Here is a 72,089-nt window from a genome sequence, read left to right on the forward strand (position 1 = left end):
TGCATTTCTGAAAAAGAGGTGGAATCTGCACATAGTAATAAATGATCATGAAGGAGTGTGGATGCCACCACATGCATGTGCGCAACACATGCATGGAATAATCAGTGCTCAAAAGTACCTACCTAGCTTTAGTTTAATCCTACCTACAAATAACTCTAAATTTTGTTTTATCAGGTAGGAAAACCAACACAATTTGGAAGCATTTAGTGTAAAATCCTTAAATATATTCAAATTACCTCTAAACTTATCATTATGTAGGTTGTCCCAGTTATTTGAAAAAAAATCTGTTTTTTTAAGCACTGGCATTTTCGCATGCGTCATGCGTGACCCCAGTGTGCTATGAAGCATTACAATGGAACAAGAATTGACATGCTTTGAGAGAGAGAGAGAGAGAGAGAGAGAGAGAGAGAGAGAGAAGCAAACCAGAAGTCTTCTAAATGCACACTGAATTCGAATTGCAGCCCACTGTGCTTTCAAGCTCTCAAGATGTTGACGAGACTGGTCAAAATCCTCAGCATGAAGATATCTAGTTGACTCACATCCTAAGCTCTTATTCTTATCCTGCAGCTCCCTCTTTGCTTTGCTTGATCCCGTTTTCCATCCAAGCCATCTTTTGGACTTGCTAGAAATTGAGCTCCTCTACATACATTTGCACACAAAAACAATCAGCAAAAAAAGAATAATTTTCCAGTAGAGTGCATGCACCCACACACCCACATGTACATATTGCATATGCGTGCACGGGTGCATATAAATCTGATAAATATATGTTTTTTCACACAAATAGCATGCTCATGTGCAAACACACACATGCTGAAAACATCTGCCAAAAAGAGAAAGGCCATTGAACTAACAAGAGTTTCCTGTTCTCCATGACTGTTTCTACTCTTCTTTATCCCAATCAATCCTTTCAACCACCTTGCAGTGGCACCCATAAGAGGTTATGACTGATTATCTGCTTGAAGCCAGAGAACATCAAAACCAGCGTGAGAGAGGGGATAGAAATGCTCGGGCTGGAACGAGAAAACATACAATGTCGCAATGCACAAGCATGCATGGACTCTAATACAATCTTAGACCATCCATATAGACCCACAAAATGTATAAAAACCATCCAACCACGTCTAAACAGGGAAGCATCCAGAAGCATTGCCAAACGAATAGATTGCAAGTACCCAAAATGTAGGATTGCGGACACACATGGGCACACATAGCACTAAGGTTGCATGAGCGCAAACTCTCTCTCTCACTCTCTCTCTCAGCTTGTGATCCGCTCAAAACGCCCACCATGCATAAATACTTCCGGGTAGTGCTCACACACGTACAAGCACACAGAAGAGCTACGCAACACACACACACACACACACACACACACACACAGAGGCAAAGATGCAAGAAGTGATCGAGAATGCAGAAAACTTCAGAATTGCGGAGTCGCTTGCCAAGGTGGGAAAAGGCAGACCTGGTGCCAAGCTCAAGAATGGCAAAGAGGAGGTGAAGTTGCAGAAGGATGCGCGACTTGGGCGAGACTGGTCTCTTCTGCTGCATGCGTGAGTGAGTGAAGTAAACCGATTTGAAGTGCGGTAGTGGGGGACGCGCCATGGGAAGTCTGCTTTTCACACTTGGGCACCCACCATGCCTATCTTACACGCTTCAATACAACACACAACCCTTTAAAAACTTTCAAATTCTTGTCTTCTTCTCTTTGTTCCAAGCTCCACCCAAACCTCCAAGCTTCCAGCTTTTGAAATTTTGAACCTTGATTGCTATTGGGAATTGAGCCTAGGCCTTTGGGCACCAATATAAGAAATTTCCAACCTTCCTCAAGATAGAGTCCACCATCCATGAACAAGGGGTCAAGCCTCAAGGGGAGTTGGCCTAGCGGTAAAGGCAAGGGGCTTGTAGCATGTCCGCTATGGTTCAACCCCCACGACATGCGAGTATAGGCGTGTGGACGCAATCCCATTAAACTAGCTGATTTTAAGCATCGGATTGCCAAAAAAAGATAAGAGTCCACCATACATGAATAGTGGTCAAATGCGATCCAACTTGTCGTAGAAGCTTATATATTGTTGGGTTCAAATGTCAGTAGAGGACCTTTTGTGTATGTTTAGCTAGTGCAACAAGCAACACCAAAGATGACCAACATCATTATCACGTCCATGGAGATGTGTGTTGCATGACAAACAACTACCCATATTCTGGTTGGCACTATTCGATCAATACAACGTTGATGGCCCTATACCACTCGTGCGAGTCCTTCCTTTTACCAATAGAAACAATCAATTCCTTGCTTTCTTGAACAATCTCCATGAAGCCAGCTGTTGATAGAACATTCTCAAACACTCGAAGGTTCTTGGCTTTCCGGATTTCCTTAAAGTAAAAGAATCTAACAATTTGGGTGCAGATAAGCCATACTTGGCTTTTCATCATCATCCCTCCAAGAACATGTCGTTCTTGATGAACCTTATTTTCTAGGTCTTTTGTACCCATTTGCAAATCTTCCCTGGCAAGCTACTAACAGTCGGTGGGCACTCCTTGAACAAGTTAGGGAGGTCCTCACAAGCCATTTTGTATCCTGAACATCTAGCAAAGACAATATCTCTGGCTATAACTTTTACTCCTGTCGACAAATCCCCCCATAAGATCTTCCACAGAAAGATCTTCATCACCAAATGTTATTTGCTATCACCACCTACCTTGCCTCTGGCCATTGTTTTCCCCGTTGCTTGTTAAGGGAGAAAAACTAGTTAATCGAGCTCATTAGAGTGTGGTAGACATCCTTAGTTTTTGGTTTGAAGAAGTGGTTGTCTTGGGCCACTGTCAAGCTTTCCACTAGAACTTGGACTCGCACATAGGCATATAGTAGCTATTAAGCCCTTCAAAGCCTCTATTGAATAACATTCTTTTAGTCCTATTGAGGTGGAGCTGGGTCACCAATTGGTATGGGTAGAAGTTCTATGGAATGATCATCTTGTTCCCTTTTTGGAGGTAGCTCCCTAGGAATGTCATTCGTAAGCACATCTTGAAACTCATTTAGGAAACTAGAGAATTCTAATTCCTCTTTAGTAAAGAGAAATGACTCCATCATTCAAAGCACACAAATTTAATCTTGCATCCTAATAAAACTCTATAGTTCGATACATGTATGGCAAGTGTCGAACAGTACATGCAAAATGCGGCTGCTCCTCTACGTGTGTGTTGCTTGTATGGTTGGCTTCCACCACACAAATGTCAAGACACTGGCAAGGCCGGACTAGACAAGGCAGGGCCGGGCTAGGCGGTGTGGAACGGGGAGTCCAACTAGGGCAAAGGGCCAGGGGCATGCCTATATAAAGGGTGGTTGGGTGGTGGAATCTCAGGCTCTAGTCACCCCTGTCTTACATTGGTATCAGAGCATGGTCTATTTTGGGCAAGAGGGCGTGGAGCCACTGGGAGCTTTTTGCATGTGAAGGGCCGCTGCTAAGGGAGGAGCCGAAAACCCTTGACGCGTGCAGAGCCACTTGTGTCGAGGAGGGAGGAGACCTCGACCTCCGCCATATCTCGCGTGGCTTGGCTTGGCGGATGCGCGCTGCGACGGGGAGCATATCCCGTCACTGTGGCGGCGCCCGCATGAGCATATCTCTCTCTCCCTCGCCCTCGCAGCGCTACAAGTCGCCGTAGTCACTGTGGGCGGCGTTTTTTTTCACACTCAGGGTGTCCTAAGGCCTTTGGCCTTGGGCAATTCCTCAAAATTCTCAAGCTAGGGTGCGTGCCCACCCAGGCACACACCCCATTCACAAGGTTTTCGTCGGTTGTCGGCCGAGATTTGACATAAGAATCGGCAAGGGGCCACGAAATTTTTGGCAAACTGTCAGAATTTCAGAAATTGCAGAACTCGGTAGAAGTTAAATTTCGACGGAGTTGAAGTTTCGAACGAGTATCTATTGCAACTTCTTCCTTTGGGAAGATTCAGTCATCTACGACGTTTCAAAGCGAACAATTACAAGTTTTTGTCGGCATCTTCAAGCCTAATTGATTCAACTATCACGAGCTCGTGAAATTCCATATACAGCGGACTACTCTCGATTTTGACGGAGTTAGCACGACTACTATGCTTTGCGAGTGCTCCCAATATTAGGTATATTTTCTAAGTACTTCTTTCACCGCACTGTGTAACCATGGATTCAGATATCAATATGACATTTGATTTTGAGCAAAGTACTCCTGATCCTACCAATGATGGCCCGCGGCCGGATCCTCTCAAGGAGAGTACCCGCGACGCTATGGCAGGAGAAGATACTTATGAGTTGCTCGATATTCAAGAATTTCGTGCACTACACACGCACGACACGCATGGATGAAAATTTAAAGCTTTAAATGAAAATGTTACTAAACTCTCTACATTAGTAATTCAATTAATGCATCAGCAGTCTAAGAGTCCTGGTGACACTCCACATGCATGAGCACGTTGGCATACAAGGGCAAGGCCCAACTACTGATACGTTGCATACTCTCACTGCCAAAGAGGTGGATGACTTGTTAAAGAACTTTAAACCACCAGTCTTTAAGGGAGAAGACCGAGACCACAATAAGGATGCAGTGAATATCTTTCTCAGCAAGGGGGGTGGAATTCACGCCTTACGGCGTACTCCGGATGCACTCAGAGCTCTACAGACGAGCTTAACTCTAGAAGGCAAGGCCTACAAATGGTGGATGTCTCTCAAGGAGAAGAACATCATACCACAGAGTTGGGCAGCCTTTGAAGCAATGTTTAGCAAGGAATTTTTGCCTACAAATGAGGCCGATCGGAATTGGACAGCTTGGGACACATGTTCCATGCGCCAATACCCATCACTCCTTGAATATATCTCTCACTATCGAGATGTTATCCTCAAGTTGGAAGGCTTGGATACCTTTCAACAAGTACGAGGGTTCATACGAGGTCTGACACCCGAGCTTAAGAAGTATGTCAAGACCCAAGACCCTAAAACACTTGAGGAAGCCATAGTGAAAGCACATATTCATGATGACCCCGATGAGAAGAAAACACATAATAGTAACGTGCCTGCTAGTATACATGGTAATACACGCACTCAGTATGGGCACAATAAAAGAAAATTTCTAGTTGTTAATTCAGATGCATCTAAAAAACCCAAGGGGTCCTCTCTCTCCTGAGGATTTTGATAAAGCCAAGAAAGAGAAGTTATGCTTTCAATGTTTAGGAAGAGGTCATGGCAAAAAGGATTGTCCCAAGGGGAAATATGCTGCTCAGGGGAAGGAGAAAGCAGTGCACACGGTGCAACTACTGCCTCTCGAGTCTTCCTCAAAATTTTCCACAGTGGAAGTAACACACACTGAGGTGGTGCATGAATGCTGTCTCACAGCTTCCATGTGGCAACAAACCTTTGGACCACATAAGTTAGTACGTATGCACGGATATTTACAAGGGCACAAGGTGCGCATCTTGGTAGATGACGGTGCTACTCACAATTTCATCAATTATGGATTGGTGAAAAAGCTCAAACTCCGAGTACCCACCGCTACAAGGTAGCAATGATGAATGGCAATGATACTGAAATATGGGATACTCAATGTCGAGTTGTTCCATTGGAAGTACAAGGGTGCTCTACTTGTTTAGATTTTCAGGTTATGAATATGGAAAGGGCTGATGTGGTTCTTAGTAGGGAGTGGTTGCATAGCCTAGGACCATCACTGAAGCGTAGCTATGAGCACAACAGCTTGATGTTTGAATCCCATGGCGCACGTGTTGTTGTTAGGAGAAAAATATATACCTTCATCACCACTGATTTGTATCACTGAGCTTATGCAGCTCGTTTTTTATAATGAAATAGATCAGGTTTTCTTGTGTTACTCACTGTCTCATTTTCTTTCTAACATTGAGTCTGTTGAACATTCCTCAACGCCGCATGCTTCTCTCTCCTCTATTCAACCAATTGCTAATTCTCAACAAGCAAACATTGCCAGTCAATTACAAAAATTATTGAAGGAATTTCAAGATATATTTCTTAATGATTTACCATTAGGATTACCGCCGACACGATCAGTACAACATAGCATTGACATGGCTGCAGGCTGTAAACTTGTTAGTAAACCACCTTATCGTATGAGTTACTTAGAGGCTGTTGAGGTGGAACGTCAGCTTGCTGACTACCTTAGCAGAGGGTTTATACAACCCAATTCTTCACCATGGGCTTCGCATATCTTTTTAGTGAAGAAAAAGGACGGCAGTATGCGCATGTGTGTAGACTACCGGGGCTTAAATGCGATTACAGTTAAGAACAAATACCCATTGCCAAGAGTAGATGAGTTATTTGATAAGCTAACTCATGCTCGCATTTTTATGAAAATCGACTTGCGGTCAGGATATCACCAAGTCCGTATTCGGCTTGCCGATATACCTAAGACTATATTCTAAACACGGTTTGGACACTACGAGTTTTTGGTGATGCCCTTTGGGTTAACCAATGCGCCCGCAACATTCACGACACTTATGGATAGTGTCTTGAAGCCATATTTGGGAAAATTTGTCATTGTTTTCCTCGATGACATCCTAGTCTATAGTGCTTCTGAAGAAGAACACTTACAACATCTCAGGTAGGTGTTTGAGTTGTTACGTACGAACAAGTTATATGCCAAGGAATCTAAATGTGAATTTCTAAAAGATGAAATTCATTATTTAGGGCATGTTATTTCAGCTCACGGCCTATACATGGATAATCCAAAGTAGATACCATCAGGAAATGGCCTCCTCCTAAAATTTGGAAGAATTACATATATTTTTAGGATTTGCAGGTTTTTACCGAAGGTTCGTTAAAAACTATGCTCAAATTGCTGCTACTATGACCGATCAACTTAAAGGCAAAGGAAAAGCTTTTCAGTGGGGATCCGCTCAACAACACAGTTTCGATACGCTCAAGGATGCATTAGCTACAGCTCCTATACTGGCTATTGTAGATCCATTGAAACCATTCGTTTTGGAAATGGATGCCAGTGATCGTGCTATTGGAGCACTCCTATTACAAGAGGGATGGCCGATTGCATTTGAAAGTAAGAAGCTTGATGCAGCTCAGCAGAACTATTCTGCTTACGAACGCGAACTCTATGCAATAGTGTCTGCCTTAAAAACATGGCGGCATTATTTGTATGGTGCTCAGTTCGAGATTGTGTTTGACCATGAAAGCATCAAATGGTTTACACAAAAAAAAAGATTTAAAGGGTCGAAAAGCTAGGTGGGTCGAGATCCTTCAGGAATATGACGCCAAGCTAAGGTATCGCAAAGGCCGATACAATGTAGTGGCAGACACTCTAAGTACGATGCCAGAGATCAATTCGCTCTTGTTCATGGAACTTCGTAGTGAATTTTTAGATTCTCTCAAGGGCAAATATGAGCATGATGAAACATATTCCAAAGTGTGGAGCCATGTTCAAAAGAGGGATCCTTCTCACTCCAATGATGGTGGTGTACAGTTAACCTCCACACCTAGTTCTCCTTTATCAAGTGATGAACTACAGTGATGGAAGCATTTTACCATCGACAATGGGTACCTACTCCACAAGGGGAGAGTTTGTGTACCGACGGACACGGACATTCGGCACCAAATTCTTTATGAATGTCATGATAGTCCAAGTGCAGGGCACCCATGGATTAAAAAAACTTATGCTCTCGTACGATGACAGTTTTACTGGCCAGGTATACATGGCTTTGTTCAAGCTTATGTTTTGCACTACCAAAAATGTCAAGTTAACAAGGCAGAGCGCCTCAAAGCAAGAGGACTCTTACATCCTTTGGAGATTCCCAATGGAAAATGGGAAAGTATCTCTATGGATTTTATTGTAGGTTTACCAACCACTATACGAGGTCATGACTCAGTATGGGTGGTCGTAGACAGGTTGACTAAACTATGTAAGTTTATTCCGACCAAATCAACTGTTAAGACACTAGAACTAGCCAAGTTATTTGTGGACAATCTATACAAATTGTATGGTTTGCCAAGTAACATTGTTAGTGACCGTGATCCCAAGTTTAATAGCCACTTTTGGAGAGCTGTATTTAAACGATTGGGTACACAACTAAACCTCAGTACAGCTGATCATCCAGAAATGGATGGTCAAACGGAACGGGTTAACCAGGTGCTAGAGGATATGCTAAGAGCATATGTCAACAAAAAATAGTCAGACTGGGAAGAATACTTACCTATTCTTGAGTTTGCCTACAACAGTACTAAGCATGTCACAACAGGTTTTAGTCCTTTCATGCTCATGTACGGGTTTCAACCTAGGTCACCAGTTACGGTGGGATTGGCAACCGAAAAACTCCAATAGGTTAAGGATTTTCTCCAAGACCACATGGATATGCTGAAACTTGCTCGTCAGAATGTCCGGCAAGCACATGATCGGTATAAGAAATACGCTGATGAGAAACGTCGGCAAGTTACCTTTGAAGAAGGGGAGGAAGTATTTTTATGTGTGCGAGAACATTCAAAAAGTCTAAAAACTGGACCGACACCTAAATTATCTCTCCGATATCGTGGGCCTTTCAAAATACTCAAGTGAGTAGGTGATCGTGCCTACGAACTATTACTACCTTCACATTCTCGCATTCATCCGGTATTTCATGTAAGCCATCTACGAAAGCGGTTACATGGGGACGACAATGTCATTGACCAACAGGTTTTGGTTGATTACATTGAACCTCCTACCTTACCGCATGAACCTTAACGTGTTCTTGATTATCATGAGTTGCATACACGTCATCACGTACGACAACAAGCCTTAATCAAGTGGAAAGACCGACCTGAAGAAGGTGCCACTTGGGAAAACATTAGTGTTCTTAAGAAGAAGTTTCCCACTTTTGTTTTTGAAGAAGAAAACTCTCCTTTAAGGGGGGAGTAATGTCAGGACACCGGCAAGGCCGGACTAGACAAGGCAGGGCCGGGCTAGGCGGTGTGGAACGGGGAGTCCAACTAGGGCAAAGGGCCAGGGGCATGCCTATATAAAGGATGGTTGGGTGGTGGACTCTCAGGCTCTAGTCACCCCTGTCTTACAACAAAAGCCTTGCCAAAGTGCTATTGTCGAAAATCCTGCATTGTCTCGCCTAAGACATGCCACAATCGCATGCGGCGCATGCATATAGCTTCTTCAATGTGGAGTTCTCGGCCTCCATCTTCTCCACCAAGATCAATACACCGCTACACTCCAAGTATTAGTAATGTTGTGATACTAGATATGACCCCGTACTCTAATGTTACTATGCTCACCTTTCTAGTTGCCACCCACCAATATACGTGCATTCTCAACCACTGCGATGGCTTCTCTTGAGTCGGAATAGATGCCTCCACCAACAACACATTGCCCTTGGCCAATATATCAAGCAGGCAATATTTTCTGCAATTTATCATTGGACAACATTTTTAAAAATCAAGAAAAACAAATAGTACTTCGAAAGCAAATAGTACTTACTCCGTGGGATTAATGCGTGCCCGTGCAACCTCGGAGACTCTGAAGGGGGTCATTTTTCAACCCTTCTCTCCCCAAACCACAAAAAGAATGCATTTTTGAAAAAAACTTTGCGACATTCTCAGGATTGGCTATGACCGTTATCTCTAATCCCTTACACACAAAAATTCTCGGTCTCTTTTACCGCCAAATCATAGCTTGCCTTGTAATTATCTTCGTGCATGGGGTACTCTCTACTCCCCTTGACTAGCAAATTCTATGTTTTGAGCCGATGCGTTGCGTCAAACTTCCTACAATAAAAATTGCCAAAACAAAGTGATTTTCAAGCAAAACCACATGTACTTACCTAATGCATGTGTATTATAAATTTAGAATTACCTTCCATAGTAGTTGTGCTAGCAAAGATATAGATAGTCTAAGCCATTTTGATCGGTTCATTATCATGCCACTAAGTGCCCTCTCAACTTTTGCCCTATCTTCTTCGTTAAATTTGTCCAATAAGGATTGTGGGTCGGCAAGCGCTAATTTTTGCATCATAAAGATGTTGTGGATAGTGGTGTGAGGCATATGAACTCGTGTAACCCTATTTTTAAATGTAAAATTTTACTAACAATTAATAACTCAAGTGCACCAATAGAATTATGAAGGAACTTACTGGTTTGCTGAGCACTAATAAAAATTTTGCCATCTCCTCTGGGTCAAACTTCACAATCATGCACTCAACCTTCGGTGTAGAGAATTCCCACAATGCCCAATCTTTCCACGCATGGAGTTGATGATTTTCATCCTGTACAATGATCATTTTTTCCTCCATGTGAGAGCGCTCAAGAATGTCTTTAATTTGATTATCAAACATAGCCAACATCACTAACTCTCTCCCATAAGTGCCATGCCGATCAAATGCTATATGATCTTGTCTAGGAAAAGCTTGGGACACGATGAAACGAGCCATCGTGGACTGGTAACCTCTTTCGTCTATAGAGGTCGTGAGTTTTCCACAAAATCATCGTTCGTTCTAATGGTCAGATTGGCCAAAAGACCACAACAACGGATGCATGGCAACAATTGATTGTATGGCACAACATGTATATCAATCCAGCTTGAAGAAAGGTGGCTATCAACCACATATCCAAAGAGATCGGTAAGAGGGTCATTACCCGTGTTTTGTGCTTCTATGGACATTGATGTGACTGCACCCTTGGACGAAGGTACGTGTGTAGCCATCAACATTGACACTCTATGGACATTGATGTGACTGCACCCTTGGACAGAGGTCGTTGCAAGGAATCGCTCTCTTGAGTTGTGTGGAGAGACATTTCTTCTTATCGCACTAATTCCTTGTTAGAATTGACATTTTCTTTATAATAAGGGTGCCAAAAACAAAAGAGCGAGAATTCAATGGGCGAGGGAAAAAAACATAGAAGGAGGAAGCTTATGGCTTTGAGGAGAAAGGTGGAGAGTGAGAGTGATAGTTTAAGAAAAAAGAGAATGGAAAGTTTGAGGGAGGGGGGAGAAGGTTTGAGAGAAAAGAGAGTGAAAATTTGAGAGAAAAGAGAATGGAAAGGAAGAGGAAAGGTTATAACAAAGGGATAAGGAGAGGATAGTGAAATGAGAAAGAGGGGTTTTTTTGGAGTTCACTAACGCTTATCGCAAAAGAAAGGTGGGGAATGAGAGCGAGAAAAAAACTGACAAGGAAAAAACCTTTTATAGGCAAAGGGGAGGAGGGGGGACAATAGGGGCGCTCATGTGGACTACGGGACGCTCGTAGTCCACACAAGTGCCTGGTGTGATCGCTCATGGGACCTCGCGACTGTCGGTGGCCACATGGATCGTGTGGCAGTACACATGGTGTGCCACGTGGACTACGGGTGACCCGCAGTCCACGTGGCAAAATCACATGGCCACCAACAACCGTGGGGTCCTGGGAGAGAGAGAGAGAGAGAGAGAGAGAGGGAGAGAGGGAAGCCGGGGGGAGACGTGGAGAGAGAGAGGGAAGGAGGTGGGTGTTTGGGGGAGGAGTGAAAATGTAATTTTTAAAAAATTAATTTAATATAGATTTCAAAAAATCATTAAATAATACTAATAACTACTAAGATTAATATAAAATACCCTTAACTCTTTAAACACAATCAAACACTCTCACTCTCATTCTTTCAATCTATTGTTTATTTTTTCACCTCTACTATCATGTCGTGCACTATAGTCTTCCCTTCTTTTGAAAGAGTTTTTTCCTTTACCAATGGAAAGATTATTTTTGGGGTTAGATATTTGCAAGAGCATGTTGCGATGTAAACATTCAGTGCTCTACATGCCATTGCCATGGTTGAGAGTGAAGAGTTGATAGTGCCACTAGAGAAAACAAGCAATCACTTAGGAGAGGAGTTTAATGTTGTGGGAAAATCTTTCTCTACAAAGTTTGTGGTGCTAGTCGAAGATGACATAGTCTCAAATCTGAGTGGCATGGCTTCTCCTTTGGTGGATGTTCCCTATATAGACCTTACGAGTCCAAGCAAGGAATGACTCTATGGGGAGCAAGCATTGCAAAACTCTAATGAGGTAAGGAGAACAAATAGTATTTTGTCATTTTTTAATGCAATGACGAAGCCCAACACCTTGACGAAGCTTCTTTCAAAGATGGTGGAAACCAAACAAAGTGTCAAAAATTCCAAAGGTGTATAATGGTAACATGGTGTTTAAATTTCGATCGACCTTAGGAAAGGTTTATCCAATGGATGTTATGGAATATAAGTATGATCCACACCACTGGACCAAACCACAAACCTCGAACATCGCATTTTCTGGAGTGTGTCACAAGAGTCATTGTGTAGGTGTCCTAAAGTGTCTCAATGAAAGTTGTCCCAAATTGATCAATTTTGGGAAGTTAAACACAACGCATTTCAATGGCAGTATGCTAAAATTATCTTGGATGGGTGAGTTTTGTGATGGACTTGGAGGCAAGCTTACTTGCCACTATTATGAACATCCACCCATTTGTTTGCGTACATTTGATTGGTTCGTATATCATATCATGCCAAGGGATGAAAGACTGAGCAGATTACTGGTACATCAAGGAACTCAGCAGCATGACATGAGGGATGGTATGTCCAAAGGACTCACCGATAAAACCAAAGAAATAGTTGCATGAGTTCTCAGTTTAGATAGACATGTAGGTGCACGAAAGGTACACATGTGTGTGGCAAAGGAAATTGTGACAACAACTTTGATGCAAGAGGGGAGCTCTAGCCATGTACTTGGCGAGCAAGAATTTCTAAATGTTGTTGAAGCAATGGCCCCTTAGTGGAGGATAATTACTTCTTTCTCTTGTTTGTGCATATTATTTCAAAGTAGCTTAATTCTATAATACAGGTTTTGTAGGTCCGTGGTAGCAACAAGAAATGGGCCAACAAAGGAGAGCTTTGGTGTGGACTATTTGCTTTGGCTAAAAAGGGATTGCACATATGATTTTTTTCATATAAGCAGGTTTTTCGAGCAAGGAGCAAAAGGGGAGCGGTGCTTTGTGTTCAAGATGTCTATGATTGGCCCTGCATCTGGATTGGATCTGGTTAATTGAATGCGACAAAGTGGACCTGGAGATCTTCGACACGCTTGGGCGCAATTCAATCACACTCACCGAGTGGCGGATTGGGTGACCATGGCATGCCATGTTTACGATCCAAGGCTAGTTATTTTCGGAACATATTTCTAAAGTTTGGCATATCGAAAGAAATGACCAACAACATGTATACTAATATGAGTGTCTTACGTTATAGCATGCAAGATCTCCTCACTATTGCAACTTGTGAGATGAAAGAGGAATACATGGAAGCACAAATTCTAGCATTTCATAAATGAAGTTATGGATGTGAGAGAGCGGATTTCCATGGATTCATGGCCGACGAAGCTCAAGCCAACTGGAATGCAGTTTGTACCGTGTTCAATGGTGGGAAAGGCAATGCTCTACATCATCAAGAGCAATCTTGCCTTTTCATTGGAAGCAAAGCATGGTGGACCACACAACAAGTACATTGTTTCTTCATCTCAAAAAACTCACAAAGATATGTGCAAAAAGTGGCACTTAGAGAGGCAGTTGCAACAGAGTCTCGTCTCCTTCGACAATGGTGGCATAATGGAAATTGCATGGATAGAAACATCCCCACAATGGACTCTTGGTTGAGTTGGTGGGAGGTGCATATTACACATCGGGGGAGCATCATGACAGCAGTAGATAGAAGTACTGATGGGGCAAACACTCCCAACTTGGCTGAGAGTAAGCATGGGAGTTGGCTTGCAGGCGAGGGATCCAAAAAAAAATCTTATTATATGATGCATGTACTTCAGATATGGAGAATGCAATACTACAAAGCACGAAGACAGTTTCTTACTCTCAAGGTAAACATATTGGAAATGGTCTTTCATTAGAGAGACTCTAGGAGAGAGTTTCAAAAAATATTCCCCATATGACCATACACATCTAAATTGATGCACACATTGGTTTGGAATAGATTCATGCACAAAATCCCAATTATGTTGATCCAAAATTGATGCAATATACACTCTATTGGGTCAATTTTTAGATCTATTAGCCCTTATTGCATGTATTGTCCGTTATACACATATAATCACAAATACTTTATATGTCACAAAGGGCTCCACTTAAACAACGAGGTGAAAGGCGCACATTGGTATTTCAAAACAAAATAAAATGAAAAAGAAAGTATAATACGACAATAAAATAAATAGATCCATTGAAAAATCGAAACAAATGAATATTTTAATGCTTTCATAAGAAAAATAGGTTTAATAAGCATAGAAAATAATAAAACAATTGAATGAAATGGACCTTTATGAGGTCTTTAAATGAAAGGACTCTTTCACAACGCATTTGATTAGAAACGATTGTATTCAAACCCCTTGAAAGCTTTTATTAAACAAAGTTAAATAAAAAAAGATTCAATCTTAGACCATTGATTGTCAAAGACAACACGTGCCTACAAGACACAAAACAATCATGGATTGTCCAATTTAATAAGGTACTCTACGAATAAGATTTAACACGTGGATGAGCATGGTGTCTCATTTAAGCAAAAAGTCTTGAGCCAATCAAGTAAATACTAAGAAAAATTCCATTATGTCAATACTTTACATCATGGGATCAAAATCTTATGAATACACTTTTGGTCTAGAGCATTTGAACTAAATCAAACACACCCCAAAAGTGTTGGATTCAATTCGCACGAAACCTTTAGAACGGGTGAGAGTGGTGGCCAATCCACCAAGAAGAACTTAGTAGGTGGAAGGGTAATTTAAGTCGTCAAAGGGACTGCCCTTTCGCCAAACTGCATTTACACTCTTAGAACTCTGAAAACTTACAATGACGATCAAACTTTCCCACGAATGACTAGCTTAACACAGCGTATGAACTGTGATTTGTACTAGCATGGAAGAATTTTAAAAATTACCTGCATAATTCGTATGCCTTCACAGCAACGCGATCGGACGCAGGGAAATCGAAGTCCAGAATTGTTGAGCGATGAGGAGAGCAGGGGATGCGATGGCGTTGATGCTGCGGCAGGCATTGATGACAAGGGAGGAGTACAGGGAGGTGAGAGAGGAGGAGAGAATCTGGAAGCACCTGCAGCGTCCCCTCTCCCTACTGGCCGCTGCTTCCCTCTTCACTTTTGTTGCTGTAGGTGCCTCTGTCGCTCTTCACATCGTCTTTCCCAGCGGGGGTGGCAGCCCCTTCTGCTCCAAGCATCCCATCCCTGCTTCTGGAATCACCGATGATTCCATGCATTCCTACTACTTCACAGAATATGAAGCAACCCAATACTTTTGGCTTGTTGCCTTCATCCCCACCTTCGTCGTCTTCTTCGTTTCTGCTGTTTATCTTTTTGCAGGTAATTCTACATATTCACTCTATTGGATCATGTTGAATACGATTATTCGTTGAGTTACATTTGTAGTGGTTATTTTGCTTGTGCATAGGGATGGCTGTGGCCTACTCAGCTCCAGAGAGACATGGATGTGTTAAAGTGGTGGAAAATAATTGTTGCACTTCAAGGAAAGGTATGTTCTATTACAAGCGGTTTTAAGCTAAATCACCACCAAATAACACAAAAGAATTGTGATAGTAAGAAAAGTTGGCGTGGCCCATGTTTTGTAGTGGTTAAATTTTGGGCGCGTGGCTTGGAGGTTGGAGTAGATGGATTAAGGTCTATAGGATCCTTTCCCCAAGATCTCTCCTCACTTGTTAGTGACCTAATCAAGCCTCATATTTATCAAGCAACATGGACATGAGCAACATTCTAAGTAGTGTTTTTTTTCCTGTTTAATATATGAGATGTCCACTATGTTGTCTCATATCAAGTCTTGTATATTGTTGCAAATGTGTAACTTTTGACTATTGGAGGCTATTCAAATAATTTAAATTTGTCCATATTACACATACTCATCGTGTTAAAGTCTTCCTGATCTTTAGCTCATGCTTGCTTGTGTCTCCGTGACCCTTTTTCCTCCCATCTTGTAGGCTTGTCCATCCTCGATTTCACTTGCAAAATAGGCAAACTTTCAAGGAGATGGCTCACCTCGTCGCAAAAGAGTGGATGTTCCATGCTTCCAAATGCTGTCATATGCATGTTCGTTGCTCCTACCACCTGTCATCTGCACACAAATAACAAGAGCTTCCAAAAACATTACTTTTATACATGTTGAAATTTTCAGCAAAACCCCTAATTTTCTATTGAAAACCCGAATTCTCCAAAATTGTCAGAATCAAAATTTGTTTGCGTCGAGAGCTCGTTGAGAGGATCAACTTTGCCTTGTGTCGGATATCCAAATTCTCAACCATTGAAGAGATCTTTAGAAGTCTCAAGAACATAGAAAAGCGTTTAAAAGCATGTAATTTCTGCTTTTTAGAGCAAAAACGAACTCCTCCTTCTCTTGTCGTTTCTTCTTCATCCCACTCCATAGATTCCATTTGTAGGTTGACATAGAACGGCTTTCTCTCTTGAATTTGTAGAATCTACACGTTCTTTGTCCATGCTGTTAGGATCGTGCTTGTCACAAAGTGATGACGTGGTTGCTCGCTATACACACACACCCTCTGGTGGGAAACCCTAACCCTAATTGGGAAACCCCCGCTGACGCGGTGAGCTTACACGTGGCAGTTGTACGGATCCCCATGTTTTGCGGCGCATATTGCGGAAGGCTGCAGCTGCAGCATTTCTGCTTTTGGGCCAGTTTTTCGGACTTGCTTTAATCTACGCAAGTTGATAAGAGAGAACCCCTTTTGCTTTATTTTAGGCAAGGGTTGAGAGAGAGGGGAAAAAAGCCCTTTTGCTTTATTTTTCAAAGCTTTTAAAATTTAAGCTTTTGAAGCTTTTGTGGGCTTTGCTTTTAGCATTTTTTGTAACCTTTAAATACGCGGGTTGGCCTCTCACAACTCAGAGCATCTGGAAGCAGAGTCTAAGTGTGAGCGCCTGCCCGCACTCTTGTACTTTGAACTCAGATTAATACAAAAAGAAATACCGAAAGGGGCGCCAATGTTTGGGGCCAATATCTCTAGGCACGGAACTCCGCCGGGCCAGTGTCGAATAAATTGTGAACTGTGAATTGTGTGGTTATTTAGTGCTGTCGCGGTAGATTCTTGACTTGGAGTGTCCAAGTCTGTTACAGTGGTATCAGAGCACGGCCGATTTCTCTTCTACGGGAAGTCCGATCCCTAATTTTTTTTTTCTGCGGCACCTATGGCCTCAGGCAAGGATCGATCGACTCCCTCTGCATTCGGAGATGCGGGAAGGGATCACAACGAAGATTCACGCGGGGAGTATGGCCTGCCTCCGCCTACTCAGGCTGAGCGTCAAGAGATGGAGCGCCGACAATTGATTGGCGATGCAACAAAGATGATGCTTAATTTTGCCAAGGACCTAAAAATGGCAAAATATATGAACAAGACCTCTTTGGAGGAGGTGCACATGCAGTGGTAGAAAACCACAACACCACCCCCAAAACCCGCTCTCAAGAAACCTCCTGTTCCCATGTACGTGACACATCCAACCCTATGTGTCCATGGACAAGCTACAGTACGACAAGGGTTTAGTCAGTCCAGTCAGTCTAGATTTAGAAGTGATCTGGCACTTTTGTGAGTCTGTTCGCAGACCGTGTATGCCTAGTCACTTAGTGTAGATGCATATCCTTTGGTTGCACACAACATGATCATAAGCATTCCCATCATAATCCATCAGAATCCTTCAGGGAATTTTCCAGTGCATTTAGCCTATTTTTCCTATTTTTGACATTTTCCACTTATTATTTTTAAGTGACTTTTGTTGGAAAGTAGGTAGGGCAATTTAGGTAAGAAAATATATAAGCAAACCAAAGTTAGCACTAAATGGCAGAAGAGGCAGCAGGAGCTCCACCGCTCAACAAGCAACTTCTCAAGCAAGAACTCTTGGGGGCGATTCCCTCAAGCAAGATCCCCTATTGTTCTAGCGTTTTTCAACAAGGAACATCGCCAGCCATCCTCAGTCACTAGCGCTTGCATTAGCATCGTCTTTCATCGCCGGAAGTCACAGAGAAGCTAGCATTTTTGGAAAGACCAGCATCCCTAGCGTTTTTGGTTTACAGCATCCCTAGTGTTTTTGGTTTACAACAGCCCAGCGTTTTTGGTTTCAGCCTCAACCTTGCAGATCCGGCACATGCAGTGATTTGCAGCCCTAAAAGACCATCAAGATCAGCCCCGAAAGGTAGCAGATTCAGCCCATGAAGAAGTAGCAGATTCAGCCCCAGAAAGACCTCAGTTTTCAGCCTTGAAGATCATCAGTTTTCAGCCCTAAACCTGCAGATTTTCAGCGTCAAAGAACCCCCGAAACCAGCCCCCAAATCAGCGTTTTTGGATTAGTCGCAGATTTCAGCCCATAGCGTTTTTGGACAGTAGTAGAAAGATTGCAGATTTCAGCCATTAGGTCGACTTCGTCATCCCCGTCATCATCATCGACATAGCCTAGACTTGCATCAGTCTCATGCATACCATTTGTACCAGATTGTGCAATCATAAGTAGACCACTCTCACCGACGAGAGTGGGGCCTTCGGAGGAGGGTTTTACATCTCTGGTGTCGTATCTCTCCTCTCTCTATCTCTCAGTCTCATACACTTGCACGCACAGTGTCCAGTCACTTTGTTTGTGATCATAGCATTCTCTCATTAAGAATGGAAGGCTCTCCCTTCCATAAGAACAAAAGGAACCTTGAGCACAGTTCAGAGCACTCATCTTGAGCAAAGCGCAAACATTCATTCCGCTGCACCTAACATTGGTATCAGAGCTTTGGCAGTGTTCTGTATCACTCAAGGAAAGAACCACAATAATTTTTTTTTGCTTGTTAAGGTCGCACGAACCCAAGTTTGCTTGGGCGTGTCGATTCCTAATCGTGTTTTTGAAGAATGACAAGAATCCCAGGAAAGAAGTGCTTGTCCAGCCTTCCCTTGTGTCTCTTTTCACTCATTGAGAGCCCTTGTGTCTCTTTTCACTCATTGAGAGCGGACCGTGCATTTAGTGGCTGGCCAATCGAAGTGAGGTGGGAAAAAGCAACCTTGGTGTGAGCGCAAGGCCGCCAAGGGGTGCGCCTGTGGAAAAGAGAAGAACTCGGGTGAAGAGAAGATCCTTCTCGAACACAGATTGCAAGCAAAAGAAGAACCTCAAGAACCCAAGAACCAAAGACCCCCAAGAACCCAAGTTCCTCGTGAACGTCAGAACCCAAGACCCACAAGAACCCACGACTTCAGAATGGTCATCACTCGAAGCGGAGTGGATACTTCGCTTAGAAGTGACGAGCATGAGAGAGGCGAAGAAGAATTTTCCCCACCAGGAGGTTTTTCCGACCCTCCCCCTTCCCCATCTACGTCAAGGATTGCACTAACTCCTATGGAGGCTTTGGACCAGATGTTTATGGAAAGGAAGTTAGAACGAGAAGCAAGAAATGCAGAAAGAATGGCAGAAATGGAACGCAGACACGCAGAAAGAAGAGCATAAAGAAAAGCAGAAATGGAGCGCAGACACCAAGAAAGAATTGCAGCCGCCGTCAAAGGAAAGAGCGACCAACAAGTGAAAGAGTTCTTGCAACTCGTTTCTCAAGCTCAGGCATAGTTGCAAGAGATTCGGGAAAAGGAGACTGTCTCAGACTCTTCTTCTCCAAAGCATGACACAGAGGATTTGCATGATTGTGAGCAGCATGATGATTTGAATGACAATGATTTGCATGATGATTTGATTGACAATGATAAGCATGATGATTTGGATGTTAACGATGAGCATGATGATTTGCATGATCAAGAGGTGATTTCTCACAAGCATGATGGTTTGCATGATCAAGTTATGATTTCTCACCAACATGATGATTTGCATGAAGATGACGTAATTGTTCCCAAGGATGATGTGTTAGTGGATGCTTTTTTTAGCGAAGTTAACCTCGTTTCAGATTCAATCAATCACGAAGAATCGATCTTGGCTTTCGCGTCGAGGTCCACAGATCCCCCACAAGAAGATGCGATAGATCCCAAAGAAGCGATCTTGGCTCTCGAGCCTAGGTCCAAAGAACCATCACAGGAAGTATTATGTGCTCGCATGATTGATACGCACGCATTGTTTGAGCGTTTCATTCGTGATCGTTTCTTGTATTTTAGTCAGCGTCTTTATGTGATCCCTTTTCCTAGGCATGACATATTGTTTGTTGAGCATGATACACTCATGAATGAGCACGGATGTATGCGGATTTCTCATGAAAAGCTGAAAAGTATGCATTCAAGGAAGTCACATTCCATGTCTCTTCCTTGGCACGACACAGCTTTAGAAAGAGCACATGAAAGTATGAGCACCAAGCATGGGCATTTCGGTTGTGAATTGCCACAGTTGATTTATTTAGATCAGAAAGACAAGATTCGATCTCATTGTTTGAGTGTGTGTGGTGAACGGGTTAGCACTCCGTCTCTTTGTTCATCTACATTGCATGCACAGTCTTTGAGGAAGACAAGATTTTTTCCACTCACTTTACATGGAATGGGTATGTTCATGTTTTTGTGTTGGAAGTGGGTTCGAGAATTTTCAGTCGTGGAGATTCTTGAAGAAGAAAGAAGCATGACTCTCGATAAAGTTGAAGCATTGAAGGAGCCACATAAGACTTTGTGTCGCTTTCGCCGCGGCCCAAAGAAGCAAGCGGTGTAGACCTTTACGAAGTTCAAGTACCGCACGACCCACACATCAGAGTGGGTCGACGAAGAGTCCCTTCCAGGATTCCGGATGCTATTGGCGATCTCCCTCGACGCCATACAGTTCGGTACCAGTACCTCACTTTGAAAAGGAGGGGATGTCACGTGGCACATCCAACCCTATTTGTCCGTGGACAAGCTACAACACGACAAGGGTTCAGTCAGTCCAGTCAGTCTAGATTTAGAAGTGACCTGGCACTTTTGTGAGTCTGTTCGCAGATCGTGCATGCCCAGTCACTTAGTGTAGATGCATATCCTCTGGTTACACACAGCATGATCATAAGCATTCCCATCAGAATCCATCAAAATCCTTCAGGGGAATTTTCCAATGCATTTAGCCTATTTTCCCTATTTTTGACATTTTTCACTTATTATTTTTAAGTAACTTTTGTTGGAAAGTAGGTAGGGCAATTTGGGTAAGAAAATATATAAGCAAACCAAAGTTAGCACTAAATGGCAGAAGAGGCAGCAGGAGCTCCACCGCTCAACATGCAACTTCTCAAACAAGAACTCTTGGGGGCGATTCCCTCAAGCAAGATCCCCTATTGTTCTAGCGTTTTTCAACAAGGAACATTGCCAACCATCCTCAGTCACTAGCGCTTGCATCAGCATCGTCTTTCATCGCCGGAAGTCACAGAGAAGCTAGCGTTTTTGGAAAGACCAACATCCCTAGCGTTTTTGGTTTACAGCATCCCTAGCGGTTTTGGTTTACAACAGCCCAACGTTTTTGGTTTCAGCCTCAGCCTTGCAGATCCGGCACATGCAGTGATTTGCAGCCCTAAAAGACCATCAAGATCAGCCCCGAAAGGTAGCAGATTCAGCCCATGAAGAAGTAGCAGATTTAGCCCCAGAAAGACCTCAGTTTTCAGCCTTGAAGATCATCAGTTTTCAGCCCTAAACCTGCAGATTTTCAGCGTCAAAGAACCCCCCAAACCAGCCCTCAAATCAGCGTTTTTGGATTAGCCGCAGATTTCAACCCATAGCGTTTTTGGACAGTAGTAGAAAGATTGCAGATTTCAGCCATTAGGTCGACTTCGTCATCCCCGTCGTCATCGTCGACATAGCCTAGACTTGCATCAGGCTCATGCATACCATTTGTACCAGATTGTGCAATCATAAGTAGACCACTCTCGCCGACGAGAGTGGGGCCTTCGGAGGAGGGTTTTACGTCTCTGGTGTCGTATCTCTCTTCTCTCTCTATCTCTCAGTCTCATACACTTGCACACACAGTGTCCATTCACTTTGTTTGTGATCATAGCATTCTCTCATTAAGAACGGAAGGCTCTCCCTTCCATAAGAACAAAAGGAACCTTGAGCACAGTTCGGAGCATTCATCTTGAGCAAAGCGCAAACATTCATTCCGCTGCACCTAACATCCCAAGAAGTATACAAAGAAGTAATTAGATGAGGTGGTGGATGCACGAATTGCTCAGTTTTTTGACGCACAAAACAAAGCTGAAAAGCACGGCAAAAAGCAGAAGAAAGGCACCGACTTTCCGAGCTATTTGGGTCGTCAGTCGACATTTGAAAAGGCAAATATACAGAAGAAGCGTGTTCGATTTGAAGGAGTACCTAGTTCTTCTTCTTCTTTTGACAGTTCTTCTAGCTCATCTAACTCGAGCGAAGAAGACCGAAAAGGCAAAAAGCGAAGCAAGAAGCAACGTGTCACAAAACGGGAGCGTACACGAGCACTTAGAAAATCTGAAAATTATAATACTTTGCAAACATGAGAGAAGGGAGAAGATCGACACAGTATTGGGGACCAGAAGATGGGCTGGTCCCCCCCCGTTAAGAGTATTCTTTTATTCAGAGAGAATTCATATACAAGCACGAGAACCCGAGGAAACCCCTCCGTTCTGTAATCTTAGACCCGAAGGTCGTGCTTTCCCGTAAAGGGCTTGGGCACAAGGCCGTTCCTTCCCGTAAGGGACTTAGGCGCGAAGCCGTACTTTCTCGTAAGGGACTTAGGCGTGAAGCCGTACTTCCCGTTAAGGGCCTTCCCGTAAGACGGGAGATTCCTGCAAAACAAACCACACAAAGTAACAATTCTCAATGCGTATCAACACCTTATACCTGTCGCTCCTTGCTCGGAGAATCGACCCCCGTACTCAGTCGTCACGCGAGCACTTGCAATTTCCGTCGCCAGCATCTACTCCAGAATCCCAGCGCTAGCACTTCCTGCTGCTTCCAGCCTCTTGAAAACTGGAACGCTGGCTTACCCTTTTATAGGGTCTGGCACCCGGCGGGAAAAGAGGCCCAAAAAGCAGAGCCTGGCGCTCCTAGAGAGAGGAGAGAGAGAGATCGCAATTTCAGCCCCCTGCGTTAGCTTTTAGCGCTGGCTTTTAAGAGCCTTGCTTGCTTTATTTTATTAATAAAAGGGCTGGTCACTTAAAAGTGACCGGCCACTTTATAAAATAAAGTGTGAACCTGTTCAAACTTTAAAAACTCACTCAGTTAGTGAAAACAATGCTACACGAACACATTCCAGGCGTCCCCGGGTGCAGGACACGACACAGATGCAATGCAGACACAGACTCCTCGTGGGAAAGCATCTGCCCTCCCGCGACTGTTCCTGCTTTTCGTAAAAAGATTCATTGAACCCATCTTTATTCTTGTGCTTGCGTTCTTACGCGTATTTTCTTACTCAGTTCGGATTTCCTCCTTAGCCTACGGGATGCCCCCTTACTGATGCACCCGTCACCCATCATGTGACGCATCAGGGGCACTCGTAACCCGGCTCTTTCCACCGAACTTACGGAAACTCCTTCGCGATGTTTACTGTCACCCATCAAATGACACATCAGAGTTTGTCCGTTCTTGATGGCAGTTCCTGTAGCTACAATCTTTTAACAGTTCTTAGTGCACATAATAAAATATCCTAAAAAAGAGATTAATCATTAGAAATAAGAAAATAGTCCAATTAGCAACATCCCTCTGGCTTCTAAATAGTTGACCTCAACTGTAGTGCTTGGACATATACCTCTAGTATCTCGGGATAAGCTGCTAATTCCTCTTGCGTCATCCACTGAGCATCTAGATTCGAATAGTTCTTAAACTTAACGAAATACTTCCGTGTTATCTTTCCGGATTTGAGAGACCGCTCCTGATGACTTACTATCTGCTCTGGTAGGAGTATTTCTCTGTTTCCTCAACCTCAGGAGGTTCCTCAGCACTAGGCTGGCTTGGAGGCGGTCCCACATACGGCCGGAGTAAACCGACATGGAAAGCATTATGGATCTTCCAATTAGGCGGTAGCTCTAATCGGAAAGTGACATCATTCACTCGCTCAGTGATCTTAAACGGCCCATAGTAGCGGGTAGAAAGTTTTACCACCTTCCCCTTATGAGACGCTTGTTTCTTAAGTCTTGCCTTCTCAAACTTGAGTAAGACTAACTGTCCGACTGTTAAGTCTAGATTCCTTGTGTGCTTGTCTGCAGCTTTCTTATGCTTTTCTTGAGAGCGTAGAATAGCTCTCCTAACTTGCCCGTAGGCTGTGTCCAAATCCCGGACAAATTCATCTGCTGCAAAGATCTTATCCTTAGTTAAAAGGATGGGTGGAAGCAAAGACTTACCATAGAGAATCTCAAAAGGTGCTTTCCCCGTCGATGAGTGTATGGTATTGTTATACGCATACTCGACAAGAGGCAAATATTTCTCCCAGTCAGATTGCCGGTCTGACACATAAGCTTTTAACATATCCAATACTGTGGAATTGGCTATCTCACTTTGCCCGTCCGTTTGAGGCGGCAGATGAAAAATTCAGCTTCGTACCAAGATTATCCATCAAGGCATGCCAAAAATTTCCTGTCATGCGAGGATCTCGATCACTCACAATAGACTTAGGCATTCCATGATGCTTAAAGATCTGTGCTAGAAAGACCCTAGCCATATGATCTGCTTTGATCGTTGTCTTGACTGGTATAAAGTGTGCTTGCTTGCTAAACCTGTCCACAATGGTCCAGATCGCGTCATTTCCAGTCTGAGTTCTAGGGAGGTCCATGATGAAGTCCATGGCAATACTTTCCCAAGGTTCATTAGGCACAGGCAAAGGTTGTAGCAACCCAGGCGTCTTATGCCGATCATACTTCACTTTTTGGCAAACCAAGCATTCCCTGACATACTTATCAATGTTTGCTCTAAGGTTAGGCCAAAAGAAATATCTTTCCATTGGTAAGGTCGTAGGGAGAATACCCCGATGACCCGCATAAGGCAAAGCGTGTGCTTCATCCATGATCTTCTTTCTTAATGGTTCCGCCACACATATGGCCTGATGGTGGTAGAGATAACCGTCCCGAATGGAATAGGGAAACTCATTCTCTCCACGATGTAGCTTTCCCCAAATGGTGGAGAAGTCTGGATCATTCGGATACAAATCCGGTAGTGCTTCTAATTCTTGGTGATACACCGAAGTGATAGCGTTCACCCTTGGCCGCCTAGACAATGCGTCTGCGACCACATTCTTGCTCCCAGCTGTGTGAAGGATCTCGAAGTGAAACATAGACAAAAAGTTTGCCCATCTCATCTGCTTCTCAGATAGTTTCCTTTGCGTAAGAAAATACCGCAAACTCTGGTGATCAGTCTTGATCACAAAATCCGCTCCTAGAAGATAGTGCTTCTAGTTGGAGAAGGCGTGAATCACAGCCGTGAGTTCCTTTTCGTAGATTGATGCATGCAACTCTGCATCCTTGAGCCGTCTACTTTTGTAGGCCACTGCATGGCCTTCTTGGTTTAACACTGCTTCGATGCAATCGCCTGAAGCATCGCAGTGAACCTCAAATGGTTTTCTTAAGTCAGGCACTATCAAAATAGGTCCATGGCTTAGCAAGTACTTGAGCCGATCAAAAGCTCCTTGTTGTCTCGATCCCCATCTGAAAGGAATCTTCTTCTTTGTCAAATCATGAAGTGGTCCTGCTACATGAGCAAATCCTCGGACAAACCTTCGATAGTATGAACATAATCCCAGAAAGCTACGTACATCATGTACCGTAGTGGGAATAGGCCAATCTTCTACCACTCGGATCTTGGCAGGATCCATACTCACTTGATTGTGAGAGACTATATGGCCGAGATAGTGTATCTCTGAGAGAAAGAACTCGCTCTTCTTTGCATTCACATGCAACTCATGCTTTCGCAATTCTTGAAACACTTAAGTCCAAGTGCTTCCGATGTTCCTCTTCTGACTTAGAGAAGATGAGTATGTCGTCAAAGAATACTCCCGTAAAAGCTCGATACGGGCTGAAAATGCGGTCCATCATGCGATTGAAGGTCGCAGGAGCATTGGTCAAGCCGAAAGGCATTACCAAAAATTCATATAGTCCAAAGGTTGTACGGAAAGCAGTCTTGTGGACATCCTCAGGGGCGATCCGTATCTGATGATACCCACTCTTTAAGTCTATGCGACTAAAGACGCTTGCACTCTGCAACTTATCAAGTATATCATCAATCCGAGGGATCGGAAAGCGATTCTTGATTGTGATCTTGTTTAAAGACCTATAGTCTATGCACATTCGAAACGTGCCATCTTTCTTCTGCACCTGTAGAACTGGAGAGCAGTAGGGTGAAGCACTTGGCCGTACTAACCCTTTCTCTAGAAGCTCGTTGACTTGCTTCAAAATTTCCTCTTGCTGAGCAAGACTTACCCGACAAGGGGGTTGATTGGGAGGCGAGCTACCCGGTATGAGATCTATGCGGTGATCTTCCGGGCGTACCGGAGGGAGTTCATCAGGGAGTGTTTCCGTGAAACAATCTTTGTACTTTTCAATAAATTGAAGACGCTTAATTTCCAGACTAGAGAGAGAGTCCCTACTAGTTTTATCCTTTTCATGTGCAAAAATCAAGTAAGCAAAAACACACTTCTTCATTTCTTTCTTAATGGAGATATGGCTTACAATTGGGAACTGCCAATCTCCTGCATTAGCATGAATCTTTATTTTCTTACCCCCGTGATCAAAAGTGAGGGTCTTTTCCACATAATCGGGAATAGGTGTCGTGTGGAAGTGCCATGGCATACCCAAGATGATATCACATCCCTCGATGGGTGCCATCAAAAATGATTCGCGGTCCTTGTACTCGCCGATCCGAAGATTGAGCTGTCCTTGCATGGGAATTGCATTGGTTGTCAACCCCTCGAATGCCGATCCGGATGTAAACGGTGTGCCAAGCTGAGCCGGTGTGAGGCACAAACGTTCTGCAGTATCCAGGGAGATGAAGTTATCCGTGGATCCTGGATCATAAAGAATCAGTACTCGCTAGTTGTTCAAAGACCCCCAGCCCTTCAGAAGTTGACGCTTCCCTTTCTCCATTTCTGTGTTTCCTTGAACATCTGGGATTGAGTTCGAGCTTGGCGGTGCGGGTTCCTTCCTTGCTTTCTCTTGCCTCGTAGAGGCTTGTTCTTGCTGTTGCTGCTTTAGCGGGCAATCCGGTTTCATATGTCCTTTCTCGCCACAGTAGAAGCATCTTCCTTCCTCTCTGAAAGTTTGAAGTTGAGTAGGAGAAAGATACTTAGTTCGCTTGCCAGTGCCCTCTGGCTTCTTAGAATGATCATCGTCCCTAGACGGAGGACGTTTTCTTCCGTGGCCCCCTTGGTCATCGTAGACCCCTCTTTGTCTTGCACGGTAAGTGCTATGCTCCATCTTTCTGGGCGTCCCAGTTGAGTGCAAATCCTCAGCAATGATTGCTAACTCCATCATCCTCTGAAGAGTATCATGCGGATACACCTTCATACTCTTTCGAAGCTACGGTTGGAGACCCGCTTCGAACTTTCGTTTCTTTTCCTCGTCGGCAATCTTCATGAAGGGAGTGACCTTCAGAAGAACCGACCAATACTTGTCCACATAAGTCGTTACTCTTTCATGTTCCTTCTGGGCAAGCCAGTCCCATTCCTTCCGTATGTCCTGCTTGAAGTCAGGTGGAAGAAATTGTTCATAAAATTTAGATTTGAAGCTCTCCCAAGTTCTGGCCTGAGAACCTTCCAGAATCTTGGCTAACCACCAATTACTTTCCGTTTCCTTGAGGTGCATCCCCACATGGCGTAATTTGGATCTTTCTGTGAAGTGCCCATTGGTAAAGGCGACTTCAAACTGTCTGATGAAGGACAGTGCACTTCAAACTGTCTGATGAAGGACAAAGCCTTGGAGATGTCTCTCCGTCCGTTGTAGGTTTCGAACTTGATGTCCTTGTCGCCCGATTTGAAGACTCTCATGCGATGTTGAGACTTGCGACCATGCTTCTTGAATCGAGGCTTATCTTTAGGTTGATGTAGGGTAGTGGCAGTAGTAGCGGCTTCCTTCTTCTGACGAGATGATCGAGAAGTAGAAGTATAATCAGGAGAGTAGGATGGAGATGAGATAGAGATGTCCTTGCTCTCGTCTAGCAGCGAGAGCGCTTTTTCCTGGCCTTTCCGTGAAATAGGCCGTTCATTCCGATCCGAAGATCCTTTGTGCACCTCGGCACGTTCTTCTTCTCTTGCCTTCTGTGGTCTCACGCCAACAGTGTTGTCTGGATGCTTGGCTGCATCAGTTCCATTCGTTTTCTTCATTCCGTCCAAGAGCTTTTGGACGTCTGGAAACAATAACAAATCCGCAAGCTGAGCTTGCACTTGTTGAAGCTCCTCTTCAACGCTTCTCCCTTGGCCCGACATGGTTCTTCCCGTTCTTCCCGAAATCGTCCTTCTTTGCAGAAAAAGAGAGGAGTCCGAGCTTTGATACCACTGTCACAAAACGGGAGCGTACACGAGCACTTAGAAAATCTGAAAATTATAATACTTTGCAAACATGAGAGAAGGGAGAAGATCGACAGAGTATTGGGGACCAGAAGATGGGCTGGTCCCCCCCCGTTAAGAGTATTCTTTTATTCAGAGAGAATTCATATACAAGCACGAGAACCCGAGGAAACCCCTCCGTTCTGTAATCTTAGACCCGAAGGTCATGCTTTCCCGTAAAGGGCTTGGGCACAAGGCCGTTCCTTCCCGTAAGGGACTTAGGCGTGAAGCCGTACTTCCCGTTAAGGGCCTTCCCGTAAGACGGGAGATTCCTGCAAAACAAACCACACAAAGCAACAATTCTCAATGCGTATCAACACCTTATACCTGTCGCTCCTTGCTCGGAGAATCGACCCCCGTACTCAGTCGTCACGTGAGTACTTGCAATTTCCGTCGCCAGTCTCCCAGCGCTAACACTTCCTGCTGCTTCCAGCCTCTTGAAAACTGGAACGTTGGCTTACCCTTTTATAGGGTCTGGCACCCGGCGGGAAAAGAGGCCCAAAAAGCAGAGCCTGGCGCTCCTAGAGAGAGGAGAGAGAGAGATCACAATTTCAGCCCCTTGCGTTAGCTTTTAGCGCTGGCTTTTTTTTTAAGAGCCTTGCTTGCTTTATTTTATTAATAAAAGGGCCTGGTCACTTAAAAGTGACCGGCCACTTTATAAAATAAAGTGTGAACCTGTTCAAACTTTAAAAACTCACTCAGTTAGTGAAAACAATGCTACACGAACACATTCCAGGCGTCCTCGGGTGCAGGACACGACACAGATGCAATGCAGACACAGACTCCTCGCGGGAAAGCATCTGCCCTCCCGCGACTGTTCTTGCTTTTCGTAAAAAGCTTCATTGAACCCATCTTTATTCTTGTGCTTGCGTTCTTACGCGTATTTTCTTACTCAGTTCGGATTTCCTCCTTAGCCTATGGGATGCCCCCTTACTGATGCACCCGTCACCCATCATGTGACGCATCAGGGGCACTCGTAACCCGGCTCTTTCCACCGAACTTACGGAAACTCCTTCGCGATGTTTACTGTCACCCATCAAATGACACATCAGAGTTTGTCCGTTCTTGATGGCAGTTCCTGTAGCTACAATCTTTTAACAGTTCTTAGTTCACATAATAAAATATCCTAAAAAAGAGATTAATCATTAGAAATAAGAAAATAGTCCAATTAGCAACACAACGCTTCGGAAAGGGCAAGAAAAAGGCAAAGAAGCCAAAGTCTCGTCCCGTGAGTGACAGTTCTAATAGAGGACTCGTCTACAAACAGTTCAGACTCTGATGAGAGCAACTTTTATGCAAAGAAGAAGAATTTTTACAAAGCCAACCAATATGACTTTCTGGAAGACAAAAGCAAGAAAGTCCGAGAGTTTATGGAAGGTGGACAGTCAATTAAATTTGACATGTTTTCGGAATATAGAGATGCTTTGAAGGCTGTCTTTTGTACAGTAGTTTGACATAGCTTTTGCAGGAGGACGTTACTCAGAGCACTCTAAGATTCGGAGAGCTGCCTCTTACTCTAAGGGGAATGCTCGAACTTGGTGGTCCACGCTTCTATTAAGCAAGACCGCCAATTAAATGGCTGAAATTCAAAAGGCTTTTTATTTCTTCTTGGTTGACTCGAGAGTATGAACTTGATATACGAACTGCTTGGAACGATCTTCGGATGACCAAGAAGGACACAGTGAACGCTTATTGCGAGAGATTCTGGAGCTCTTTTCTACCCGCTTCTTCATTTAAGAAGATCTCGTTCAAGGAACAGATTGAGCGGTTCACCTTGGGTCTACCTACAGAGATCCGAGATCACTGCTTGGAACAGAAGTCAACTTCTATTCAGGAGTGGATGAGTCATGCGAAACGGGGTTTTGCCATCCACTCTGGCAGTCTGACTTACCCCACCAATGAGATCATGACACAAAGAGCTGAACAGACTTTGATTAATGAAAGTAGAAAGAGAAAGAGCAACTGTCACGAGGACGTGGCAACTGCTAACCTTAGTTGTTGGTTTCTTTCCAATGATTTTTGTTTAATTTTTGAGACCCTCTTTTTAAAGTTGTAAATGGTCGGACATTGTATGGCCAATGTGAACGGTAGTTTCACCCGCAGATGGGAAGTTGGTCGGCACTGGAATTCGTATAGTAAGAGGATGTCTAGGCTCAGAGCAAGTTTATGTAGGTCCCCCCGTCGCACTTAGCAAGTTGGTGGATACTAGGAACTGAACTCAATAAAGGCATAAAGTCAAGGTGGGATCACCAACAAAAAGTATCCGACAGTTGGGCCACATTGCACTTTTAGATGCGGTCCCAATGAGGATAGATGGTCAAATGACCAGTGGGAGCCCAACAGAAGCATCTCCTAAAATTTAGGGAATTGCTATTTTGGGCCATAAAATGTGTTCACGTCATTACCTTCGGAATGACAAGGGGAACATTTTATTACTCTGCTGCAAAGTCAACTGATGCACCAGTAGTTGAGAGATTTTTAAGCAGGAAGCCCAAAGCGGGAAAATTGCATGTATGAGCGCCAAGTGGCACTTTTTGGCCAATTTACCCAGTCTGGGAGAAGAGAACTTGTCACAAAGTGATGACGTGGCTACGGACAACAGAAACCCTAATTTTTGCCAGAAACCCTAAAATTCTTGCAAACCCTAATTTTTGCCAAAAACCCTTTTTAAAAAAAAATAAAAATTTATAATGATGAGCGACGCAAATCTTGCTTTTTCTCTACGCAATGAGAAAGAGAGAGAGAATGCTTTTGCTTTCAAGGTTTGACTCTCTGTGAGAGAGAGAGAGAGCAGTTGCTTTTGATTTGAAGCTTTTGGGGCTCTGCTTTTGGGCATCCCTTGTAACCTTTAAATTAGTGGTGAGGGCCTCACTTCTCAGAGCATCTGGACGCAGAGTCTGAGAGTGAATCCAGACCCACTCTCTTGTACTTTGAACTGATTAATATAAAAAGAAATACCGAAAGGGGCGTCAGTCTTTGGGGCCAATATCTCTATGTACGGAACTCCGCCGGGCCAGTGCAACTCTATTGTGATCTGTGAATTGTTTGAAGTGGTTATTTGATGCTGTCGCGATTGATTCTTGACTTGGAGTGTCCAAGTCTGTTACAGAACTCGTAACTGACTTTTTGGAGCAGTTTTGGAGGCTGATAACTATGATTTTCAGCCATTTCTCTCCATTTTTGAGCTTCCCATGACTTTACCTAGGTCCAAGGAGCTCATTTTCAGCATTGGAAGGCATTAGATGCGTGTTTACAGGGCTGTTTTGCTGCGTTTTCAGTGATACACAGGTTTTGGCAGCCATGGAAATCCTCCCCTTTTTGCATCTATTTGTTCAGAGATGCATTACAGGTCAAGGGCAGCAGAGGGGGCACTCGATTTATGCTGGGGGGATGCTTCATTGAGAACCTGTCAATAGGTTAAGAGCTATGGAGTGCTTTCTTTCCCTCTCATGTACAGTGTGGTGCTAAGAGTGATGCCCTGCACGCTACACACTGCTCTCTCTCTCCCCTACGTGCAGTTATGTGATGCTCCACAAGAGGGCTCTTCATTTGACTGATGTACAACTGTGTGGGTTCATGCTTTTGTGTTGAGGCAAGAGCCTCCTTGAGCAGTAACAGGGGTAGCTAGCTGCTACTCCAAAGCAGGCACCGGTGAGGGTCATAACCTCACCGTAAAGGTGCGTTTTCAGCGCTATGTATGCGCTGTAAATTGACTGTTTTTCAGCCATACGGACGCCAGAACCATTGGGAATAGTGCCCCACTAGCAGAGGACAGTTAGGGGACTGTTTGGGGCTGAAAGCAGGGCAAAAACCAGTAAATACAACGTGCTGAATTTACTGTTTTTGGGCAGGAATCATAGGGTTTATGCCAGTGGAAGTGAGTTCCAGCAGGGGAATTGGTTTCGCGCAAGTTTTGGGGCTGTTATGCTACCGAAATTTGGCCAAATCAAGTGGTATCTAGTTGGATATAGACAAAGGATTCCCAGGACTCTACTTTGTAAATTTACCCTCTTAAAGAATAAAGAAATATGAAAAGGGGCGCCGATTTTGGGGCCTACAGGTTGTCAGCGTCTACTCGGGGCATTCTAGCTTTCGAGCCGTGTGTGTGATTAAGTGTTAATTTCCGTCGCAGGTTTTCTTTGCAAAGTGCTCTCTGTGTGTGTGTCTAAAGTAAAGAATTACGGGTGAAAGCCAACGCCTATCGCCCCACCACAGGCCGGTTTCAGCAACTCAGAAAAGAAAGATGCACGACCCAAGCTTTCAGGAGAGAGCTCGCTTCATCAGGGAGGGGAAGTGCTTTGGATGCGGGGAAACTGGACATATCTCCGCGAAGTGCCCTAAAAAGGCATCGAAAGAACAGAATGACAAGGACGACGAAAGGCCTGAGAGTTCGAGAACAGTTGAGGAAGGTGGAAGAAAAGGCAAGATGAAAACAGGACTGGTTCCAGATTGCGTGGGTACCGATCCCAGCACGATGGACGAGAATATAGAACTTTGCCGAGCTTGGGGCAAAGTGAAAGACCAAGAAGCCTTGATCTTCTTTGATGGAGGAGCCAAGGCGAACTTCATTTCAGCGGAATTGGCCACACGGCTCTAGATAACTCCTGATCGGATGGGACCACTTGCAGAGGCAGTTCTAGCGGCACCTGGTAGGGACGTAGCCATTACACGTGTCATTGGCAAACTTCGGTTGCATTATCAGGGGTATTTGGGGCACGAGGACTTTTACATAATGCCTTTGGAAGGTTGTGATGTTCTCTTGGGAATTCCCTGGTACCACAAGAACAACGCCGTGGTCGACTATCGGGCGAGGAAAGCGACATAGGAAAGCGACATTAACTATAGAGAGGTGCATAACCATTGTACTCGATATAAAACTGAAGGGCGAGTCTGTCCCTATTGTATCGGCTTCGGCCATTTCAAAGTTAATGAAATCTAGTCTGTTTGTTTACTCGATCTTTATGAAAGAGTTGAGTGATGAGTGATAGGACAAATATGTCTAAACTTAACAAAGAACGCAAAGATTTTCTCCACTCTCATGCTGATTGCTTCTCAGAGGGCCTGCCAGGCGAGTTACCACCTGCTCGTCCTGAAGATCATACCATTGTTCTGATACCTGGAAGCACGCCGCCGAACAGGCCACCTTATCGTGTGAGCCGAGCACAGAATGAAGAGATTATGAACCAAGTGAAAGACCTCTTGGAAAAGGGTCTTGTCCAGCCTAGTACTTCACCGTATTGCTCTCCAGTGTTGTTGGTTTTGAAGAAAGACGGATCTTGGAGAATGTGCATCGAATATAGAGCTCTCAACAAAATCACCATCAAGAACAGATTTCCGATTCCTAGGATCAATGATATACTCGACAGATTACAGGGATCCTCATGCTTTAGTAGGATTGATTTGAAGAGTGGATATCATCAGATCAGAATCGTACCGGGAGACGTCTACAAGACAGCATTTCGGACGACTTTTGGGTTATTTGAGTTTTTGGTGATGCCTTTGAGCTTAACCAATGCTCGTGCGACATTTAACCGGATGATGGACATGATTTTTCGAGAGTACAGGCTATTTGTTGGGACTTTCTTTGACGATATCATTGTTTTCTCCAAGAATGAGGTAGAACATAGAGATCATCTGCTTCAGGTCTTTCAGGCATTACGAGATTACAATTAGTGTTTAATGCAAAGAAAAGTGAAAATTTTCTACCAGAGATACACTTTTTGGGACACATTGTGTCAGCAGCAGGAGTGCAAATGGATCCGGCCTAGATAGAGACTATCCGTGATTGGCCCGATTTGAAGAATGTCCATGAAGTTAGAAGCTTCTTGGGACTGTGTTCGTACTACAGGCGGTTCATTCGAAAGTTTGCAGAGGTTGCTTCCCCTTTGCATATCTTGACACAGAAAGGAGTCCCTTTCTCGTGCGGACCCACAGAGGTAACTGCCTTTCAAACTTTAAAAGAGAAATTGACTACGGGACCAGTTTTGACTTTGCCGCACTTACAGAAGTCATTTGAAGTATATTGTGATGCTTGTGGTCGTAGTTTGGGTGCGGTCTTAATGCAAGAAGGCCATGTCATTGCTTATGAGAGCCGATTGTTCTCAAGGCCGGAATTGACAGCACAGATTTATGAGAAAGAGCTTTTGGCGGTTATCCATGCTCTTACTCAGTGGCGGCACTACCTACTCGGAGTGGATTTACTGTCTTTACAGACCATCAGAGTTTGCGCTACTTCTTGTCATAGAAGCAGCTATCGGAAAAGCAGATGCGGTGGGCGAACATCTTGTCACAGTTTCACTTCTAGATTGTCCATGTTTAGGGACAAAAGAATTTGGTGGCAGACGCTTTGTCTCGGAAGCCGTTGGTTCTGGCTATTTCCGCGATACATCATAGGAGCTTTGAGGATATGGTCGACTAGTATGCCACAGATCCGGATTTTGCAGACATTTTCACACGGATAGGGGATGGGGAGACAGTAGCGGGATATTCCATTTGGGATGGCTACTTGATGATGAAAACCATGTCGTGCGTTACACAGCCGTTGAGGGAAAAGGTTGTGACTGAATGCCACTGGCCGCCTTTTACGGGTCACCGCGGCATTGCTACCACCATGAAAGGGGTAGAGAAATACTTCCTTTGGCCGAGACTCAAGAAGAAATGTGGACGAGTTTGTGCGTAGTTGCTTGGTATGACAGAAGGTCAAGTTTGACAGGCATAAAGCATAAGGATTGTTACAGCCTTTGCCCATACCCACCCGCCCCTGGGAAAGTATTGCAATGGATTTCATTTTTGATCTCCCAAGAACACAGAGTGGTCACGATGGTATCTGGACTGTTATTGACATATTTAGCAAAGAGACTCATTTCATTCCAGTAAAGAAAACAATCAAGCCGGATCACTTAGCGAGACTGTTTGTGGCCCAGATTTTCAGATTACATGGCATGCCTGTCTCTGACAGGGACCCCATATTTACGAGTTTGTTTTGGAAGGCAATTTGGGAGAACATTGGCACGCGGTTGCAGTTCTCGTCTTCTTTCCACCCGCAGACTAATGGGCAATCTGAGACTGCCAATTCAGTGGTTTTAGATTTATTGAAGTCTTATATCTCGGCTCAGAAGACTCAATGGGAAAAGTATCTACCTTTGGTGGAATTTGCCTACAGTAACACGATACACTCTTCGATGGGGAAGGCGCCATTTGAGATTGTTGAAGGTGCTATGAAGGTTCCACCCTTCCTAAGCACGAAAGATAAGATTTTTGAAGCTGATGAGTATACGCACGACTTAGACACGGCTTTTGCCAAGGTCCGCGAGGCTTTGCAAAAATCTCAAGAACGATAGAAAAAGGTAGCGGATCGCCATCGTCACGATTTGCAATCGAAGGAGGATGATTGGGTGCTCTTACGTTTTGAGAAGGCACGCTTGAGAAAGAAGGTAAGGAGGGCCTTTTTCCAAAGCTTAGTATGAGATACTACGGACCTTTCTAGATCTTTGAAAAGATCAATGATGTCTCCTTCCGACTGAAGCTGCCTGACACTTAGAGAATTTACAATGCATTTCATGTGAGTCTCTTGAAACCTTTTAAAGGTGATGCGCCTGATGATGGGGAGCCCGATGAGCAACCCGAAGTGGAGGAAAACGAGGAGATCCTTGTTTCTAAATAGATTTTGGCACATAAGGACACAAAGAATAAGAGTAAAGTACGAATGCGGTGCTTGGTTAAATTCATGAACTATCCTGCATTGGATGCGAAGTAGATGGAGGAGGAGGACCTAGCAGATACTCCTCAGATCGTGAGCCTTTACCTTGAAGCTTTTGGTTTAGCGTAATCTATTCCAAATGGAACCCAAAATTCAGCTTGGCCGCAGATCTGGTGCAGTGGGATGCACAAGAGGGGAGTTACTCTGCTCCTTTGTCAACAGATGCCTAGATTTTTAGAATACTAGAGTCACTGATGTCTCTTTGAGCTTCAGGGATACTGAGAGTTGACAGTATTCTGCTGTATGACTTTATGAAATGGAATTCCGGAATATGAAACTGATTTGTTCTTGACTTGTTTTTCAGTGCAGAAACTGATAGACTAAATGACTGCAGCATTTTGGTTTAATTGATCTCGAATAGACATGGTTGCAATAGGGGTTAGTCAATCGGACATCTATGAGGTCCCAACTGGATCTAGATGCGATTGATAGCTACATTGCCGATAAATCATGGTCTAAGATCCAAATGAATGTTGAATGTCAGGTGATGTCCTGTGATGTCGTGTGATGTGACTGTCGATTGGTACATGTGCTAGATGTGTGTTTCCTAGTGTGTAGGTACTAACACTCAGTGTCTGCTAACACAGTTTATGGCCTCTGTTTGTTTTGCAGGCGTAATCGAGGGCGATTACAATGCTTTCAAGAGGGGGGTATGTCACAAAGTGATGACGTGGCTGCCTGCTATACACACGCATCCTCTAGTGGGAAACCTTAACCCTAAATGGAAAACCCTAACCCTAAATTGTTGACGTGGCAGGCTGACACGTGGTAGCTGTCTTGATCCCCGCGTTTTGAGACGCATATTGCGGAAGGCTGCAGCTACGGCATTTTTGCTTTTGGGCTAGTTTTTTGGACTTGCTTTAATCTATGCAAGTTGATAAGAGAGAACCCCTTTTGCTTTATTTTAGGCAAGGGTTGAGAGAGAGGGGAAAAAAGCCCTTTTGCTTTATTTTTCAAAGCTTTTAAAATTTCAGCTTTTGAAGCTTTTGTGGGCTCTGCTTTTAGCATCCCTTGTAACCTTTAAATACGCAGATTGGCCTCACAACTCAGAGTATCTGGATGCAGAGTCTAAGTGTGAGCGCCCGCTCGCACTCTTGTACTTTGAACTCAGCTTAATACAAAAAGAAAAACCGAAAGGGGCGCCAGTCTTTGGGGCCAATATCTCTAGGCATGGAACTCCGCCGGGCTAGTGTCGAATAAATTGTGAACTGTGAACTGTTTTGAAGTGGTTATTTGGTGTTGTCGCGGTCTTGACTTGGAGTGTCCAAGTCTGTTACAGTGCTCTGGTTTGCAGAGGGGCAAGTGGTCTTGGGTTCTGTATGGCTTATGCCCCTTAAGACAGAGCGATGAAGACGGGAGCGCACCTGATGCATGATGGACTAAGGGTGGGAGTGGGGTCGAATGGTACACTGTCACGTGACACATCCCAACCCTATGTGTCCGTGGACAAGCTACACCACAGCAGGGTTCAGTCAGTTTAGATTAGCAGTGATCTGGCACTTTTGTGAGTCTATTCGTAGACCGTGCATGCCCAGTCAATTAGCATAGATGCATATCCTCCGGTTGCACAGAGCATGATCATTAGAATTCCCATCAGAATCCATTAGCATCAGTTAAGGGAATTTTCGAGTGCATTTAGCCTATTTTCCTATTTATTGGGATTTTCACTTATTATTTTTAAGTGACTTTCCAACAAAAGTAGGTAGGGCAATTTTGCTAAGTTAATATATAAGCAAACCCAAGTTAGCACTTTTTGGCAGAAGAGGCAGTAGGAGCTTCCCGCTCAACAGGCAACTTCTCAGCAGTACCCCCCCCCGCAGCACCATCGCCAGCAGATCCCGCTTCCATCCTTGGCGTTTTTACCAGATCCAGCCATCGCCATTGGAGTCCCCTCTTCTGGCGCTGGTTCCCAGCAGATCAGCCCATCCTTGGAGTTTCTCCCTTCAAGCAAGCCTATGAACCAGCGTTTTTCCCCTTGGTAGCATCAGCGTTTTTGGCCTCTACTAACGCCAGACAAATCTCAGCCAATGCAGCGATTTCGTCAAGCAACTTGCAGCAGATTACCATGGCCGGGTAAGGAGTCATTAAGCACTTGAAAACCTGCAAATTTCAGCAAGAAATCCCCTGCTGTCCCAGCGTTTTTCAGCAAGGAAATTCCATCCAAAAACGCAGCCAAAGAGCAGTCTACAGCAGCGTTTTTGATCCTCATCTCAACCTGGCAAAGACAGTAAATTTCAGCCATAGAACCAGCCCGAAACAGTCATTTCCAGCCACCAAGAAGATCCCAAATTTCAGCCTAAGTCGCCGTCGTCACCACCGTCGTCGTCATCGGCATAGTCCCAGTTGCATCAGTCCATTGCATACGCATTGTACACCTTTGTGCAATCAAAGTAGACCACTCTCGCCGACGAGAGTGGGGCCTTCGGAGTAGGGTTTTACAACCTCTCGGTGTCGTATCTCTTCTCTCTCTTTCTCTCAGTCTCATTCACTTGCACGCACAATATCCACTCACTTTGTTCGTGACCACAGCACTCTACAGATGGAAAGCTCTCTCTTTCCCTAAGAACTAAAAGGAACCTTGAGCAATAAAGATCACTAATCTTGAGAAAAAACAACATTCATTCCGCTGCACCTAACATTGGTATCAGAGCTTTGGAAGTGTTCTGCATTACTCAAGGAAAGAACCACAAGAAATTTTTTTGCTTGTTGCAATTGCACAAACCCAAGTTCACTTGGGCGTGGCGATCCCTAATCGTGTTTTGTTGAAGAGTGACAGGAATCCCAAGAAAGAAGGGCTTGTCTAGCCTCCCCTTGTGTCTCTTTCCACTCATTGAGAGCAGACCGTGCACTTAGCGGCCGGCCAATCGACGTGAGGTGGGAAAAAGCAACCTTGGTGTGAGCGCAAGGCCGCCAAGGGGTGCGCCCGCAGAAAGGATTAGAACTCGGGTGAAGAGAAGATCCTTCTCCAACGCGATTTGCAAGCGAAAGAACACCTCAAGAACCTCAAGAACCCAAGACCCTCAAGACTCAAGAACCTCAAGAATCCAAGGTCCTCGTGAACTTAAGAACCCACAAGAACCCACGACTTCAGATATCATCACTTGAAGAGGAATGGATACTTCGCTTGGAAGTGATGAGCATGAGAGAGGCGAAGAAGAATTTTCCCCACCAAGAGGTTTTTCCGACCCTTCCCCATCTACGACAACGATTGCACTAACTCCAATGGAGGAGTTGAAGCTGTTGTTTATGGAACAGACTTTACAATGCAAAGCAAGACATGCCGCAAGAATGGCAACCATAGTGCGTGATTACGAGCAAGCACGCTTGGAAGCCAAAGAACGACAAGCCAAATTTGATCGTGAATTCAAAGAAATGGAACGCAGACACGTAGAAGCCGAAGCAGAAAGACAAGCAGCGAACAAAGCAAGACAAGCAGAATTTGATCGCGAGATCAAAGCAAGAAGGGAAGACCGCTTGCGACTCTTTTCTCCAGCTCAGGCACAAATGCACCAGAATCGGGAAAAGGAGACTCTCTCAGTCTCTTCTTCTCCAAAGCATGATACACAAGATTTGCATGATTGTGTGAAGCATGATGATGATTTGATTGACCATGATAAGCATGATGATTTGAATGACAAGCATGATGATTTGGATAACAAAGATAAGCATGATGATTTGAATGATATTGACCATGACAAGCATGATGATTTGGATAACAAAGATAAGCATGATGATTTGAATGATATTGATTTGCATAATGATTTGGATAACAATCACGAGCATGATGATTTGCATGATCAAGATGTGATTTCTCACAAACATGATGAGTTGCATGAAGAAGATGTGATTGTTCACAAGGATGATGTGTTAGTTGATGCTTTTTCTAGCGAAGCTAACCTCGTTGTAGATTCAATCAATCACCAAGAATCGATCTTGGCTTTCGAGTCGAGGTCCACAGATCCCCCACAAGACGATTCGATAGATCCCGAAGAAACGATCTTGGCTCTCGAGCCTTGGTCCAAAGAACCCTCACGGGAAGTATTATATGTTCGCATGATTGATACGCACGCATTGTGCGAGTGTTTCATTCGTGAAGGTTTCATGTATTTTAGTCAGCATCGTTATGTGATCCCTTTTCCTAGGCATGACATATTGCATGTTGAGCACGTTTCTCTCATGGATGAGCACGAATCGTCCTTCAATCGTGCGAGGTAGTGAGGTTGCAGAAACTGCGCCTTGAGCTTGTCTTGGAAATCAACCCAATTGAAGGAAAGGGGCGTGAGTTCGTCAGCTTCCTCTAGGTGCGCGGCTAATTGTGCCTCTTGCCATGCGTGGTACCAATTAATGGCATCACCGGCAAGGTACATGGTTGCCGTCAAAACTTTGCTATTTCCTGTCTTCTTAGTTGTCGCAAAATAAGCATTCAATTGATGCAACCAAGAATGAATAACGGTAGCATCCATCTTACCATCATACTTATTGAAAGTCAACTTCTCTGTGACTGGATGGTTATAATCCGCATCGTGTCTTGCGTCACTTGAGGAACTTCCACGATCTTTGGCTGGTTCGGATTTCGAGGCAAGTACTTGTCGAATCAATTCTTGAGGTCGTAGTTCTCTTTGAGCCTCACGCTCGATCTCCAAAGTCACTCTTTGAGCTTCACGCTCAGCCGCCAAGGCCACCTTTTGAGCTTCACGCTCGGCCTCCAAGGCTGCGCTTCGTGCTGCCGCTTCCTCCTTTCTTTGTTCTTTTCTTTCTTTTCATTCGTCGCGTTCGCGTTCCAAAGCAATGCGTGTCTCTTCTTGTTTGGCCATCATGTTAATGCGATTTGCTTCTTGTTGTACGTCAATTCTTTCGTTTCTTTCGTCGCGCTCGCGGTCCTTAGCTTCCTGTTGTTCTGCTTTTCTTGCTAGTTGTGTCAACGCAACTCGATTCGTTTCTTGTTGTTGTGCCATCATGTCCAACATCGACTTGACCATCTCCTCCATAGAAGTTGGTACAACTCGTGGCGTAGATGGCGAAGGGGGAGGGTCGGAAAAATCTCTTGGTGGGGAGAACTCTTTGTCGCCTCTCTCATGCTCACCACCTGTATGCGAAGTATCCATTCCGCTTCGGGTGATGACCATGCACTAGGGTCTTGGGTTCTTGGGTTCTTGAGGTTCTTGAGGTTTTCTTTCGCTTGCAAACCGCGTTTGAGAAGGATCTTCTCTTCACTCGAGTTCTACTCCTTTCCGTGGGCGCACCCCTTGGCGGCCTTGCGCTCACACCAAGGTTGCTTTTTCCCACCTCACGTCGATTGGCCGGCCGCTAAGTGCACGGTCCGCTCTCAATGAGTGAAAAGAGACACAAGGGGAGGCTGGACAAGCCCTTCTTTCTTGGGATTCCTGTCACTCTTCAAAAACACGATCAGGAATCGACATGCCCAAGCGAACTTGGGTTCGTGCGACCGCAACAAGCAAAAAAAATTCTTGTGATTCTTGTGGTTCTTTCCTTGAGTGATACAGAACACTGCCAAAGCTCTGATACCAATGTTAGGTGCAACGGAATGAATGTTTGCGCTTTGCTCAAGATGAGTGCTCCGAACTGTGCTCAAGGTTCCTTTTGTTCTTATGGAAGGGAGAGCCTTCCGTTCTTAATGAGAGAATGCGACGATCACAAACAAAGTGAATGGACACTGTGCGTGCAAGTGTATGAGACTGAGAGATAGAGAGAGAAGAGAGATACGACACCAGAGACGTTGTAAAACCCTCCTCCGAAGGCCCCACTCTCGTCGGCGAGAGTGGTCTACTTATGATGCCAATCTGGTACAAATGGTATGTATGGACTGATGCAAGTCTAGGCTATGTCGGCGATGACGACGGTGACGACGAGACCGACACTAGGGCTGAAATCTGCAATCTTTCTACTGCTGTCCAAAAACGCTATGGGCTGAAATCTGTTGCGGGTCCAAAAACGCTGATTTTTGGGGCTTTTTCTGTGGGTCTTTTGTCGCTGAAATTCTGCAGGTTTAGGGTTGAAAACTGAGGTGTCTTTAGGCTGAAAACCGATGGTCTATCCGGGCTGAATCTGCTACTCCTTTTAGGGTCGATCTTGACGGTCTTTTAGGGCTGCAAATCGCTACATATGCTGGATCTGCAAGGGCTGAAAATAGGACCAAAACGCTTGACTGTTGTGTTCCAAAAACGCTAGGGATGCTCTGTCGAAAACGCCAATGCTGATGCTTTGCTTGGGCGATGAAGCTTGATGCAAAACGCTGGGGATTCTTGTGGATGGCGCTGGATTCTTGTGGGAGAAAAACGCTAGTGATGGGGTTTCTTGCTTGGAGGGAATCCACCAAGGTCCTGTTGAGAAGTTGCCTGCTGAGCTTGGCTCCTGTTGCCTCTTCTGCCAAATAGTGCTAGCTCTAGTTTGCTTATATACAAACTTAGCAAAATTGCCCTACCTACTTTTTTTGGAAAGTCACTTAAATTAAAAAGTGAAAAATGTCAAAAATAGGGAAAATAGGCTAAATGCATTGGAAAATTCCCTTGATGGAATCTGATGGATTCTGGTGGGAATACCGATGATCATGCTGTGTGCAACCAGAGGATATGCATCTATACTAAGTGACTGGACTTACAAAAGTGCCAGATCACTTCTAAATCTAGATTGATTGGACTGACTGAACCCTTGTCGTGCTGTAGCTTGTCCACGGACACATAGGGTTGGATGTGTCACGTGACAACAATTGCTGGACTTCTACCTGTGGATGCTTTCTGGACTTGTGATGCTGACTGCTTCTGATGCTTGTGGATGCATAAACCGATGAAAACTCCTCCAAACTTGTGGATATTGCGGACGTAAGTACTGATGCGATGTAAACACCGACCAACCGAGTTACTACGTAGCCTTACTACTAGCCTTGGTGCTGACACTGCTTTGCAAGCAAGTGCGACCACTTGAAGTCCTGTCGTGAAAACATTGCGGGTGAAGATGAAAGGTAAGGGTGATGGGAGGTATTTCCAATGGTTCCATGTCGACAGAATTGGATGCACGCTATATGCGAATGCGAATGCAGAAGAGGTTTAGGGATCCTGTTTCCAACTCCTTCATTATCCGCATAGGAGGCAAGTAGATCAAGATCTGGACTTTCATGTATCTGATGTCGATCTTCTTTCAAAGACATAGCGATGAAGACGAGAGTGTGCTTGATGCGTGATGGACTAAGGGTGGAGTGACTACTAAGTTCGGGATCGGGCCACGAAGATTCCTTCAGGAAAAAATCTGGGAGAGGTTCTTTGGGCTCTTGGTTCTGCTTGGGTTCTTAATTCTGCTTGGGTTCTTGATGGTTCTTTCCTCGAGTTTGCGAAGCCGAAGCACGCACAGAGCTCTAATACCAATGTCAAGTGCAACGGAAATGTTTAAGGGTTTAGCTCAAATGTAGTACTCCGCACAAACACAAGATTACTTTATTTCACTTGACCGAATTGAACTGAACTGTATGAAAGAGAGAGACGCAAAGAGAGAGAAAGAGATGACATGGCATGCCGGGTCCCAACCACCCTCAAGGGCCCCTTCGCTATGTTGCCAGAGTAAGTACTTTCTTTACTTCTTGCGCAATGTTGATACAATGATGCTAAATGTTGAGATGCTAATGGGTACTTGATGCACTTGATGCAGATGCTTGGTACTAGTGAGATACTGAAGGGTATTGTGGGTTCTTGGTACTTGGTACTGCGCGTTCTTGGTACTTGGTACTGCGGGTTCTGCTGGGTAATGAAGGTACTTGGGTACTAAGGACACGGAGGTCCTGATGATCCCTACGTTGAGCTAGGCAGAAGCCAAGCCAAAACGCGCTAGATGCTGGTGTACCGTGTCGACGACGATAACGACGACGACGACGACGATGAGGGGTACTTGTGCTGCAGTGCTGCTGAGGTACTAATGGGTAGTGCTGGAGATACTTGGTACTGCGACAAAGACGACGACGATGACGAGGAGGAGGAGGAGGAGGAGGCTGTGGGATGATCTACTTTCGCTGATTGTGGCGATGGCTGAAATTGAAAATCGCTAGTGCTGCTAATGGCTGAGGGCTGAATCGGTGATGAGGCGAAGTGTTGAAATCGATGGCGAGGGTAGGGTTGAATGTTGCTGAAAAATGCTGATGCAAGTGCAAAAACGATGGTATTGCTGATCCTTGAGAGGCTTTGCTTCTCTGATCCTTTCCCTGACTCTGGTGCCCAAGGGGATTCATTTATAGGTCTTTTACCCATTTGCCCTACCCACTTTCAATAAATAGCATGTCAAAGTCACTTAATGATAAATGACTTAAGTGACTGTTCATATGCCTATATGCTTAAGTGACTTAACCCTATGCAAGAGAGGGTATGCAACTATGACTTGCCTGGACATACACGTCCTGCTAGAGGCTCACAAGTGTGTTAGGCTAGGTCCTAAGCTAAGACTGACGCTAGACTGTAACAGAAGCTTGTCCACGTGGCGCAATTGTAGTGCACACGTGACATTTCACTTTTTGACATACTAAACACTCACGAACATATTTTTCAATGTCCGTTCGGAGTGTTGGCCAAAAGAAAAACCTTTCGAGAGCATTAGTAGTTGCAAAAATCCCTCGATGGCTTGCATAGGGAGAATCATGTGCTGGTTCTATTACCTTCTGTTGTAAGTGCTGAGGTATACATATAGCTTGTTGATGATATAATGTATTATCTGTAATAGAGTAAGGTGGCCTTGTGTGTCCTGCTTGGAGTTCACCCCAAATCGTAGAAAAATTTGGATCTTGAGGATACATCTCACTAAGAGATTCTAGTTCCTCATGATAAATAGTTGTCAAGGCAGTGACCTTAGGACGTTTGGAGAGGGCATCTACAACGGCATTCTTGTTTCCAAAAGCATGTAAAATCTGAAAATGAAACATAGAAAGAAAGGTGGCCCACCTCATCTGCTCTTCTGATAACTTTCTCTGTTTGAGAAAGTAGCGAAGACTCTGCTGATCTGTCTTAATTACAAAATCAGCTCCTAAAAGATAATGTTTCCACATGGAAGAGCATGAATTATTGCCATTAGCTCTTTCTCATAAATGGAAGCATGCAATTCTGCATCTTTAAGGCGCTGGCTTTCATAAGCTATGGCGTGACCCTCTTGGTTCAGTATTGCTCCTACACAATCTCCAGATGGATCACAATACACTCTCGAGGTTTGTGAAGGTCAGGGACGGCGAGGACAGGTCTGTGATTGAGTAAATACTTAAGCTTTTCAAAAGCTTGTTTTTTGTCCAGGTCCCCAATGGAATGGAATGTGCTTCTTAGTCAAATCATGGAGAGGACCGAGGACCGGCTATGGCGGCGAAGGCTCGAATGAAACGCCGATAATAGGAACAAAGGCCAAGAAAACTTTCGAACTTCATGTATTGTAGTTGGCGCAGGCCATTCTGTGATTGCTTGAATCTTATCAGGTCCATTCTCACTTGATTGTGAGACACTATATGGTCCAAATAGTGAATGTCACCATCTCTAGAGAACTCCCATAAGTCATCATCCAAAATAGAAAGGGGGACTGTCCTTTGGGTGATGCATAGACTGATGTACTCGGGGGAAAGTAGCAAATAGGAATGTAAAGATATCTGCCTGTCTCTGCTCTCAATCTCACCCACGTGATGCATAGACTGATGTACTCGGGGGAAAGTAGCAAATAGGAATGTAAAGATATCTGCCTGTCTCTGCTCTCAATCTCACCCACATATACCTAGCCTGCTCATCCTTGCGGGCTATATGTATCAATGGCTGCAACTCCTCTCTGAATAACACTGCCACTCCCCCTGAGCCCTGCCCTTTGTGCTCTGTTTGCGTCTCCTGTCTGCAGGCTGTCTCCCATCTGTATCCACTGATGTGAGGCATAGATTGCCCAGGGGCTTGATGCGTCTCAGAGTAGAAGATGATGTCTCTTCCAGTAAAACTATCCTCAAAAGTACCCACATCAAGGCTCATAGATCCATTACAATTCTAGGTGGCAACTTTGAGTGTGGTCCCATAGGTCTCGCACCCGTCATGTGGAGCGTTGCTCCAATATTACCACTCTTCCATCTCGGTAAAAGGCAATTTTGCCTTTTTCCCTTGCCGCTCTAATCTCCAGCATTACCTCCTGCATATGAGCAATCTGCGAGAGGGTAAGATCATCCCCGAGAAAGATGCCCGTCTTCTTAAGAGTTGGCCTTTGCTTCAAAAAGTCCTCCTTCACTTCCATGGAGGGAAAACAAAGGATGAGTGCCCTTTCTTTCGAGGTTTTCCCATTGCTTCCATTTTTCTTGTTGCCTACTCTCCAAGCTCTTGTGTGTATCGGCTCATGAACCCCCATCAAAACCATGAGTTCTTTTACCTCTTCGTCCACATTATCTTTGTCTTTAAGGCCGCAAATTCTCACATGTAAAGCGCGCACACGTCTTCTTTGCTCCTCCTCTAGTGTCAGATTAATAATAGTGGACGTGGAGCCTTTTTCTTTCTTGGCAACCTCGATCCATTTTTCGGCTTCATCCGCCTTCTATTGAGTCTTTGTGATAACATCCACCCAAGAAGTCGTCATTTCTTTGTACTGCTCTTCTCCCTCTTTGATGGCCCGTACTTGCTCCTTGATCGTGTTAAGTTCTTCTATTACGGAGGGTTGTAATTCTCCCTCTTCAAGTGTGTTTTTTGATCGTGCTTCAACGAGATCCTTCTTGAGTGACACAATCTCTTCATCCTGAGCCGTCACATGATCTTCCAGTGCATTTATCTTGCTTTCTTGGATCAACACTCCTCCTTCGAGCATTTTTTTTGTGCCCAATAGGTTGCACTTCATCTTGCTAATGATTTCCGTCATTTCTTCTTTGCACTTTTGAATGGCATCCTCTAAGGGGTTGATCTTATCATTCTACTTCCTCATGCTTAATCGCCGCCAAAAAAACGAGAGCCACACTATGCGCACATATGTTTCCACATTATGCATACATTTTCTCCCGCATCAAGCTACATTTTGCATACCCCTGCAATTTCTGCAAAAAATCTGTAATCTGAATTTTTTTTGAATTTTTTGAAATTTAAATTTCTTCAATTTCTGCCTGCAATCAAACTCTGAAAATTCTGAAAATTTTCCTACAGTTTGATTTCTGAATTCTGAAATTTTTTGAAAATTTTCTGTTGCAGAATGTCTGTGTCGAGCCTGTACCTGCCGGGGGGGGGGGGGGGGGGGGGGGGGGGGTGGGTTTGGGGACGAGAGTGGCTGGGCACACGACAGGGATGGGGCTGAGGTGCGCACAAGGCTAGGGGCTAGGACTGCGACAGGGCTGGTGGCTGGGGCTGTACGCGACAGGAGCTGGGGGCTGAGGCGCACAATGGGAGCTGCGCGATTACGTCATTCTGGCCGAGCACAGCCACAAAACAGCCCCCACTCCCCATCACCTGTTCTTGGGAGGTACCGGGACCGACTAGACGGATCCAGAGAGATACCATAACTCTAACAACAGTGTGTGTCCGCACTTTGAACAGTTGTCACTTTGACAGTTCATCAATAAAATTGTCATCAATTGGTGACACATCAAGGTCTTGGTACTAGAAGATCAATGAATTCTTTTTTGCCCTGGCCTTGCACCACAATTACACCTGCTCAAATTGATACGCAATTCTTCGTTACTCAAGGTTGGTAGCCAATAAAATTTGGTGTATTGACCTAACTTTTGCAAGTTCTTGGATGGTAAAGTCCAGCCCATTATGTAGTCTTTTGGAGAAGTTTTTGAGATGACTTGGTTACGCTTTGGCTCCTTTATTTTCTCTAGGCTTTGAGAACTTCCAATTATGGATTACACTTCGTTACTCTGAACTATAGTCGGGAGATCTTGACTAAATTTCCATCGACTTGATGTAGACCTATCAGTACTGCATTTAAGGTTGGGGAGAGCCCACACATCTTTGTACAATCCCTCTCCCTAGGTCAAGCAAGGGCAGTATCGCAATTTTGTTGTGTGTAGTTAACCTTTTGAGGTCCTACATTTGTTAGATTGTAAGCATCTTGGGCGCTCGTCTTGGTCCTTCTTTTTATACTGATCAAGTCAACCACCGTGGAGTCACTCTGCAACTGTGCAACCAAGCACTGATTAGCTAGAAGTGACCCCAGGCCACATATTTATAGGCACTGAGGCCCATAGATACAAAAGCTGGCACCCCTAAAAGCAACTACTGTTAAAAACGTTGTGCCCCAAAAGCTTCTCCAAGTCACTGCTTTCAAATCTGCATCAGAAAAGCTGCCACATCATCATCCCCGTGAATCGGGGCATATTTTACGGGCACACAACCCATATCTTCTTCAAAGGCAGAATGCTACTTGTTTGGTGATTTGGCTTCACAGATTGGACGCTCCTATGGTATGATAATCAGAGTTGAAGCCATGGCATGGAACACCGTGTTTCATGGTGCAGCATAAATATAGGGTGAGTGTGTACAGGAGTGGCTACTGTTTTGCCTGGTTAAATGATGAGCCTGAGGATTTATTACTACGACCTCTTCACATTTTGTATCTTCCAAATTTGTCCCTGCCTTTGTCATTTGGGTGTCGGAACTATTCTGTGAGATTAAGAAGAGCTTGCTGACAGAAAATGTTGTGTTTTGTTTGCTTTTCTAGGTGGTGTTCGCTGCCTTGCCACTATAAATGTATCTTTTGCTATTGCCTTCGCACTCATGGCACTCTTTCTTGGATCCTCAATCCTTACACTGCAGACGGATTGTAGTGTGGCATTATTTTGGTGCTATGAGATGATATGCTGGGGGTTTGTTATACTGTACGGTGGCACCTTTTTTTGCCTGCGGCGAAAAGCTGCTGTAATCATGGATGAAGGTGAATTCTATGGTAGTAGAACAATGGGCATGGAACTACTGGAGTCTTCAGGTGACCCTCCATCCCCAGGAACGGAGAGAAGGTTAAATGCAGGTTTTAGGTCTTGGATGGGCTCTTCCGTTCTCTCATCGGATGATGACGAGGGACCTCCCACTGGCGGTGGTTTGGATGATGTATGGGACGACAATTTGTATGACGCTGCTGAAACTGGAATGAGAGGCAGGCTGACTTAACTCATCTCTCTCTCTCTCTCTCTCTCTCTCTCTCTCTCTCTCTCTCTCTGTGTGTGTGTGTGTGTGTGTGTGTGTGTGTGTACTTGTATAAAGAAATATTGATGATAACCTGTAGCTCAAGCTAAGATCAGATTTTAACTAGGTCATTCTTTGAAAATATATGTGATTTTGACTCCATTGATGCTCAGCACATTACTTTCATTGGAACATATGGACATGTTACGATATTAAGCTATGGAAGTGTGGCAGTTCACAGGTTTGTTTTCTCGGTGTGCATCACCAAAGGGTTTCTCTTTGTACTAATTTATACAGCATATTTGATCATACTAGGTTACCTTCTATCACTCATACTGTCTATAAATTTGATTATGCACACGGCCATTTTTGTGTCAGTAGATGGCTTTGTAACTCCATTTCTGACGGTGTTGGTGCTTGGTTGCAGTGATAGAAGCTCTCAAGAGGAAATTGGAATGACCTTTCTATCACCCAAGTGAGGTAGTTTTGTTATCATAGTTCCCTCTTGCCGAATAGGACCTGAGTTCAAGACTCGTTGGATAGATTTGTAAGGTCACTTGGGATTGTTCCTATGACAATATGATTTCTCCTCTCTTCTTCTTCATCGTACATGATGAAGTCGCGAGCCGGGCAGATTTTATCATTAGACGTCATGCCTGTAAAGACAAACCCTTCTCATATTCTTGCATTCAAAGTCAATACAAGAATAAGGGGTTTAGCTCCTCTTCCCTTTTAGTCGAAAGAAGGGCAATAGGATTCGAGGATTCACTCTCAAACTTGGGGCCTAATTACATTTGATCTACCAAGGAAGGTACTTGAAGGATTCGAGGACTCGCTCTCAAACTTGGGGCCAGTGTTAGAAAAAAACCGGGGTCCAGTGTATTTTAACCGGCTGAAATCTTAAAATCCCGGTTAGATTTTGAGCTTGCCTTGAAGAAAATTGGGAAGTTTTCACAATTTTTAGTGTAATTACGGGTAAAATCTTTAAATTTTGACCTAAAAACCGGGAGAATTTCAAGCTTGCCCTTATTTTCTTCGGATAGGAAAAATGTATTTACATTTTTCCTAGCCCTGCTTGGGGCCTATTTACATTTGATCTACTGAGTAAGGGACTTTACTGGGTAGTTGATGAGCCCTCACATAAGCAGCCTGAATCTAAGAGACAATTGGTAGATAAGAGAAAAAACACATTGGGAACCGAAGCCAAGCATGTCCTTGAATTGATAACCCCAAATGAAGCCAATATCCTGCTTACCTTGAGTTCTCATCAAGGATCTCATTTTTTTGTCCATCCATGAGAATGAAGCTACGCTCATTAGGTTGCAAGATGAAAACCCATAAGCATAAAATGCCTATGTTACTAAGGCTCTATGCGAGCCAACGTCCATTGACATGAAGGTTTTGTTTTCATTGAAGTGAGTTCATAAACTGACTTACAACTTGCGGAGTGGTCTAGCTATTGTTAGACCACCCAAACTTCCCTAAAGATTGTAGCAAGACTATCTATTTGCACCATAAAATGTAAAAACTTGAGAAGATCTTATATTTCAGCATGGAACTTGCCTAGAGTTCCATCCTTAAAAGATGAAAATATACCAACTTGGCCCTGAATTTTTGTCTTATGATGATGTTGTTTGGGATATCGGGACCGACAAAAAGACGGATCCTTGTTTAGGGACCCATCGACCCCCAATAAGATAAATAATACAGATCAAGATTATAGATGACGTGCGGTAGGTATTTCTGTGCATAGCGTAGTTAGGAACAAATTTGATGGATCTTTTCAGGTTATCCATGTTGGCAATCTTGGTTCTAAATACCCCCTTGGGCATCTTGCAATTAGCCCCTCTTTTTGTTACACGGGAATGCAAACATCGTTGCATATCTTTGCCATTTGATTGCGGATTGCAACACCATTTCTGCTGTAGAAACATGCTACGCAAGGCTTTCAATTGCTCTCCTCCAAGCATGATGAAGGAGAGCCTTCACAATTGCTCTCCCAACTTCTTTGTCTCTAAACTGGGCCCTCTACCCTATAGATGCTATTGAAAGCCTCATGGCCCAAACCACTCATCAGGATTAAACAATGCGGCACAATATTTTTCCAACAATATAAAAGAATGAATGAATCCATATTTAGCTCCACAATGGATGTGCATTTAACATCAACCCTATCATAAATTCTAATTACTTTCCAATCACACAATAGGCAGTAGCTTTAGAACTTCCTAATTGCCCTTTTAATGCACATTTTGTGGCAAGCAACGATCTTATGCTAGATCTCACTGTTGCATATCGAGCTAGTAGGTCTAAAGAGCATCACACCAACATGCTCCTCTTCCAAGATTGCCTATAATTGCTAAGTAGGATTTGATATTAGAGATGCCTAGTTGCCAAATTGTCTATTGAGTTATGCAACCTATAGAGTTGGAATCACACAACACATTCAATATCCCTAACAAAAATAGATATGTTCTAGATAATTTCACTGGCCTAAAGATTGCGTGCCCATGGCTTTCTTGGTTAAGCTACCACCTTGGTACTAGCATGTACATATTAGAGAGGCCAAACATACTATGTGATCGTAAAGTTTAATATTGCCTTAAATAAACCTAGTGATCCAATTGTCAAGAGCTTTAAAGACCTATTCATTGAGCTTTGATGTTCTAAGTCACATGCTTCAAGAATTTTAATGACTCAATAGGGTGGAGTTACTTTTGATCTGAAACAAGATCTTTCTTGCAATACAAGATGAAAATTAATACGAATCCAAGGAAATTAAGTGAGAGGAGATAAAAGAGAGTAGAGACCACATAAGTGGAGTTCTCTAGGAGTTCTTTCTGTCGTTCCTAGCACGTGATCCGCATCAATTAGGTGGCCATGGTGATGCCTACGCATGGCTCTTGCCCAATGGTACACGGCCCTTGCCTGACCACGTAACATGGCTAATATCTGGAAGGGATAAGCATCTCCCCTATGCGCCCTTTGGTGTTTCAGAAAAAAAGAGAGTAGAGACCACATAACTAGAGCAACTATTGCACAATGAAATAGAGTGTGAGCTCCCAATAGTGTTTTTGATAGGGTACAAAGAATAACTTAATGGTTCTACTAGATGATGGTTGAGATGGCAACCAAGCACAATACCCTTTACCCAACATCCTCCCACTTAAAGGTCAATTTGCCTTTAAGAAAGCTAAGGTTATATATACAAGGTGTGTAAAGTGTGAATCAAGTGCCAATAAGCACTTGATAGTATGCAAATTTAGTGTGAATCTTGACAAACTCAATATGCTTGTCCTCAAGAACTTTGCAAATGAATAATAAATCCTTTGTTGAAGAGTAAGCTCTTTATTAGCGTGATCCTTGGCAAGCTCAATACACTAGTTCTCAAGCACCTTGCAAATGAAGTGATGCTTCACATCAATGTGCTTTATTTTTACAACACACATTAGATTTTGGGCCAATTGTATAGCACTCCATGCCACACTCATACCTTGATAGCAATGCCAAGTCCACAACTAAGTAATCCATGTAGCTTTCTTTTTGGCCATTGGATATGGTCAGCTTTTAAGCCACATGTAGATTTTAAATCTTTCAAAGGAGATATCCATGAAAGTACACCACCAGTGAATGTAAAGATAAAGCATGTGGTAGACTTTTTGTCATCCACAATCCCTGCAATAAGTTATATATTTGTTGCCATTTACACATCCTCCTTTACTTCATCATATGCTTCATCATCTCGTTGTGCTTCTTGCCAATAATTTCCATTAACTTTCTAGCACTAACTCCCATTACAACTGCAATGTATGTAGGGTACCCATTATGGTATGCTCTACTTTGTTTGCTACATTTTAGTCCAAAAGCTTTTTCCATTTCTTAAGTGTGATCTTAACACTATTGCACATGACAGTTCACACACAAAAATTATGTAGAGATTGAGGGACACCTGCACAAAGATGCAAGAAGAAGGTGATACAAGGATTGGGCTGAATTGAATCCTATACATGAGTGAGCATGTCCCTTTAATTAACAATAAAGTGCTCAAAAGAGGCACCTTTTAATATGTACGAGAATAAAATAGGATATACTAAACATAGATTTTGAATGAGATAGAGGAAGTTTGCATGCACTAGCATGCGCTAACCTACAATGAGCTTATCATGAATTTTTAATCATAATGTATGATGGTAAAAACATACAACCTCGGAGTTACAACCTCTCAAACATCAATACCGTCACATATCACTCCCATAGCATGGTAATGAACATTACCAGTGTTTCATAATAACTAATATCTAATTCTCCTAAATGATTTTCTCATGTTAAACTGATCATTTAATATGGGGAAGTACCAGGGGAGAAAAAGCTAGAATACTGGTTAAGCTGGTAGATCGGTCACATTAGGGATCCAAAGGAGGGATAATAGGGATCCAAAGGGGGGCCATCTGCAAAAGAACAATGTGCATAAATGGGCTTCAAAGACCCTCAGGTTCAGCCCATTAAGACTTCCAAAATGCTAAGGTTCCAAAATTAAAAGGTAATCTCCAATGGTCAAACATTAGGAAAATTGGATGCTTGTGGGAAGACTCAAAAGTCTTCTCACATCCCTATCTAGGAGGGGGCGAGCCATATTAGTAGGGAATGAGAGAGAAACTCACACACACTCTTCCAAGCTCCCTTTACACAAAGGGCATAGTGGACACATGTCAGCTTCCTAGCCCAATTGCCCCCAAGGTGCATTCAAATCCTATTGGATGGCCATAGAGGTGGACCAATGAGAATTAGGCTAGAGTAAATTTAGCTTAATTCATTTCAAAAACACTTGATAAAAGAACCAGTAGAAATTAAGCTCTCTAGAAGACTATTGGACAGTCTCCCAAGGGGTCCAATGAGCATTCAACAGCCCAATGGCTAGCCTGATTCCTATTGGCCAGAAGACCAAGAGATCCAATGAGAGATTAGTTGATTTATTTAAATACCTAAAGCTTTCACAAAAGGGGAAATGGGGACACATGTCAAAAGGCTATCACTTATGCTTCTTAAGCTTTGTAGGGGCCAATAGGATGCCAACATGAGTAATTAGCAAGAGGGGTCGACCAAGAGAGAGAGGGGGACTGATTTTGCAGGAGATTATCACACACACACACACATTCACACAAGCTCATGTGTGAAGTAAAGAAGACTATCTCCTTCTCAAGCTTTAACGGAAAGCTCATCATCTACTCCAAGCTTGTGAGAAGGGAGGCCTACACCAACAACTCTTGGCTTTGTGATGCAAATCCAACGAAGAGCCAAGCTCCAATGCATGCTCATCTCCTCTACCATGCTAATTACTAAGCTATGCTAAGCTATTAAGAGTGATATGTGAGGAGACATACTTCTTCTCGTAAGAATACTCCTTCTTCCTCTTGATCTAGTCTCATACCCCGCTAGCTCTCACCATCTTCGAAGGTGTGTGAGGTCTTGGGTCTGAGACCGTGAGGGAATTGATGTTGTGTTTTTAAGTGTAAGCTTGGTGCTTGAAGCTTCCATATTCATTGCACCAACAAGTTATTGAAGGAAACAAAGTATTGTATTGTAAAATGTCTCCCTTGATGGGGGAAACCTATAATACAAAGCCTTTTGGAGGGGGGACCGGCTCCATGAAAATCCGGTCCTCAACTGTTGTCAATAGCTTAATTTCTCTCTCTTTTTGAAGTATTGTTCATGCCTATCTATTTAGGTGTTATGCTTTTGTTGCTCTCTCTATCCAAGCACTCTTGCTATACTCATTAGGAATCTATTCTTAATGAAATGCTCACTATGTCTATGTTATTTTGTGCTACACACAAGTTACTAGACCATTAAATGCTACATTGGTGTCAGAGCACAAGGTTTCTCTTTTCTTGCTTAAGAAGAGAGGTCCTCAAGCTAACTATAAATGGTTGGTATTATTAATTGCAATTGAGTAAGCATAATAGGGATTTTTGAGCCTTGCAGTGTGCCTGCTTCGTGCAGATAACGGGGCATCACCGTCGAGAGCTATGGTCTTAATAGTGGAGTCCTATGGGGCTTGCCTACGGCTTAACCACTATTGAGCTATTAGAAGCTTGACAGGAGCTGGTACTGTTTTGGTGGTGAAAGACCCTCTCTTCTATTCCTTGCAATTAATGATATTCGAGCCTTGGGTACAGGAGCTTGAGTGCTTTTCTAAAGGGGTTAAGAGGAGTAGCAACTAGGGCTTGAAGTGCCAAAGTACACTTAAAAAGTTTACACCTAAAAGTTGTTAGAATGGTTGACAATAGTAAAGAGAATGAAATTAATGTTGATAGCGCTACTAATGATGCCCCTATGCTTGTCAATTACCTTGTTAGTAGGCTTCAACAAGCCATGGGCAATCCATCCCTCCAAAGTGAAGTGCAACGGCAGCTACGTGCTCATGGGATTCTCCAAACTCCCCACCATTAAGAGAGAGTACCTAGGAAGCCTCCTTGTGAGACTTCGAAAAGAGGCCTCTCTCTGATTAGGGAAGAAGAAGAGGATCCGTACGAAGGGCTCAAAAATCTACTACTTGACGATGCATCTCCTTCCTAAAAGAGAACTCAAGTTTCAATGGTAGAGCCCCCACCAAAAGAACAAGAAAGAAGCGAGTCTCCTGCCACCTGGGGGGAGATGGCTCCACAAAGACGGCGGGAAAAACGCTCTCAAACACCCCCTAAACGGAGAAGACCATCGCACACTTCTCCACACCATAATTCAAAGAGGGACGATAGAAAACAAGAGAAGAAAAAGGCAAGAAAGAGGTCACCCTCTTCTCCATCTTCTTCATCCTCTTCCTCTTATGAAGAATGTGATGGTGCAGACAAGGAGGAGCAAAGGAGGAACAAGGGAAGAAAAAGGCAAGAAAGAGGTCACCCTCTTCTCCATCGTCCTCAAATTCTTCCTCTTTTGAAGAAAGTGATGGTGCAGCTTTTGAACCACCTAAAAGAAGAGGCCATAGGAAATCCTATGCCGCATAGAAGAGGTCTCCCAAGCTCAAAAAGTTCAAAGAGGGAGGAAAGAACATCTCTTTCCTTACCTACAATGGCACCTTTGGTGCTACAGACAAAGCCTACGAGCAAATGGTGAAGCTCCATGAACATGGAAATCTTTAAGAGCTTCCATCATGAAGCAGTTTTTGGCTACCGATGCCAAAGACAAAGTACCCACCGAATGGCTCCCTATAAATCTATTTACAAATATGTAGACAAGTTTTGGGACTTACATCTCAAAGCTACTATCTTCAAAAAGATGGATTTTGGAGAGCAAAAACAACAGTTTTGTGCAGGTTTAACTGAAGATATGGTGGAGTATGTTAACTCCCAAAGGCCATGAACCATATCTGTGGTCATACACCATACTATGGTGGCTTCACAAGTCAATTTCCAACAAGGGACTAAGAGAAATCTTAAGCCCACGGAGAACAAGGACCGTAATAACGAGCCCAAGGGGAAGGAAAATGTCCAAAAGTCTCCCAAAGGCAATTCCAACAACAACAAAGCTAAGGAGAAGGGAGTTTATAAAGGCAAAAATAAACTCTCTCCTGAAGAGCTTGAGCGTTATCGTAAAGATAGCCATTGTTTCAAGTGCGGGGAGCAAGGGCATGCCTATCGTGCTTGTCCCCACAAGAATACACGAAATGAGCCTCCTAGAGCTACCTTGGTCGAAATCCAAGAAGAGGATACTCACCACAAAGGATATCCTCTATGCCATGCTTGGGGAAAGGTAAGAGAACATGATGCTTTCATTCTCTTTGACCCTGGTTCTACTCACAATTTCATATCCACAAAGTTGGCCACCAAGCTAGGCATCCAAGCCTATGAGATGGGAGATGTCCTACCCTCCGATGGTGCTTTCAAGGGGCAAGAAGCCTCAGTCACTCCCTTAATTGGGAAATTGAGGCTCCATGTCCAAAGCTATGTGGACAAAGAGGACTTCTTTATCTCTCCTCTCAAGCACGAGGATGTAATCCTAGGGGCACCGTGGTTCGATCGCATGGCTGCCAATGTTAAATTCCCTGAAAGGCAAATCTACTTTAGGTTCAGGGAAAAAGATATGTACATAGATGCTAAGGAGTTGGGTAACACCATACCCATTGTACATACGCAAGCTTTCAATAAGTCAATAAAGAGCTCTATTTCTATGTACATGATTTTTGTTAAAGATTCTCAAAATGAACCTAATGCTAAATTTAGCAAAAGAAAATATAAACAGCCACAAGGAATTAGAGTTATCCAACTTTCTTAAGGGATCTCAAGATGTTTTTATTGACGACATCCCTTGTGAACTACCTCCTAAATGAGGCAATGATGACCATGCAATTGAACTTATTTTAGGAAGTTCACCGCCTAATAAACCTCCTTATAGAGTTTCCCAAGCTCAACAAGAGGAGATTATGCGGCAAGTGCATGTGTTAGTTGAGAAGGGCATGGTTAGGCCTAGCTCATCTCCATTTTGTTCACCCGTGTTACTAGTGCAAAAGAAAGACGACACATATCGTATGTGTGTCATCTATAGAGCACTAAATAGGATCACTATCAGGAATAGGTTTCCCATTCCACAGGTAGAAGACCTAGTTGATAAGCTACAAGGATCGACCTACTTGAGTAGGATTGACCTAAAAAGTGGCTACCATCAAATAAGGATAGTTGATCAAGACATTGTAAAGACCGCAGTTCACACTATGTTTGGTCTTTACAAATACATTGTCATGCCTTTTGGCTTGACCAATGCACCGGTCACATTTAACTGCTTGATGGGGAAGCTATTTAGGCCTCACGGAACCTTTACCGGAGTGTTCTTTGATGATATAATTATCTACTCTAATTCATTAGACGAACCCAAGCAACACCTCCAGGTAATATTTCAAGTCTTACGAGAGAATAAACTTTACATTAATTGAAAGAAAAGTGAAATTTTTTCACAAGAGATTCAGTATTTAAGTCACATTATCTCTCAAGATGGCATCCAAATGGATCCATCAAAAGAGGTAATAAAAGGGTGGCCTAATCCAAGGAATCTACATGAACTAAGAAGCTTTATAGGTATGTGTGCATACTATAGACGCTTCATAGAAAATTTCTCACAAATTGCGGGACCATTACATGACCTAACAAAGAAAAACGTTAAGTTTACATGGTCTGCCAAAGAGAACAACGCTTTCAAAAAGCTTATCTCTCAACATGTGCTTACATTGCCGGATCTCTCAAAACCATTTGAGGTCCAATGCGACGCTTGTGGTGATTGCCTTGGAGCTGTTTTACTCCAAGAAGGGCACGCCATAGCCTACAAAAGTCTAAGGATTGACCCTGTTGAGCAAGCTCTAGGCATATATGAAAAGGAACTTCTCGCAGTTCTACATGCCTTAGATTCGTGGAAGCACTATTTATTGGGGACTCCTTTCATTCTGCGGACGGATCACCAAAGCCTTAATTACTTCATGACGCAGACCAAGCTCTCGACAAACAAATGAGGTGGGCAAATCTCCTTCCGCAATTTCATTTTCATATTGCTCACATTACTGACAAGCATAATCAAGTAGCGGATGCACTCTCAAGACGTCCGAGAGTGAATGTGGTTTCCATAGCAACTCAAAATGATCTATCTTCTATGATAGATGAGTAAGCTATTGATCCCGATTTTAGAGATGTGATTTCAACCCTTGCACTAGGGAAGGAAGAGGATCCATTTACCTTACAAGATGGTTATCTTCTCTATGGCAATAGACTATGCGTTACTAACTCACTACGTGAGAAAGTAATGTATGAATCTCATGCTCCTCCTTATGCATGGCATAGAGGGATTCAGTCTACCCTAAAAGGGATACAAACATAGTTCTATTGGCTTGCCATGAAAGAAAACATGCAAGAGTATGTTGCTAAATGTGTGGTATGGCAAAAGACCAAGTTTGATAAAGGGAAGCAACCTGGATTGCTTCAACCTTTGCCAGTCCCTAATTCACCATTGGAGAGTATATCCATGGATTTTATCTTTGGACTGCCTAAGTCTATCCATGGGAATATGGATGATAGTAGACAGGTTCAACAAACAAGCTCATTTTATACCTGCCAAAAATACTATCAAAGCCCATCAAACGGAAACCCTCTTCATATCACAAATCTTCAAGTACCATGGCTTGCTAATGTCCATAGTGTCGGATAGAGATGCTAGAATGACCAGTAATTGGAAGGGTCTCTTTGAGAATTTAGGGACAAGGCTAAACTTCTCTTTGGTCTATCATCCTCAAACGGATGGCCAAAGTGAAATATCTAACCTAATAATTCTTGATCTACTAAAAGCCTACGTAACAGAAGTAGATCAAAGGTCCCAATGGGAGAAGTACTTACCGTTAGTGGACTATGTCTATAATAACACTATACATACCTCCACCGGAAAAGCACCTTTTGAGGTAACTGAGGGAAGATCTAAAAGTTCCCTGCTACTTAAGGTACACGGGAAGATCTTCGTTGCAGATGAGGATAGCCGAGACCTACAAAAATCTTTCCAAAAGATTAAGGATGCTATCTCTATCCCACAGCAAAGGCAAAAGGTTGCTACTGATAAGCATCGAAGAGCTCAAGCCTTTAAACAACATGATTGGGTCTTGCTTAAATTTCCCAAGGCTTGATTAAGGCACACAACGGGCAAGAATCCTACGGGACACCAAAAGTACCATGCTAAATTAGAAAAAAGGTACTATGGTACCTTCTAGATTCTTAGACCAATCAATGAGATAGCCTATCAACTCAAGTTGCCAAGTCATTGGCTCATACACAATGCTTTCCATGTGAGCCTATTAAAGCCTTACAAAGGAGAGACACCTCAAGAACCAACTATTGAAGACCCACTGGAGATCGAGGACCAAGAAGAGGTGCTGCAGCTTGAGTCCATTCTCCGACATGAATACAAGGTATTGAGAGGCGGTAAGATTATCCGATGATATCTTATTAAGTTTAAGAACTATACTTTTGAAGATGCTAGATGGATGCAAGGCATACAATTAAAGGATAACCTCAACCTTGTCAATGCTTACAATGCTTCCCTAGAGTAAGCAAATGTACAAATATTTAAATGAACAAAGTTTTTATCTTATAAGACTCTCTTTTCCTTAATAGTGCGCACATATTAATGAGTATGCATGCTTAGGATCATGTTTGTGGAGACTAAGTCTCCCAAACACCAAGTAGAGCTTGTCACTCTACTATGGAAGATTGATTCGGACTAATGTGCAGACATGCTTGCGGCAGCTAACGCTCTCAAGCACCAAATGGACTAGTCATCCATTCTGGTACGATGTCATAGGGTAAAATAGGGATCCTCTACCTGCTAGCAAACGGACTAATGACTAGGCTTTATCTTCTCTACCTCATAATCGAGGACGACTATGATTTCAAGAGAGAGGTAATGTCATAATAACTAATATCTAATTCTCCTAAATGATTTTCTCATGTTAAACTGATCATTTAATATGGGAAAGTACCAGGGGAGAAAAAGCTAGAATATTGGTTAAGCTGGTAGACCGGTCACAGTAGGGATCCCTATTATCCCTCCGTTGGATCCCTACTGTGACCGGTCTACCAGCTTAACCAATATTCTAGCTTTTTCTCCCCTGGTACTTCCCCATATTAAATGATCACTTTAACATGAGAAAATCATTTAGGAGAATTAGATATTAGTATTATGACATTAACTCTCTCTTGAAATCATAGTCGTCCTCGACTATGAGGTAGAGAAGATAAAGCCTAATCATTAGCCCGTTTGCTAGCGAGTAGAGGATCCCTATTTTACCCTACAACATCGTCCTAGATGGATGACTATCTAATTCTCGTAGATGATTTTCTCATGTTAAGCTGATCATTGAACATGGGGAAGTACCAGGGGAGGAAACGCTAGAATATTGGTTAAGCTGGCAAACCGGTCACAGTAGGGATCTAAAGGAGGGATAATAGGGATCCAAAGGGGGGCCATATGCAAAAGATCCATGTGCATCAATGGGCTTCAAAGACCCTAAGGTTCAACCCATTAAGAGAATTCCAAAATGCTAAGGTCCCAAAATTCAAAGGTAATCTCCAATGGCCAAACTTTAGGAAAATTGGATGCTTGTGGGAAGACTCAAAAGTCTTCCCACATCCCTATCTAGGAGGGGGCAAGACATATTAGTAGGGGATGAGAGAGAAACTCACACACACTCTTCCAAGCTCCCTTTACACAAAGGGCATAGTGGACACATGTCAGCTTCCTAGCCCAGTTGCCCCCAAGGTGCATTCAAATCCTATTGGATGGCCATAGAGATGGACCAATGAGAATTAGGCTAGAGTAAATTTAGTTTAATTCATTTAAAAACACTTGATAAAAGAACCAATAAAAATTAAGCTCTCTAGAAGACTATTGGACAGTCTCCCAAGGGGTCCAATGAGCATTCAACAACCCAATGGCTTGCCTGATTACTATTGGCCAGAAGACCAAGAGGTCCAATGAGAAATTAGTTGATTTATTTAAATATCTAAAGATCTCACAAAAGGGGAAAGGGGGACACATGTCACAAGGCTATCACTTATGCTTCTTAATTGTCATTGGCTAAGCTTTGTAGGGGCCAATAGGATGCCAACAGGAGTAATTAGCAAGAGGGGTCGACCAAGAGAGAGAGGGGGCTGATTTTTGCAGGACATTATCACACACACACACACACACACACACACACACACACAAGCTCATGTGTGAAGTAGAGAAACCATTCTCCTTCTCAAGCTTTAATGGAAAGTTCATCATCTACTCCAAGCTTGTGAGAAGGGAGGCCTACACCAACAACTCTTGGCTTTGTGATGCAAATCCAACCAAGAGCCAAGCTCCAATGCATGCTCATCTCCTCTACCATGCTAATTACTAAGCTATGTTAAGCTATTAAGAGTGATATGTGAGGAGACATACTTCTTTCTCGTAAGAATACTTCTTCTTCCTCTCGGTCTACTCTCATACCCCGCTAGCTCTCACCATCTTCGAAGGTGTGTTAGGTCTTGGGTCTAAGACCGTGAGGGAATTGATTTTGTGTTTTCAAGTGTAAGCTTGGTGATTGAAGCTTTCATCTTCATTGCACCAGCAAGTTATTGAAGGAACACAAAGTATTGTATTGTAAAATGTCTCCCTTGATGGGGGAAACCTATAATACAAAGCGTTTTGGAGGGGGAACCAGCTCCATGAAAATCCAGTCCTCAATTGTTGTCAATAGCTTAATTTCTCTCTGTTTTTGAAGTATTGTTCATGCCTATCTAACTAGGTGTTATTCTTTTGTTTCTCTCTCCATCCAAGCACTCTTGCTATGCTCATTAGGAATCTATTCTTAATGAAATGCTCACTATGTCTATGTTATTTTCTGCTACACACAAGTTCCTAGACGATTAAATGTTACACAGTATCTACTCTCTCCACATATTTGGCATTGGCATGAGTTTATACAACACATCATAGTGCAGTTATGTGAAGGACTCAACACTTAATGAATTGTAATTAGAGATCTTCAATATTATTGCGTGGATAGCTTCTCAATGCTAATGTGCAAAGAAGGATTGTGACATAGAGTGTGAATGATGCCTACTACTACCAGAAAATCACATTTTAATGTGAGACTAATGTGAATAGCTTTTGAACAGAAAAATCAAAAGCCAAGTTTCTTTTAAAGAGATAAATATTCTGTTTCAAATTTTTATCGTGCTCGTTTGCAAAAATGAGACTGTTGCCCAAGTGACTCGCACCTCTACTCAAGATGCTTCCTATTGCTATTGTTAGGTGAGCCCAAGATGCTAGTTTGCTATTGTTTCTTGCTAATCTTTGTGAGTGGACACAAGAACTTTATCCTTTTCTATGAGTGTGTACTCTTCAAATATGTGAAAGATGCTACAATTTGATGCTCTGTGTCGCATGTGGTTGTAGGCACTTTACTACTGAAAATGGGTAAGCGTGCACTCAAGCCCTTTGCATGCACTAGCTTACTTTAATTTCCTAGTATTTAGTGTTAATAAAGATAACAGAGTTTCAAGCTTTTAAGTTCGAGATTCTTTGCTCAACAATTGGATAGCTAGTGATAAGAAATGAAGAGCTTAAGAACTCATGTGATAGCTATCTACGACTACTCTCTCCACATAGATCTTGTGTAAATAGATGAGTTTTTGAAAATAAGCAGTTATCTTGAAAGGGGCTAATTACTTGGTAATTGATATGGTCAAAGAGGCTCAACTCACCCAACTAAAAGAGCTCTATGGGTGGACAATTACCAATAAAATATTGCACTCACATAAATTAAAGTTGAGAGAGAGAGAGAGAGAGAGAGAGAGAGAGAGAGAGAGAGAGAGAGAGAGAGAGAGAGAGAGAGAGAGAGAGAGAGAGAGAGAGAGAGAGAGAGAGAGAGAGAGAGAGAGAGAGAGAGAGAGAGAGAGAGATTATTGATGGAAGATACAATAAGGATAACTAATACAAATGCAAAACCAGATGCTAATATGCATGTTCAATCATTAAGCTTATTGGGAGATGTGCACACTCTTGAGTGAGGGTAAAGGCTGAATGGGCTCATTGTACATAAATCTCACTAAGTCATGATTTCAACAAGGACTAAGGGATTATTAATGATCAATGAGACAAAAAGATTGAGTGACTATTAGTGACTAACGATTGCCTTGGGACCAAGCGCACTCCAATAGTCTTGCTTCCCCTCCATTATTGGCATTGTTGCCATCTAAGAGCTTCTAGTGTCAATTGCACTAAGAGGCTTAATTCTTGAGGGATGAAGATGATGATTGGCACACAAAGCTCAAAGTGAGCAACTGTAGTGGTGGGCACACAAGGAGGTCAAGGAAGTGGACTAAGTTATCATAAACCATTTCCGTTGGAATCCATTCATGTTGGTGTGGATGGCTATGGACAATTTTCTATTGCAGAGAGGAGAGAATATCACAGTGCATGTAGGTTGCCTTCACATGCATGTTACATCAATTGAGCAAGAAACGTACGAACACCACCCAAAGAACTTCCCAAATCTCTCCATACCAATGTCGAATGTCTACAAAGGTTCCATACATAGGTCTACATAGGTTCCATCCATATGAGTGTTACAACAAGTGATAAAGGTGAACACGAAAGAAAACAAATGCACATTGTCCCTCTTAGAGTTAGGGTTGTAGGAGTGCACACATAGTTTAGAGATGGAGAAGAAGGTCAAGGCACACAACAGAGAATGTAATACTAAGTTTGCGCATACAAGATTGGATATCCCTAGATTGATGGGCGTACATACAAAGAACGGGGAGAAAAACATGTTAGTGAGGGGAAAAAGTGTCCCAAGCGTGGTTGTAAATGTGTTCACACACATGAATATCATATACATGGCAATAAACCCCCCCCCCATAAAGGAGTGATGCAGTGAACAATAGATGGAACATAAAGTATAGGGAGTGTCATGCTCGATGGGCATGATCAATCCACAAAGGGAAGCAAGCCAAAATCTTTGCAAAAAGATTTGAAGAACTCATGAGGCAATGCGAAAAAATCATCAAAGTTCTCTTGTGTCGGTATATAAGCCAAGCTCATTTCTCAAGCTAAGAGTCTCTCCCTAACATAGTGATAATGCACCTCACTATGCTTTGTGCAAGAATGAAAGACCAGGCTCATCACAACCGTTAGTGTAGATGAGAGTGTTAAGACTCTTGTCCAACTCCCAAATCAGCCATAAGCTATATGAGCCACACAGACTCAACCATGGCTATGAAAGTTTCTCTTTACTCAGTCTCACAACTAGTGGTGGCCATAGTAGGTTGCATGTGCTCAACCATGATATACATGCACTATCGGGCATGAAATAAAAACCACTTGTGGACACGTGTGTCATAGAAACCATCTCAATTCAAGTTAATAAAAAGCATGTAAATCTTACGGCAATCATTCCCCGTTGGGATAAAACAACCCAAGATATATAGTGCCACTTGAGTAGCGAAAGATCCTCTTAATTTCTTGTCAATGCTTAAAATTTAGGCTATGCATAAATTTGCTCACTTGTGAGACTATAAATTAAATATCTAGCCTTGTAATGCATACATAAATGAGACATCCAATAGCTCTCTAGCAAAGGGTAACATCTGCAGGATCTCCAGCATCACATAGACAACTCAAAACCTGTTTCTATAGGAGTGCAATTGGTTTGCAATCATCAAGTCCAAATCTACCGAGGAAATTTTGCACATACTTTGTCCGATATCGTCATCATTCAAACCAATGAGTAGTAAATCATCCACTTACACAATAACAATAAGATATACATCATCCACACATTTTACATACAAAGTGCTCTTAGTGGGATTATTTCAAAAGCCATGTTTTACATACAAAGTGCTCTCAATTGGACTATTTCAAAAGCCACTTTTTACATACAAAGTTCTCTTAGTTGGACTATTTCAAAATCTGTGTGCAATCAAATGATTATCCATTTTCTCATACAAAGCACAAGAAGATTGCTTTAAACCATACACTGCTTTATTGAACCTCCACACTTTTGTTTTAGTAATACCAAAAGGCTTTGGGTTTTACATCCTTATTTAAACAATATTAGTATAAGGTGGTGAAATTTAGTTGTCGTTGGCATTGCCATTCTCATTCACACTATCGTTTCCATTGTTGGCTCCACTAGCCTACCAACTCCTACGAAGCAAAGTAAGAGCTCCACACTTGTGTCCAAGCCTTCACATACCTCTAGAAGGTGGCACACTCACTTTCACTACCATATCCAAGCTCTCCCAGTTCATTATTGCATTGTTGGCAAGAGCGACATAATGCTCAACACCCTCTCAAGTGCATTTTCAACACAATCTAGCTTATAGAAGGTGTTGCATAGGGGTTTTGTGGTTTCATAGATCAAGGAAAGATTATGTATTGTTGCGTGCACTTTGTGATTCACAAAAGTTAATTATATACAAAGTATCGAGAATTTACTTGGCATGAGGATTGTTGATAGGGTTGATGTGTGGGATAGGTCAACCATCACTAGAAGCTTATCCGTGTTTAGTAGCTTGCCCACGCTCATTATTTTGTTTGCAGTTCCCTCTTGGCATAGTGTATTTATAGAAGAAAGGAGAATGGAAGAAAATATCAGCAAAAGTAGCTTGTGAAGAAGTCCAGAGAGAAATTGCGAATGAAAGAAATGTGTAGTTGAATCTGTTTTTTAACAAATCCAAATTCAATTTACTATTTAAAACCATTTGCACTATCACTTTTGGGTGTGATAATATTATATACCGTATTTTGATTAAAATATCACATGTACAATGAGTTCATAAGAAGTACAGAATACAAAGTATACATTATGGTAGGTGCAGGAGGAGGAACCATGGGTAGCGAAGGAAAGATTGGGATGTGGGGTGGTCCTCAATGAATCTACAAAGGCACCATCAATGGTGGGGGTCCCACAAAAGGTCAAAAGAGCTAATGGGATGGGCCACATGATGACCAACTTGGCAGTGTAGATGGATGTGTATCTAGGGGTGGATAAAACAATAGCATAGGGAGATGGGGTGTGGTGGTTGTGACATGGGTGACTCTATCTCCCTAGATCATGACACCGTTGAAATGCGCATTCGATCCAAGCTCATTCAAAATCCATTGCTTTGTCAACACACGTGCTCAAAACACACTATGCTTTTGCTCAATGCTAATGCAATGCCATAGTAAACTTTGTCAACACACGTACTCAAAACACACTATGATTTTTCTCAATGGTAATGCAATGCCATAGTAAACTTTCGCACTCCACCAAGCCACCACAACCAGCAACAAGACAATCAAGGACTGCATCACTAACCCTCGTGAATTTCCGTAAAAGCTCATTCAAAATCCATTGCTTTGTCAACACACGTGCTCAAACACACTATGCTTTTGCTCAATGCTAATGCAATGCCATAGTAAACTTTGTCAACACACGTACTCAAAACACACTATTCTTTTTCTCAATGGTAATCCAATTCCATAGTAAACTTTCACACTCCATCACCAAGCCACCACAACCAGCAACAACAAGACAATCAAGGACTGCATCACTAACCCTCGTGAATTTCCCTGAATTCCACCTAAAACATGACACATACATCATTGGACACTTCAACGACAACTATAATTGTAGCCTAAATCACTTCACAACTTATCAATCAAAGAACTTTCTCTTCTCCATATGAGGTTGAAAGGGTGATCCACAATGGTCGAGAGTCCATGGTGCCTCTCAAAATGGCTCCCCAATCATGTCACTGTTGGCATCAAAACCATCACCGTCGATGTAATATCTTTGATGCAACGATTATCGAGAGGAACCACTAAGAGTGTGCCACAATAGCATACAAACATGGCAAGCATCAAAGTCTCAAACTGCAATATGGATCAAGATTCCAATGGAAACAAAAAATATAACCATTGTTATACATACAGAGAAATGGCTTAGGGCTTATTGAATTGGCAAAATCGTTGACAGTAACGGCATATGTGCATGAGAACATCCCAAAAAAATGGTGCAAAGATTGTAAAAGTGGCACTTGCAAGCCTCTTGGGTGATAATTTGTAGATGGTCTGCTAGACACACCACCACAACTACACCATTAAGCAAAAGAAACTCTGCAGCTAGGGTAAAGACACTCTCCACTAGCTTTGCTGAGAATACATTCCAAAGAGAAATGTCACCAATACCAGCATTCAATTTGTAGTGTGTCTATGCATTCGTCCACACAAGTGGCACCCCTCCAAGCCACCTTTTAAGGTCCATTAGGTGAGTGTGAGATATGGAGATTGTAAAATTATGGATCGTTTGCAGGCTCTTGCAATGCAAAACATGACGCAATGAGTGGCCACAATACTAGGTTTATTAAATGGAACCTAATGCACCATAAACTCACTTAAGGGAGCTTCTCAGATTGTGAAGCGTCCTTTGTAGATGGAGTGTAGATTTTTTACATTGTAAGCTTTGCAAGATATAGAGGAACCACTCTGGCAACCCCACCACTAGCCATCTTTGCATTCGAGTGTGTCAAGGTTGTGCTACATAAAAAACATAATTAATTGTTGCTAAAAACTTTGTTTTGCACATAATGCATTGCATTCTATTCGTAAAAAATACCATGTGAAAAGGAACCAAGCATATTAGGGGACCTTTTGTGATGAAAGAAGAGTGGCTATACTCACTCTGTCAACCCACTTGAAAGAAGAGTGGCTATACTCACTCTGTCCACCCACTTGAGAGGTAGTCGACCTTCATGATTTCGAGTGCCACTTAGAGTCATTTCTCACACTTGTGATGAACTTGGCCTTCATGATTTTTTGGGCCTACACATCGTTTGGTTGTGCTAAGAGAAAGAGCATCCTCTAGCTGATTGATGGTGACACTGGAACTCTCACCCTTTCCCCTTGCCTTCTTGTTTAGTGCTACAAATAATATCAATCCATTCTTTACCATCTTTATAATGGATCTTGTGAATCCACTCGTCCAGATAGATCTCAGTTTCCTCATTTGCCGATTCCACCCACGTATCAATGGGATGCTCAAGGGATAGGTATTGTGGGGCTTTATGAGGGTGCCCACCCACCATCTACAACACGTACAATATTTATGAGAACATAAAACATTGATAAAAAATACCCTTTAAAAAATAGTTAAATCTATTGTGGGGCTTTATGAGGGTGCCCACCCACCATCTACAACACGTACAATATTTATGAGAACATAAAACATTGATAAAAAATACCCTTTAAAAAATAGTTAAATATGTGTACAGCAAGTGACGCACAGCGCGTGCATAGTGTGGATGCTCCTCCCCACTGTTTATGGCCCATATTGCTGACTTCTACAACAAAAATTCTTTGTTTAATTGCTCGTTGATAAGCTTGCATTGCCTCTTTAAGAGACAAGCCGTAATCACGTAGAGTCCGTACATGGATCTTCTTCACCGTAGAATTTTGGACTCTAACTTCTCCGAAAAGCTCAATACACCCCTACAAAAGAAACTTAAGTAATGCCACACTTATATATATGTTTAATGCTACCATTCTCAAGTCTTACTAAACTAAACAATTGCCACCAGTAGACGTCCATTCTCAACCACTACAAAAATGGCTTCTCTTGTGTAGGAATAGCGGCCTCGATCATTGCTCATTGCCCCTTGCCAATAAGTCTACTAAACAATATTTCTTACAAAAGTGAACATGATATGATGTCAAAATAAGTTGCTAAATAAAAATCACATATGAAATTAAATTTTACTCACTCCTTAGGTTGATATGTGAGCGAGCAATCTTAGACAGTCTAAAGGGGGTCATTTTGTACCTCTTTTCTCTCCAACACATGAAGGAGTTACTGCACTTCAAAAAAAAATTGCACCATTGTATGGGCTAGCGATGATAGCAATCTCCAACCCCTTTTTAACACAAAAACTCTTTATACTCTTTACAGTCATAACATTTTTTGCTTTGTAATTTTGAAAAGAATGCTTTGGGTTTTTCTCTAGTCTAGGTCGCCTCGTCCACGGTAACGGCGCCAAAATGTAGATTGGCTGCCAAACCAGCTCACCATATCGATGTTAGTAAAGTGAGAACCATAGACATAAAATGTCAATCCATGGGACATAGTTGACCCGACTAGTGCATGGAGGCTACACAAGATAGCTAGCTAATCTCTCAAAAAACCCTTGCCCAAGTGTTCTCTATCCTATCTTTCTCAAGCAGTAGATAGTTACTGAAAACTAGTCAATACGGCCGTAAGTCTGTCACATCACTTTTGGGATAGCTAGGAGTGTCCGAATGGACCCAAACTTGCTATGCTAATTTAATAGGTCACATTAGACAAAGTCAAGCTCAAAAATGTCATTTTTGACACATGGACAAAATTGCGCCTAAGATAAACAACAAAAATTAGGTTTATTGTTTTGGTCTTCGAATCATCCTACAACATCTTTAGACCATGCTCTATCCCCTAAAAGTTGATTTAGAATGCTGATTTGTGCATTATGAGTCAAAATAGCTCGTAGATGAACACATCTAAAAACACAAAAATGATGGGAGAAACTTACGTCAAATTGAAGAGCTTTCACTTGCAAATCCGGATGCACTTCACAAAATGCTAATGTTGCAAACCATGAGGAGGAAAAAGAGAAAACAGATCCAGGCAATGAACTCAACACTGGTACTCTCACTTTCATTATCCAAAAACTTAGGTCAAAATTTACAAAAATTGGCTTTTATACCTTAGCCAAGGTTTAAGAAATGGATCCCTAGCTAATTTGGCTCAATAATAAAGCTAGTAACTACAATGCATTACAACTTTGGAAGCCCCTGGCCCCTTTACACTCTTTGGCACTCAATTTTGTTACAACAAATTTGGGCTTTTATGACATTTCTCATTAATAAATGAGGTTTTGATACAATAAGTGAAAATAAAAAATGATAATGATGTTCTTTTGAGGCTCTTGTTAGCTGACCAGCTAACACGCTTTCCCTCCCTCTCCCCACTACTCTCTTGTGCCTCCCCTCTCCCACTCTCTCTCACCCCCCTTTCTCCCGCATACACCCTCCCTCCCTACTCTCCCGCACCTGCACGCCCGTTTTTCTCACTCTTTCACTCCGTCCCCTCTCTTGCGGCCTCCCTCCTCACCCACTCTCTCCCACCCTACACCCTCCAAATATTTCTCTCTCTCTCCCCCTACTCTCCTATGCCCTGCCCCCCCCCCCCCCCCCATGCCCCCCTCCTTTCTCACTCTCATACTCCTTCCCTCTCTTGCACATGTCCTCCATCTCCCACTCTCTCTCGCCCTCTCTATATGCTTTCTTTCTCTGGTTCTCTCTCACGTTATCCCTCTCTTGCTCTCTCATGTATTCACTGCCTTCTTCTCTCTCACACCTTCTTTTCCTCTCACATTTTCACCCTCTATTCTCTTTTTCTCTTTTTAATTTTAAAAAATGCCAATAAATTCTCACGTAAAATCAATTCATAGTAGTTGATTGTCAAAAAAAATATCCATATTAGCATGATCCAAGAGAGCTGTTTGTCATAAGCAACAAAGTCCGTGGTTGCTGCATCCATAGTGACAGTTGCACACATAGCTCCATGGATGGGTGTAATATCTTTGACCATAATAGAGCCACCAAATTTTGATAATGAACCATTGAATGATCACTTTGTTTTTTTTTAGATAATCACATTTCAGCGGGCTGGATTGATGCACATATTGTGCCATACAATCAACTTCTGTGGAGGATTCCTCTTTGTCATCTTTTGGCAAACTTGACCATTAGAACGAACAATAATTGTGTTGTTGAGCTGATCACTTTGATAGTTGAGAGAGGCTATCAACCTATGATGGCCTATTTTATTGTGTCCAAAGTCTATCTTGGCGAAGATTCCATACCTTTCGATAAGGATGGTGTCCATGGAAGAGAGTTGATCATGTCTACCACCTTTGATAATAAAATTAGGGCCATTTTAAAGCTCAAACATATAGAAGAGAAGATGTTCATGGTATGGGATAAGAACCACTTGCTTCATGGATGGAAAGATTGGGCATTGTGTGAGCGATTAGAAAAATTCATAATGCCAAATATTGAGTGCACCCTTGTGAAGGACGCCCTTAGGAGATGGCATAGTTCTTGTTGGTTCTTGGTATAATAAACAAGTAAGGCTATTATACATCGACAAAGTTTGTTTACATTGTCAAA

The 72,089-nt window shown here is 43.1% G+C and overlaps 2 protein-coding genes across 4 annotated transcripts in view; one reads left to right on the plus strand and one right to left on the minus strand.

Moving 5' to 3' along the window:
• LOC147423297 (protein IQ-DOMAIN 6-like) overlaps positions 1-1,621 on the minus strand; it is a 3,297-nt gene extending 1,676 nt beyond the window's left edge. The window contains exons 1-3 of one of the 2 annotated variants that reach the window (XM_086501390.1): positions 1,463-1,621; positions 855-955; positions 424-639 (exon numbers count right to left, since the gene is read on the minus strand). In XM_086501390.1, the coding sequence (XP_086357516.1) occupies positions 424-639; positions 855-935 (297 nt within the window). In that variant the 5' untranslated portion in view covers positions 936-955; positions 1,463-1,621. The other variant, XM_086501391.1, reaches the window with a different exon arrangement.
• A 13,183-nt stretch (positions 1,622-14,804) lies between these two features.
• Positions 14,805-49,508, plus strand: LOC147423298 (uncharacterized). 2 transcript variants are annotated; one of them, XM_086502119.1, is made up of 4 exons: positions 14,805-15,061; positions 15,150-15,356; positions 15,445-15,525; positions 48,886-49,508. In XM_086502119.1, exons 1-4 carry the CDS (start codon positions 14,932-14,934, stop codon positions 49,329-49,331), a joined length of 864 nt encoding a protein of 287 aa, XP_086358245.1. In that variant the 5' UTR covers positions 14,805-14,931; the 3' UTR covers positions 49,332-49,508. The 2 variants fall into 2 exon arrangements, with proteins under 2 accessions (XP_086358245.1, XP_086358244.1); XM_086502118.1 differs by having other exon boundaries at positions 14,849-15,356.
• Positions 49,509-72,089: the final 22,581 nt, after the last annotated feature.

The sequence above is a fragment of the Adiantum capillus-veneris genome, chromosome 26, assembly GCF_014529385.1.
Source record: "Adiantum capillus-veneris isolate H3 chromosome 26, ASM1452938v2, whole genome shotgun sequence".
NCBI classification, from domain to species: Eukaryota; Viridiplantae; Streptophyta; class Polypodiopsida; order Polypodiales; family Pteridaceae; genus Adiantum; species Adiantum capillus-veneris.

Excerpts from the sequence above, each read along its gene's own strand:
- LOC147423298 (XM_086502118.1), top strand. The coding sequence starts at position 14,990 with ATGAGGAGAGCAGGGGATGCGATGGCGTTGATGCTGCGGCAGGCATTG. Across the intron at positions 15,357-15,444 it reads TGCTGTTTATCTTTTTGCAG|GGATGGCTGTGGCCTACTCA; the intron begins GTAATTCTACAT and ends GCTTGTGCATAG. Across the intron at positions 15,526-48,885 it reads TTGTTGCACTTCAAGGAAAG|GTGGTGTTCGCTGCCTTGCC; the intron begins GTATGTTCTATT and ends TTGCTTTTCTAG.